The sequence below is a fragment of the Lutra lutra genome, chromosome 3 (genome assembly GCF_902655055.1).
Source record: "Lutra lutra chromosome 3, mLutLut1.2, whole genome shotgun sequence".
Classification (NCBI taxonomy): Eukaryota; Metazoa; Chordata; class Mammalia; order Carnivora; family Mustelidae; genus Lutra; species Lutra lutra.
In genome coordinates, this window is record NC_062280.1 from 99673957 (window position 1) to 99746045 (window position 72089).

Consider the following 72089-nt stretch of genomic DNA (forward strand, 5'->3'; position numbering starts at 1 on the left):
TGACCTGAGCCAAAGGCAGAGGCTTTAACCCACTGGACCACACAGGCACCATTGAACCTAATTTTAAAAGGATAGGAGACATTATATTTTAACTGCTTATCAATCTCATTCTTTGTGGTGTTTTAATATAAACTGAAGGTAAAAATACTTTGTATTTATTAGGGACACAAAGTTGCTTGCCAGAGCACCTCAAATCGGCTATGTTGGGAAAAGATGTCATCCATTCAGCGTCCTCATTATCTCAGGAGGGGAAACATTTCTTTCACCAAAAACTCAAAGCCAGCAAAAAACCAGAAGGATTCCTGACCTTTTGTCAGCCATTTGCTGTCTTCAACATTAGCACTTTCCAAACCATATTCTGTAGCATGGAAGGTTCTCTACATATATGGATAGAGATTTAATTTAAAAAGCAAGAGTTTATGGGAGGGTGGTGGCAATCAGGGATCAGCTAAGTTTGAAAAAAACTTGGAAGTTGAACCTCGTCCCCTCATACAGGATATTAAATAGTTCACGTGGTCCTGCAGCGAAGCGGGAATGTGTACACGTTTCCCTGCTTTATTCAAACACAGAATCAGCCTTTGAAAATTTGGTGGGGGGACATCTCTTAAGTTAAATCTTGTGGGGTGCTAATAACTTCAGCAGGACTTGAAGTGAGAAATAGTTTCATGCAAGTATGCTCAAAGAACCCATCTAAAATAAATACCAAGAAAAAAATGGTCGGAGTTGAAAATTCAGAATCACACAAGTACATTCAAGACGAGTAGCTTCTCAACAAAAGTAGGCTTAACGATTCTGAATTAAGTGCACCTACAAGAAAAGGTGGCAGAGTTCTCACCTTATTTTGGTGGCTAAAGGGCTTCCAAGCACTCTCCCTTGAACTTCAGGGACTGTTTCCGACTGGGTTCAGTGTGGAGGCCAGCCTCTTCTTTTTCCCTCCCTCAGATTTATAGAATTTCATAATTGTTTATTAAAGCACCTGATCCCATTCTCCACACTGTTCACTGAGTACGTTCCATGTCAGGCTCTTTACCTGTGTCTAATTTGTCACTCCCTACATAGGCCTACCTATTTTCATTATTTGGGGGTACACACCAGACATGTTTTCTGGACCAGGAAGTGATTACTGCTCTTGCATTAAAATTATTTTCAAATGCATCTACCAAAGTCACTTTAAGGACTTGTCACTTTGATTACATCTCAGGTCATTCTGGAATAATGCAAGACACTTTTGAGATGGTGCTGTAGTGGGTCATTTGATGAAATCATGTGGTTCCCTGATATTTTCTGTTCGAAGGTACAGTGTTAAGGTACCTGTTAGGACTTTTTCCTTTTCCTATATGAAAGCAGTATCCATTGTGTAATTTGGATTCTCTTAGCTCTTGGGGTGATTTGTGTCTATGTGGCTAGATTTGATTCTAGTTGTTTCTCCTCAATATAAATTTAACACCAAGCATTTGTGGTGTCCAGAAGATTCACATGGGCAGACTGCACTGCCCAAAAGAAGAGATATTTGCCACTTTAGAACATATCGCCAAGGCGGCTAGAAAGGAGACTCCTCATTTTCCCTCCTCCCATCATGCACCAAATATACAGCTACACAAAGATCAATTCCCTCTGAAAGAGATCCATAAACTAATTAATTGAGTGGCCCCCACACACTTGGTGACTGAAAAAATCCCTACACTGAAATGAGTAGGAGGGGCACCTGGGTGGCTCAGTGGGTTAAGCCTCTGCCATCGGCTCAGATCATGATCTCAAGGTCCTGGATCGAGCCCCGCATCATGTTCTCTGCTCAGCAGGGAGCCTGCTTCCCCCTCTCTCTCTCTGCCTGCTGCTCTGCCTACTTCTGATCTCTCTCTGTCAAACAAATAAGATCTTTAAAAAAAAGAAAATGAGCAGGAAAGGCTGATACACACTCTTGCCATAAACCCCTGGTACGCTGCTTATAATCAGACCTGTTAGAAAGGTTATTCTCAAAAAGACTAAACAAAAGCTGGTACGTGCAGAAGAGAATCCTTGTAACACTGTTGGTTGAAATGTAAACTCACACAGACACTACAGAAAACAGTAAGGAGGTTCCTCAAGAAATTAAAAATAGAACTACCATATGACCCAGTAATCCTGCTTCTGGGTGTACATGGTAAGGAAAAGAAATCTGCCTCAAAGAGGTATCTGTACTCCCATGTCCACTGGGGCTTTATTTATAATAGATAAGGTGTGGAAACAACATAAATGTCAACATATGAATCGATAAAGAAGTTGTGATATATGTGTGTATATATATACACACACATACATATTATGGAATATTATTCAGACTTTTTACAAAAGGAAATTCTATCATTTGTGACAACACGGATGAAGCTGCAGGACATTATGCTAAGTGCAATAAACCAGACAGAACACAAATACTGCATGGTATCACTTATATGTGGAATCTTTAAAAAAGAAAAAAAAAAGTCAAACTTACAGAAACAGAGAGTAGAGTGGTAATTTCCAAGGGCTGAGGGACCAGGAAAACGGGGAAGGGTAAAGGATATAAGCTTTCAGTTATAAGAAGAATAAGCTTTAATGATCTAATGTATAGCATAGTGACTGTAGTTAATATTTCATTGCATAATTGAAATTTGGTGAGAGAATAAATCTTAAGCATTCACATGAAAAAAAAGTATGTGAAGTGTTGGATGTGTTAATTCACTTGATGGTGGAAATCCTTTTACCATGTACATATATATCAAGTCATCATATTCTACACTTTACATATATTAACATTTATTTTGTCAATTATACTGGAAAAATAAAAAATAATTTGCCTGTTAACTTTGTTTCCTGAAAATAACAACTGGTGTATGGCCTTCTTTAGGAGGGAAAGCTCAGGCCAATACAGCAAGCTGGAAAATCTGGTTCTTCACTTACATCCATGAAGTACCCTCAAAACCCACTCCAGGAGGAAAACGGATTCAAGGTAGGACTCAACATCCTGAGCCAAGGACCCAAGATTGTTGGCCAATACAAATTCCATTATACAAGCACACAAATCTAATATAAAGAACAACAGATCAGGAGTCAGAAAATGTAAAATTTGTCAGCAGCCTGGTTGTCGGAAACGTAAGGTATATTAGGGTGGTCACATAATTATCCAAACTGTGACACTTGAGTGATAGGAGACACTGTTAATGACTATACCAGGACAGCAGCTGTAAACTGGGACTGTCCTTAGCAAATTGGGACACATGGTCATCCAAATTCTGCCCCTAAATACTCTCTAGAGACCCTTTCAGTTGTAAAACAATGATCCCATGTTAGCAAACTAGTTTTAAATTTTTATCTCAAAGGTTAGGGTTGGCAGATAATTAAGTGACATTTCAAAATTAGGTTGATTTAAAACAGAAGTTTTAAAAACTAAGAACAAGGTTTAGAACACCATCTCCCTAAGATACCATTTTTCAGTCTTTCATGAATCTTCTGATAAATTATTGTTCTTTCCCAACACTTTCATGAATACACTATTTTGAGTGCTTTAGCTTTTCTCCTCAAGCACCAAAAAAAAAAAAAAAAAAAATTGTATTCTATTTTTGTATTTGGTTTTTAAAGATTTTTATTTATTTATTTATTTACTTGACACAGAGAGAGGAATTACAAGTAGGCAGAGAGGCAGGCAGAGAGGGGGAAGCAGGCTCCCCGCCAAGCAGAGCCCCCAACCTGGTGCTTGATCCCAGGACTCTGAGATCATGACCTGAGCCGAAGGCAGAGGCTTAACTGTTGAGCCACCCAGGCACCCCTGCATTTGATTTTTTAAAAACAATCCTATTGGGGGCGCCTGGGTGGCTCAGTGGGTTAAGCCGCTGCCTTCGGCTCAGGTCATGATCCCAGGTCCTGGGTTCGAGCCCCGCATCAGGCTTTCTGCTCGGCAGGGAGCCTGCTTCCTCCTCTCTCTCTGCCTGCCTCTCTGCCTGCTTGTGATTTCTCTCTGTCAAATAAATAAATAAAATCTTTAAAAAAAAAAAAATCCTATTGCTCACCTCTCCCTTTAGCCCAGTCTGAGGGGAGGAGGAAAAAGAAAGGGTGGGAGGTGGAAAGTGGAAGAAGAGGGACGGGAATGAGAAATGCAACTCCAGGGCAGGCATCTTCCCTGTTTCTCTTTGCGGAATGGGCTTGAGATGCACAAAACCAACAGTAGCTCCTGGGTATTCCCTGCACTATGCTGTCTTTACACACACACACTATGATGCTATTGCTTGAAGACAGGCGTTTTACATAAAATCTGGCCTCCAAATGTAAGCTAGGCGCTCAGTGCTTATACCAATCCTCTCCCAACTCTGAGGAGTTGACACCTGAAGGCCCTGTTTTCCAACTTCTTTGGTTGCTGGCTTCCAGTCAGGTCCTGCCAATGGCAGTGAATGGCAGAAAGCAAAGAAAAACCAGAGAATTTTTGTTTTGTTTTTCCTTCTTTGCCTCCAGCTGCTCCCGTTCTTTGCTGTGATTCAGCTTCCTCTGGGTGATCCTGGCCTTGGGCTTTGCCCCACACCTCCTCCCTTTGCCCTATCAGCCTAGGGACAGCACTGGCATGCTGCTCTTGCTGAGTTCTGAGTTGCCTCAGTCTTTCGCTCGTCCTCACAGCTCTTTTAATACCTGAGCTATCAATTCTGTTTTACGTTGTTTAAAATACTCAAGGGTAGTTTTTGTTTTATTGGTGGAACCCTGACTGCTATTACAGTCAATAAAATAGTAAGCTGTTCCAACTATGGAGGAAGAACTCAATCTGGAAGGGCTTTATGGATGGAATGTAGATCTCCTACATGGAACCCTCCCTAGGGTAATGTCATTATTCAAAAATTTCACCTTTGATGTTGGATTTAGACCTGACCATGCATAAGATGCAACTTACTCTACTTAATGTGTAGAGCTGAACCATGTTTTTCCACATAAGATCTACTTTATCAAACACCTGAGATACATGTAGAGATTTAGGTATGAAAGAATGAGTAGAAACGTTCTAATAAAAGGAAGCTTTAGAAATCAAGTATTTGTTTGTATAAAGATAGATCCCAACGCTTTATGTATTTTTATTGAAATAGAAAATGCATACTGTAAGTGGAGTACACTAATGATTTTACACAAAAAATGCCTTGAAAGAAATCACATATATTTTCCATTAGGCTATTTGGAGTTTGTAATCTCTCCCAAATAATACAGTATAAAAATAAAAGCAATGTTGCAAATGGCCTTCAAAGGCAGGATAATTTGGGCCCCAAATTATATCAGAATTAGTAAGTAGTAATTTGAATTGGTTTTATAATTATGCTTAAATTTCAAATACTCCAGGATCTGAAAATATTCATTTTATTAAATAGAGGGATAAAATTATCAAGTTTATAATAACAAATCTCAGGTAAAAATTCTGCATTAAATTATCCACACCAAGAAAAACACATCTAAGAAAGTGTTTCCCTCTTAGTTTATTATAAACATTTCATCTTTCTAAAGTTCTCTTTCATTATATCTGGCCTTCTGGGTCTGGTAAGTGAAGCTGACTTTTATAGAAAATTACTGCTATACCAACTACTATTTTCCCCTGGGAGTGTCCACACACAGCTCCTGATTGCTCAATACAGACCTATCATATAAAACTAAAATGCTGCAACTTGATCAGAATGATGCACTCTTCCCTTACATAAAAATACAAATCACAGTATGCTGACACTCAGTAACTTCAGCTTTAATTTACTAGCCTAAGGGGATTAAGAAGATACTATAAAATTTTAGTACGGGAAATATCGTAGATGTAAAACAAACCTGCTTAAGAACTTACCAGAATGACTATAAAAAAAATGAAAACTAAATAAATATACATACCTAGCCCCACACAAGTATCTGAATATTAATACTAATCTGAATATTAAGACTCACTTTAGTGTCTACCAGTTGAACTTTACTCTGCACTATCTTGATGGACTTTTGCCATTATCACATACTTCAAGTTATACTAAGTAAAGGAATTAGCATATTTTCTTGTTTAAAAGCCTTTTATTTATTTGAAAGAGAGAGCACAAGCTGGGGGCAGGTGGTAGAGGGAGAAGCAGACTCTGCTGAGCAGGGAGCCAGATGGGGGATTCCCAGGACCCTGAGATCATGACCTGAGCTGAAGACAGAGGCTTATCCAGACTGAGCCAAAGAGGCGGCCAGCATCTTCAATGTCCTTACTGCATTCTTCCTGGACTCTTAAGCTCAATTTTCAAGAACAGGAATTTCACATGCAGTTGCAATATTCATTGTGTTGGGAAAGCCTTCCCAACCCTTGCCCCTGGGGCTCATCCTGCAGATAACCAGCAGTCCATAGTTTAAGACCATTCTGGATGGATGCAAATACTGTATTCAAGTTCCACCTGTCTCCAAACCCCAACCAATTACACAAGCTTTTTATTATATGGGTTCTTCTCCTGCTATTATGGTATAGCAGATTAAGATGGTGGAGGAAAGGCAAAAGGCAAAAGGATCCTAGTTGTGATTATTTTCTTTAACAATATAGAAATAAAAGATGAGAAAATCTAATAGTATTTTAGCCAGGTACTATTAAGCATCCCAGTTTTTAAGATTATAGATTCACAATAGTGAATACACTAGTGACTACTTTTAAATAAAATACTGAATAATTATGTGCTATAAAGATCATATGCTCACAATTTCAGCTTGGATTTGTTTTGCAGCTTATTTAATGCTGTCTAAAAATCAAGCAGGTAATGAAAACTACGTATTTTGAACATGCATTATAAGAGGCAATGTAGTGAGACTCTAATAAGACCAGTCACTTAGAAAAGTTAGCGCATTTATCTGATATACTCAGGCTCCATAAAACGGTCACAGATGCAGGCTGTGCTGGCATTTAACTTCTGCAATGCTGCTTTATAAATCGGACTGAAAGCTTTTTGGAGTCCAGATGCTAAGCCCTAACAAAAGCAAAATGGAACTATGGTCTACGTAGAATCACTGTTATTATTCTATTAAGCACCACACATATACATGGTGTTTGGCATTCTCTCTTGAACTAGAAAACTTGTAGAATCACAGGATTTGAGAGCTGGGAGAAAATTAGAAGGCACTGATAGAACTCTTCACTTTCTGCTTGAGAATAGTGATGGGGCACTCATCAAGGAAGTCAGCATTTATAAAGCACCCAGGTACAAGGGAGCTGGGCACTTCTGATTTCACTATTTTATTTCAGATTAAATAATTCCCCTCAATCAGTTTTGTTAAAGGGTAAAAGGGGGAATCCAGAATCAAAGTTAGTCCTCTCTCCTCAGGATAAGTATTCATAAAGTGTGGCCATGGGACCACCTTGTTAGAAATGCAAATTCCCAGGCCTCCCTCTAGACCTACTAACTGGGGGGTCAGGGGGACAGCAAGCCCTGCCAGACCTACTAACTGGGGATTGGGGGTAGGACAGCAAGCCCTGCAGGTGATGCTGACACATGATCTTCAGCTGACACTGCTCTTCAGCAGCAGCTAAAGTTAATTTGGAGAATATATATTAAAGTATAATCTTATACTAAGCTACTACAAATGGATTATTATACTTTATACCAGAATAATTAAGACAAAGATAGCCTTCAACAGAATTTTGTTTTGATGTTACATGGTTTAACTGACACTGAATTTTTTCCCAAGAAAAGCAAATACTGGTAATAAAGATTAAATATTGGTAATGAGATTCTAAAGAACGGTTTTCACCTTGTATCAAAAGATTCTTGAAACAGAAATCTGTCTGCCTTTCAAGGACCCACCAAAATTAATAAATACTCCTGCCTGACTGACTGACTTTATTACTTGCTATAATTAAAACTAGGTATAGAAAAACCAAGTAGAGAAATACTGAAGGTTTAGTATGTAAGGATCTAAGTTATAGTTAATAAAAGAAGCTATGAAGAATGAAATCATATATAAAATTAAAAACTAAAAATTTCATGAAGTGCCTTGTTAAAGTTTCAATTTTAAAAAAGTTTTACTTTAGAACTTCCAAGTTGGAAATTTTTCTTTTCCAACTTTGAAGTATCATGAAGGAAATGTTGTCTTTATCTGAGTAGTTCTCCACTGCAAATTCCCAACTCAAAAACAAATTCCCATCCATTTTACCAAAAACTCAAAATGTTCTTAATTAGGGGTGCCTGGGTGGCTCAGTGGGTTAAAGCCTCTGCCTTCGGCTCAGGTCATGATCTCAGGGTCCTGGGATGGAGCCCCACATCTCTGCTGAGCAGAGAGCCTGCTTCCTCCCTCTCTCTCTGCCTGCCTCTCTGCCTACTTGTGATTTCTGTCTGTCAAATAAATAAATAAAATCTTAACAAAAAAAAAAGTTCTCAATTAGATATTTTTAGCATTTCAACATATACCCCTAACCAGAGAGTACTAATTACTTTCTGTAAGTAATTTTTCCTTAACTCTACATCAATGATTTCGTTGTTTGACACTCTAGTAGTTAACGTATATTGCACATGAGAAATTTTATAGGAAAGCATTGTTTTAAATGCAATGACATGGAGCGCCTGGGTGGCACAACTGGTTAAGAGACTGAGGGTGTGTTGTGATCTCAGATCTTCAGATTAAGCCCCACCTCAGGCTCTGCACTCAAGGGAGTCTGCTTGAGACACTCCTTCTCCCTCTGCCCACAACCCCCCCACCTCCCCCTCGTCAGGCTCTCTCTCAAATGAATAGATCTTTAAAAATACATAAATAAAATACAATGACGTTAATATGATGCTTAGTTTTAAAAATATATAAATCACAATTTTTCTAGATAACCAAAAATCAGGATGAAAATAAGGTGATCTACTTAGAGTTAAAGTTAATAAACATTTCCATCATCATGCAATCTTTATGCCTGGAGGCAAAACAGTAAAGCTTCATGTAAATGTAACAGTAAATTCCCAAGTCATTATTTGCTTCTAATTTGTAATGAATTCCTCGTCTATCCTGGTTATTAAAGGCTCTTAAGATTTAAAGGAAAATTTCCTGTGTACATACAGTACTTGAACAACAAAACAAAAGTTTTGTAGAGACAGATGAGGCTGGTACTATTTAAAAAAGGAAATGGGGGGCAGTCTAAAAATTGCAAGTTTATGACAAGATGTACCTCAATTTGTCTAAATGAAATTTTGGTACACAACGTACATACTAGAACAGAAACCTAACTTCAAATTCTGTATACTGAAAATCTTCTGTTAGCCATGTCACCATTTAAAAAAAAAAATCACACAAACTTAGCTACATAAATTAAATCTGCAGATATCTCAAATACTATTTATGTATTTCTGTGAATTCTTCCTAAAATATTATTTAGTAATAGAGAATATTTCAAAAGGAAAGGAGGGAGACATGAAGAGGATTATAACAACTAGAACTGCTTAAAATAAAAATAATGTTTCATTTATTTGCTAATACTATTCTGGAAAAAATATCTTCTAATTAATTCCTACTTTATCCTTCTTTAAAGATATTTTGTTTCTTCAACCAGCACACTGAGGATTAGTGCTACATACCTTAGCATCCTGACTTACGAAAACCTTTGGCTTTCAGAGAAGTCATACCTTGCAACCCCAAACTGGCTCTGCATGATTGACTGTGACGGGGATATTAGCATTCTTCCTGAAACTTGGCTGAATACCTTTGAGAACATTCACATTTAACCTTGTGAGCTTACTTCTACAAAAACAGTAAACTTTATTTATCAGCTACTAGGGAAAAATCAGTTTAATGTAAGGAATAAATTACACCAGGCAGATAGAAGACCATATGTTAATTTCTTAAAAACTTAAAATTTATTTAAAGGAGTAAGTACAGGTGCACTGCATACACCTAAGGGCTTTTCTGAACTCCAAAAAGCATTCATCTAAGCACCTATAAGGCAGCTTCATTTCTCAGTTTTGTTTCAGTAGAGTCTGATGTTCATCAAACATCAAGTCTGACAAAACAGCAAACTCCCTTCAATTAAGGTCATAATTTGAAGTATTATTCAACAGTGGGATTTAAATTACATATATAGAAAGAAAAGTAGAAGACTGCAAAAAGGTATCAGAAATCACTATTTGGTCTTTAGATTCAGAAAATATGACTGTAGGCCAACACTTGCTTGAACAGAGGAAGGATATGAGCAGCCACCGGAATGTAACCCTCCCTCCCAACATTTCCAAAGGTCAGTAATGTGGTTGCTGTGATCTGAGGGCCCTGACACCTACATTTCTAGGAAATCACAAAATGGAAGTAATCCACAACTTCATTTCTTAAGAAGATGAACCCTTAATTACAAAGGTGCAAAAAGGAAGTCCTCAATTGCTTACTCTTACGGCTGCAGTATTAAAAAAAAAAAAAAATCATTCAGACAAATAAAACCTGGGAGAAAAGATAATAGGTAGGCAAGCAAAGCAGCAATAATTCATACTTGCAGTTAACCAATTTAATGATGCTTTCTTCTACAGAGGTTGTTCTTAAACACACACATACGCACAAACGCAGAAACAAACCAACAAAAAGTCCCAGCAGCCTAGTGGAGGAAGCCCTCTGCATGATCCATCCAGCATGTTAACTAAGCTGAATGAGTCCTGAGTGACAACACCTGATCTGTAGGACACGTGAACACAGAGCACATGACCAACCGAAAGTCTCTAAGTTCAACTTCATCTCCTACCATTTTTACAGAATAATTTAAAAGTTGAATTCTGCCTTTACTGTTTCAGCTATCTTAGCTTGTGAAGGTATTGGTGAGCTGTCTAACAGCACAAACAGGAAGTAAAGGTATCTAGATAATAAAACGCAACTGAAATTAGCCTTTGAGCAACTGAAATGTTACTTAAGTTCTTTATAAGAAAAAAAATTCATTAGAATTGCACTTTTTACATGCCTTTTCTGAGTCAAGTTAACAAAATCAGTATTACTTTCAGCTTAATAAGAATTACTGCTGGCACCAATAGGAGAAGAGCGGTTTGTTTTTTAAACAGAGTATCATAAACAATCTTTTTAACACAAAAGTTCTCAGGACAAGCAAAAAGATGGCTAAATTTCATTTTCACTCATGGTAACACCAAAGCAACTTTAAGATTGTAATAAGATGAACTGAGCTAAATCTGTAGAGGGAATTTTAAAAGTCAGAATTGTTAAGAAACTTTGAAGAGAAATGAATTAATCTCACATGACTTGAAAAGGAAATGGGTCTAGGTGAATCCTGAGACATGTGCATCCACTGATGTTCTACAGTGAACAGGGGCAGTTGCATAAGAAGTACACCATAAAGCCTAAGTTTAAGAGTTGTAATTAAGAGTACTTTATATTTAAGCTTGGTAGAGGAAAAATTCAAATGAAATTTTAAAAGTAGAACCTCTTTTTGCCTTCTTTGGTATTTTAGTCATTAAATATTTATTTAGGAAAAGTAGAGGCATCCAGTTCTGGAGTAACTGGGCACATTTATATATGAAAAAAAATCAGAAACCAATTAATAGATCTGTCATACACAAATACATATATATAAACATTTTATTTTAATAATACTCTTTATCACTTCAATTTAAATCATTCCATTATGAAAATGTCTTAATTGAAGACAGAATATTTCTTCAAAACTCTAAATTAAGCAGAGCTTTAACCATTAAATTTACAGCAATAGAGCCTTTAGAAATACATAACTCTTCATTTACAATAATATTTCCCCTTTAAAAATTTGTCATAGTTTGTCACAGATTTAAAATACAAGGCACCTAATGCTAGGAAAGGATAATACAGTTAATGTAGTGTGATCTTTAAAGTCCCACTAAATTTACATGGACACACTTGCATAAAATTAAGCATTTTTTTCTGTGTTGTTAATTTGCAATATTCTACTAAACTCAAAAATATAATCCGTACCTATTATAGGCAGCTTACTTCATCACTTTATCTGTTAAGAAATACTGATCTATATACTTAAATGATTTCTTGAAAACATTTTCATAATATAGGCCAGCATTTAACAAATAATATGTGAAAATAAAGTGTCCAGAACATTAGAATTCTATTCCTTGATTAGTTCAAATTATTTCATCAGCTGAATTCCTTGAGATGTATAAGGCAGGTTGGTCCTTTAGAGGGACTGTGGATTGGAACTTCCTATAACTGTAGTGATATGTACACAGCTACATAGCAAAGTACTTCATCATGAAATGAAGAAAACAGATATGAGGAAAATATATTTTAGAGTTCCAAACAACTGAAACTGTTATTTTTCAGACTAGGCACTGAAACATTTTCTACAAAACTTGCCAGAGATTGTCTCTTCGCTGCATAATGTTCCATTATCAAGCTAAAAATAAAAACAAACACAAAATCGTCATTAGTTTATAACCGTCATAGCTTTGATTTTTTACAGTTCATATTGCAAAAAGCAAATTATCTTAACATTGAAATACATATCAAACACAGTTTATGTACTTAATAACTGGATACTGGAACCAGAGGTGAGTACTAAGAACTCACAAAAGGAAGTTCCATACTACTGTCAAAGGTTGACAGCCAACACTGCTTAGTAAGACAGCATAGTAACAGTTTGGTTCATGGCATACCCCATCATTACCCCATGGAGACAAAGACTCCTACCACACCTGTCCTTTAAACACTACTGCAGTCCATCTTCACAATCTCCCCTTTATCCAGCTCTTACTTCCAAAAATACTGAATCCTTGCCTGGGTGGGGGTGGGCATGAGTGTGAACATGGGAATAATGAACAGCATACTAGGGAGAGTGTGCATAAATTATAGTACTAAAAAGCTTTAAAGAATAACTGTATGGATTTTTTTTTTAGCTTGAGGATGGCAAGTAACATATTTAGTTCCACTCTGTCCCCAAAAGCTCAGGAGAAGAACAATAAGCGGATTTTATTTTTAAAGGAATAAATCACATGAACAAAGAGAAGAGCAGAGACAAGAAAACAACAGCCAGCCAGATCTCTCTAAAAAGAGGGGTAAAGAAACACCAAAGAACAAGAAAATTAGCATAGTTTTTAGAAAAAGCAGTTACACATTCAGATACCCTGCCTTACTTTTCACAGCTTGTCAAGCGCCTCTTCTCTATCCCAGGAGAAGATGTGAGGTGTATTCTCTATAGGGAGTACATAGAGGGTCTCTGGACTGGGGAAATGCCAGGCACAATCCAACATGACTCAATTACCCAAGTAACACTTATATAATCCTAACATTGTAAACACTGCTTATAGATCTATCCAGAATTATACAATAACTACACTGAGATCAGGAGGTGAGAAGGCAGGTAAACTGGGTGGAGGCAAAGGAGGGGGAAACTTGAAAGTAATCTATCTTCATCTACCAAAGTGGGAAAATAGACTGATGATGCCTAAAATGGAGAAATCAAGAAACAAAAGTATAAGCAGGGTACTTAGAGAGACTGTGTGTGGCATGGGTGAGGAAGCAGGAAGCAGGGATCAACACAAGAGACTACGAGTTTAAAGTGATTCCTCAGAGTAGGACAAGAGCAAAAGCAGAACAGGCAGTGCAGGGTGGGTGGCAGCTGCTTTGTACAAGAAATCTTATAGAATTCTAACTCTATGAACTATGTGCATACATAGCCATCCTAACAATAAAAGCTAGAATAAAAAATTGGTTGACCAAAGAAACCCAGAACCAAGACAATTAGCCCCAGGTTAGAGGTAAATTTACCATGAAGAGAGTAACAATTAAGCTTCAAAGTCCAATTTGAGTGCAGGGAGTTGACAGTAGCTGTTCAGTGTTCTAGGTGAGCCAGGGAAGCTCAGCGCAATCAGGAAACATTTCAATATAAAAGGGACCTGAAGCTCTCAAATTTCAATAATTTACTGTGATCTCTCACTCTAAATGAATATATATCCACTTTTATACATGCCAAAAATATATGTTGGATGTATTTCAGGCATTCATTCAGTGAAAGATAAAATATCATGTACTCATTTGTCATGTCATAAATTTAAGAAAAGATAGTATTTCTTAAAATTTTTTAGGAATGGGGAAATGTTCTTGAAACAGTAAGTGAAAAATCATAGTCAATCAGGATATACACTATGCTAGTTAGGGAAAACACACACACATGTATAGAGAAAAGACTGGATTTACACCAAAATAATACATTTTTTTTTTACTTTTATACTACGGGAAAAATATTTTTCTAAAGTGTACTATTACATAAAATGATGATTCTTAGTATGAATAAAAGTAATAGTTAAACGTGGGATCACTTCATTTGCACACAGTTTCAACTTACCAAGTATTTAATACTTGCAATAATCTAACGAGAGAGGGACTACTGTAACCCCATTTCACAAATAAGAAAACTGAGGCACAGACAGGTTAATAACCTTGCATAAGATCACATAGCTAAGTACATGGAGAAGCTAGAATTGGAACCCAGGAAGTGTGACTCTAGAGCTCGTCTTTTATCTTCTAGACTATGCTGCCCTGAAAAAGCTAATTACAGAAAACCAATTCTGTATTTGAGCATTACAGGAATAAAGAAGCTTATACAAACCTGGACTACAGACAACAGCTAACTAGCTCCATCCTCCTGAGAAACACCGTGCATAGGAATGAGACTCTCGCACTGTTCACTGTCTTCAGGAACCCTTAAAAAAATTATGATAATAGTTAAAGAAAGCTTTAAAACTGAAAAGAGCTCTTAAAAATGATCTATTCCATTGTCTGATGCTGTGAGGTCAGAACTAAAATTAGGGCAAGATTTCTCAACAACTTGCCCCAAGTTCTTATTATAGTACGATGCAAAAATAAAAATCTTTTAAAAAAGAAAAAACTGAAAAAATTTGAGGCAGTGTTATCATGTTTTATTATAAATCTTATTCACACCAGTGAACATTTTTTCTACATTTAAATTCATTACACCAAAACAATAAGCATTTTGGTTTTACCTGTAAATCAAAACATTTTTTAAAAGTAGTTCTGAAGAAACTATCTTACCACCCAAAGGATCTCAACAACTTATTTTACCTGGCATAATACATATATAAACAATAATCTTTCAATAATTCTTCATACTAGGCCAGCATATGATTTCCAGTTTATTTAGCAAGGAATATATTTTTTAAAACTTATATTGGAACCAAACCTACCTCTGAATTCGATGTTTTCTGCATATAAAGGCAAAAATTCTTCTGATTCCCACCATCACAGGATCCCAATTATTATAATGGCATAAGAGAGTCACAATAAAAAATGAGAAAAATACAGGGATAGCGCCTGCAAAAAATAACCAAGAAAACTGCACCTAAAAATAAAAACAAAAAACCCCCACAATTATCATTAAGACAATTTTCTCCTTTAACATAAGTTTTCCATTTATGAAAATTTGCAGGAATAAGTTAAAACACCGAGAATACTAAGCACTGACAGTATGTTATTAAGTATGTTATTATCAAATATGAGGATTCAGAAATCAACCTATGATTCCACTTGCTTAAATTACCAACAAAATTATTGGGCGCCTGGGTGGCTCAGTGGGTTAAGCCGCTGCCTTCGGCTCAGGTCATGATCTCAGGGTCCTGGGATCGAGCCCCGCATCGGGCTCTCTGCTCAGCAGGGAGCCTGCTTCCTCCTCTCTCTCTGCCTGCCTCTCTGCCTGCTTGTGCTCTCTCTCTCTCTGTCAAATAAATAAATAAATCTTTAAAAAAAAAAAAAAAAAAAAAAAAAAAATTACCAACAAAATTATGTCCTGCTTGGGAAAGGGTCTAAAGTAAAGCCAGAAGGCACACTTTTCATTTATTAGGTGTAATACATCCGGGAGCAGAAAATACAAAACATTAAACTTTGTCTTCTACATCATGATGCCCTTTTTCTTTTTTTTTTAACTGATTACTGCTGACTTTCAAGTAGATCCTCCCCTTCAGTGTCTAAAGTCACCTTCAAAAACTCACATTTTTAAAAACTATGTTACAGTATGCTGGGATATGTTGTGCTATGTGACAGTTTCTTAAAGATGGCACCAAAAACAAACACTTAAGTGCAACTTTTGCAAACCTTTTATTAACAATTTGCAAAAAATTCTAATCCTGACTCTTAAAACTAGTTTGTTTCTGTAGTAACAAATGAAAAGTTTCAAAAGGAAATCACGGCTAAGTAAAATAAAGATGACAAATAGGAATACTTTTACTAAAATGTGAGCCAGAAAAGACAAGCAGCAAGCAGAGCCCCAGTGATGAAAAGCCCCTCGGATATCATCAAAGCTGAGCCCCCAGTACATCATCTTATCAGGGTTCTCAAGAAAATTAAAAATAATGAGATGCCATGAAGTGAAGAAACGCCGTCTAGATACAACAAAGATCAAAAACAATTGTCAAAGAAGGCTGCACTGACTGAGACTTACTGCAACCCACCGGTGTGATCTCCTTCAAATAAAGATGAAAATAGTAACTCCTATCTTTAGATCAGAAAAAAATGTGTTTGCCCTCTTTAAGTGTTAAAAAAAAAAAAATAAGTGAGGTTTAGGATCACAGGCAGGACTCCCTCCAGTGGGTACTACTCCATTTCATAGCACCATTAGTCAGAGTAATGGGGTTTTATGAGAATATTTTTTATGAGGGACTCGCAATGCATAACACAAGAATAATCACTGACAACTTTTAACATGCATGTCCTGCTTGTATGATACACACATGGGCTGTCAGTCTAAGACCCAGGAAAGAGCATTCAGTAAGAGAAACTAAAAAGCCTTCACGCTGTTATCAAATTACCGTTATAACAAATTCCAGGAATATTTGCAAGAATATATATAATCAAGAAAAACCGTGATACACTTATATGACCCAAGACCAGAAAAAGTATGAAAACTGAAGACTAATGAGTTAAAAATGTAGACAGAATTGTTAAGAGTGACTTCATGAATATGCAACTTATTTTATAACTGAGTACAAGCAAACTTTATAAGGTAGGTAAAACCCTAGTTTACTTTTAAAGACAAAGTTCCCTTGTAACAACACACGTTATTTATGTCACCACATAATAAAAAACTTCTAATTTGATTTCCAACAAGCTATGAAGACAATTTTTCAAATGAAGACATTTATTATAACAAAATATTGTCTACATTACAAAAAATATCTAAAAACCTGAATATATGTGAATACAAATCTGAATACAATCAGAGATGCTTCCTATTACACAAAATATCAATTATATTAAATAGGTAACGATATACTTTAGGCATGATAAAAGATATTGATAACTGCTAATTTCAGAAACTATATATAAATACAGTTGGCTATTAGAATAAAAAACCCCATGAAAGTAGATTTTCCTGTTTTTTTTTTTTCCTCCTGGTTTACTTAAGAGAGAGACAGAGAGCATGAGCAGGGGGAGGAGCAGAGGGAGAGGTAGCTAAGCAGGGTCCCTGAGACCAGGCTGGATCTCAGGACCTGGATCACGACCTGAACCTAAGGCAGCTAAAATGTAAACTGACTGAGCCATCCAGATGCCCCTCCTGTTTCTACAGCTCTGGGGCACACCCTGCCACTTTTTCTAGAAGGTATCTTCTTACCCTCAATTTCTACCCACCAAAAGGCCTACCCCCTACTCATTTAACTGGCTAATTCTAGATGTGAAGACCATCAAGAAAGGACTGGTTATGTTTTTCTAATTATTCAATTATTTGTTTATTTATTTTCATTTTCCCTTTTCTTCTGTTTTGTCCTATCTTAAAGTATTTGATTAAACAAATTACATAATCATTTAATAAAATTAGGTCCCCTGTGACAGTTTTTTTAATCCTAAAATTAAACCTTCAATTTTTATTTTTCAAATCTGCAAAAGCTGATGTTTTCAAAATATAGTACAGAAAAATTCATTTACACAGTAGTCTACCAAAATCCTCTAATAACAATACTTCCCCAGTTTCACTAGAGCAAGTTCGGTTGATATTCAAGATCCTGAGATGTGGAAGGACCTGGCTATTATTCAAATCTGTAAAGAATCTAATGATGTGTAACTTTAGTGTTATGTATATTTTATAATATTCACATTCTTTGAAAATGCATGGTCCATAAGATAATTCTCGATTAAGGAGAAGCTGTTTTTTAACCATGACAAATAAATAAGAATTCACTGAGCCATGAAACAAAGTAAATATCAGCACAGAATTGTTTAGAATATATATCACTTGGAGTATTTTGTCTTTATCCTATGAACTGCACAAAGATCTAAAGAAAAATCACTTTGAAAATCTGATTCTAACTTCTATATATTATAAGCCTTTGGGCTTTTAAGTATTTCCTCTTCAAATTTTATTAAACCAAAGCACGCCCACACACACACACACACACACACACACACAACATTTTGTTACTTAATACTTGGGAGTTCAGGGGAGCCTGGGTGGGTCAGTCAGTTAAGCATCCAACTCCTGATTTTGGCTCAAATCATGATCTCAGGGGTGTGTCACTGAGCCCTGTGTTGAGATGAAGCCCTGTGTTGGGCTCCAGTTGGGCGTGGAGCCTACTTAAGATTCTCTCTCTCTGCCTCTCCCTGCTCATACTCTTTCTCTCTTAAAAAAAAAAAAAAAAACAAAACAATGGGCGCCTGGGTGGCTCAGTGGGTTAAAGCCTCTGCCTTTGGCTCAGGTCATGATCCCAGGGTCCTGGGATTGAGCCCTGCATCGGGCTCCCTGCTCGGAGGGGAGCCTGCTTCCCCCTCTCTCTCTGCCTGCCTCTCTGCCTATTTGTGATCTCTGTCAAATAAATAAATAAAATCTTTAAAATAAACAAAAACAAAAAAAGGGTGCTTGGGTGGCTCAGTGGGTTAAAGCCTCTGCCTTTGGCTCAGGTCATGATCTCAGCGTCCTGGGATCGAGCCTCACATCGGGCTCTCTGCTCATTGGGGAGCCTGCTTCCCCCTCTCTGCCTGCCTCTCTGCCTACTTGTGATCTCTGTCAAATAAATAAAATCTTTAAAAAACAACAACAACAACAAAACAAAAACAAAAAAAAAGTTTGTAAACTTTGAACTGAGTGATAAATGACTACACTACATCTTTTAGTACTATATATATAGTATGCCTCTTTTCTCCTTGTTACTCCTAGAAGCAGTAAAGAAACTCCTTGCTTCATGCTGCGGGGAGAGATTCTCTTTTCTGTGATGTTATCATTGCCAATGTTTGCCATAAAAATTCCTGCATCCAGACCAGGACATCACAGAAGAGGGACAGAGCACCTGCCCTCCTGAGTCCTGACAGAAATGAGCATTTACTGAGAAACATAATTCCTATGTTGCTCATATTTTTATATTACTGCAGTATTAAGGAATCTTTGGAATTTATCTTAGGAATCAAAACACCACTACTTATATAAAAAAATATATCCCATCCCCTATTCTATACCACTGACTTACCAACGAAATGTGGAATAACCAGCTCCCAAACTGGAGAACTACATTTAAGATACTGTCCTTAACTTAGAAATTAAGAAAAAAAAAGTTAAAAATGTATGAGATTATCCATTTCTTTGGTACTTTTTATATCTCTATATAGTACAGCACCTTAAAGAGGCAGAGCAGGCATCAACTATTAGTCATGGTTGTACGGCTTATAATTTAATCATATGCCCTAACTTTCACTACTCCGTTTTAAAAATCCATCTAAAATAAGTCACCCACCTGGGTGACTCAGTTGGTCAGATTTTTTATTTCAGCTCAGGTCACGATGTCAGTATCATGAGATCGAGTCCCACATGGGGCTCCACTCTCAGCAGGGAGTCTGCTTGAGATTCTCTCTCCTCTGCCTCTCCTCCCCACTCATGCTCTCTTGTGCACGTTCTCTCAAAAAAAATTCATCTAAAATATTTAATGAACAGTTTACCTTACCTTTTGCATACACATGTCAGCTATTATGGACAGAGGTATTGTAAGGCTTAGTGCAAGTGTGCCTATCAAAGATGAGGTAAGAAAGCAGCCCCTAAAAAGGAAAAAAAGAAAATAAACATTTCCATATGAAAAAAGTAAAACCACCAAAGAAAATACAGGCATGAACTATCAGGAGTAAAGACAAAAGCTTAGGGCAGATTGAGAAGCAATAAAGCAACTAGGATGATTTTTTAAAGCTTACCTTTAAATAGTAAAAAAATCCAAATATATAAGAATAAAATTTTCAAGTATGTCATACTATTTTCAAAATTTGCTTACACATATTATTCAACATTGGATGCACAGCTTCTATTTCACTAACATTTTTTATACAACTGTCAAAAGAGCTCTTATAGTTTTGTGATACCTAGCTAACAAAGAAAATAGCTTAATTAAACTTCAGGACAATACTTCACAACACAGACTTTTAAGAAAGTGATAAGCCAACTTACGAGTTTGTCAGCAAAGCAAAAATATCTCACCCTCATGAAAACTAAAATAGTCTTCAGATCTGTGTTGCTCTTTTGGTTTGGGTTAGCAATGAAAAGAGCTGACAATTTTTTAAGGATACTTCCTTCTTGTTTTCCTTCTTTGTGGTAATTGTTCTAACCAAAATATAAGTTCTTCATTTTCTTTTCACCTTGAAACTTTCAATGTTGGTATCAAATTTTGAATTACCACTCTAGAAATAGTTTTATTTAGTTGAAGGGAAAAAATGAAAGGAGGCATTATACCAAATAGGTAAGCCATGTATAAAGACTAATAATGTGGGTGTATAAAAAGAAAATAGGGGTGCCTGGCTGGCTCAGTAGGTAAAGCAAGACACTCCTGCTCTCAGGGTCATGAGTTTGAGCCCCACATTGCAGGCAGAGGTTACTTAAGGAAAGAAAGAAAGATAGATAGGTTAATTAATTATAAGCCAAGATAAAACCATAATGTATATAATTAAGAGACTCACAGAAATTCTAAACTTCTAAATTCTAGCTCAGTATATGACAGAATTAATACTGTCCTGCAAAAAAAGAGCCTATCTCTTGATAAAGTGTCTCTCAACATTTCAACAGAGGCTGTACCATCAGTTCTTATCACTGCAGTAAAGAGAACTCAAACACTAGTAGTTCCTACCACACATGAGCTGCTCTGTGAAAAGACAGTTCAAGAGGTCAAAAAAATTTTTAATGTGGCATGTTTTTAGAGATTTGTAACACAAAGTACAATCACAAAGAATCTGAAACAAAGTATTAACAAGAAAACTGTTTGACTTACACCAGCTTTTCCCAATTAGCTGATGGTTGAATCCTTTTGTCATCTATTATCATCTCAGGGACTCACTTTAGGAAATGCTGAGATAAAGAACTAGGTACTATCATTCAACATCTATACAAATGGTACAGGATATGGGCTTAACAATGCACCTCAGTTTGTTTTTTTTTTTTTTTAAATAAAAAATCAGTGACAAGTCCGTATCTTTAATTTACAAAAAAAAAGCTCACAACCATACTTTGAAATCTGTAGTTTACTACTCAGCACTTGGATTATGTAAGGGGAAGTTTACTGCTCTTTTTATAGTTAAACATACAATAACCCTGATCCCCCCCAAAAAGAAGGGAATCATCCTACATGCAGATTATGAGTTCTGATTTAAATGTGTATTTTCTTATGATTTAAAAAGATGTAAAACATATAGAGATATGCTTCTTAAACTTGTTTTGTTGCCAAGAACACCCACAATTTAAGGGATGTGTTTGTTTCATTACTGATTGGTTTGCTGCTACTGAACCGTTACCATTAGTACTCTTAATCACTCGAGTGTCAAAGTATATCTGAAAAATAAACCTTCTTGAGATCCTGAAAAATCCACTCAAGGTAAGGATAAACATAGCTTTTATCATAATATAAGACTATGAATGTCCAATTTATCTATTCAACAATACATACTCATATACACATTTGGGAAAATAAATAGTGTTCCCTCCATGGGGACTGATACTGCAATTCTCTATCAAAATCTAAAATCCATATGACTGACTCAGTCTTTTCCACTTACAGGATTTAACCTGCAGCTTAATTAAGTATACATGCAAAGATAAATAGGAGGATATTCAATGCTACTTTATTTACAAAGCAAAGCACTTTTAACATTCTACTTTTAAAACACTTCTAAAATTTAGAACTTAAAATGTCTACCAATAAGGAACAGGTAAAACACATTATATTCTACCTGGTATGTAACATAATGGATTGGAACATAATATACTAGAACACTACATAGGCTTTAAAAAATGAATTGAACCTAACTGCTGATATGTAAAGATTTACAAAACAATCAGGGAAAAAAAGTACAAAACAATATCCATAGCAAGTCCCCATTTGTGTGTTAAAAGTAAGACAGATTGGGGGTGGATAAAGAGACTGATACTTCTAGATGGGTAGAAAATTCTGTAGAAGGTTTAGAAGTTAATAATGGTTGCCTCTGGGAAAAAGGAATGGAGATTTAAAGTGAAAGAGAGAAAACATTTCCTTTTCATTGTATATCCTTTTGTAAACTTTTGTATGTATTATTCTTTTCATTCTAAAAAAGTTAAATTAAAAAAATTCTAAAACATGTTATTTATTTATTATTATTATTTTTAAAGATTTTATTTATTTATTTGACAGACAGAGATCACAAGTAGGCAGAGAGGCAGGCAGAAAGAGAGAGGGGGGAAGCAGGCTCCCTGCTTAGCAGAGAGCCCGATGTGGGGCTCCATCCCAGAACCCTGGGATCACGACCTGAGCCGAAGGCAGAGGCTCCAACCCACTAAGCCACCCAGGCGCCCCATAAAACATGTTATTTATTTAAATGTAAAGTTTTCTAAGGGAGCAAAAAAAAGCTCACATAGAGAGATTACATGTCACAACTCCTACTTGATCATCCCCTAAAGCCTATATTAAATTCTCCTAAACATAATAAAACTCTCTACTGTATGTTTAATTAAAACTGGAGCTCTCAATAAAGAATGAGCATTTTAATATTTGTAGTGACATACTCTGTGTTTATTATGAGTCTTAATGTAATAATGTAATAAGTATTATACTAAACCCTTCTCTAGTCTAACATCCAAAGAAAAATTTAATAATTGCTTTCAAATATATTACTTTGCCTTGAAATTATCTAATTTAAACTAAAATTCCTAGAAAACATGAACCTGTATTAAAATACAGTGAGTACATAATTAAACTGTAGTAAAAAATGGTTGAATATCAACAATCCCTCATGATTCAACAGAGTTCAATCAAAAAACTACCAGTAAGTAGTTCTATCTGTTCAGAATCAAGAGTAGAGAGAGGCAAGAGAAACCAGAGAACAAAAGAAATACCAGAATTGATAGAAAAGAAGCAACAGGATGAGAGAGTATACAATATATATTAATACAGAAAATAAAATATGTAAATCTCTTGGCTTAAAAAAACTTAGCACATAAAATACACATAATGAAAGATGGAAGATTGAATGAATAAGTGGATTCTGATATCAAAGTGTTTTAGATCAGTAAAGAAACTTAAGGACATAAATTAACTATAAAATAAAGTCTATCTTTAAGTGCTACATGAAAGGGAGTAAGTGTGGAAGAGTATCAAGAAAACCAAAATTTCCCTAATTGAGGAGAGGGAAAAGTACAGGTAGATCATTAAGGAAGTCTTCATGGAAAAGGCTATTTTGTCTCAGTCTTTTGCAAGGGAAAACTAGTCAGTGGTCTTAATTGGTGTATTGTAAAATCCATTTAGGAGCTTAAATACAATTTGTGGGGTTTTTTCAGTTCCTATTAGATGGTAACATGACTAACTTTAAAGCTCTGTATTTGAAAGATTTCTTAAATTCCATACATGATATTGTCTTCAAACTATTTTAGGGTCATTATCACATATCAATATATTTGATACAACATTTCAAAACATGCTAACATCTCAAATTAATCAGGGTTACATATCTAGCTCACTTATATGAAAAGTGCTAAGAATAAAACAAAAAAAGTCTCTGAACAACTATTCCAAAGTCTCTTAAGTTCCCTAGATTCTCACTCAGAACTCATGTTATTCATATTTAGAATATAAACCTCCATTAGATAATGACACCTTTCATTTATATTAACATTCTACTTTTAAAACACTTCTAAAAATTTAGATCATTTATATGCATCCATTCAAATATGTATTCAACAAATATATATTGAGCTCCTTCTACGTATAAAGTATTACTCTATATAGTCAGTGAACAGAAGTTAAAAAACAAAGTTCCTGCTCTAGTGGAGTTACTTTATTAAAGTGTGAAGTGTGTAGGGGGAGAAGGTGCACAGAAGAAGCCATCAGAAGACAAAAGAAATACAAATGCTTAAACTATCCAAACGTCCATGAGCTGGTATCTAATAAATCATAGGGTAATAAAGAGTACATACCACAACCACAGGAACTCTGAGAGAACTGTTCCAATAAGGCCGTTAATGATAATGCACATTAATACTACTTTATTGGGGAACTCAAAGTCCTCAAATCCAGTATAATGAAGTAAAAAGAAACCTGGCCATAAGAGCAGCAGATTAAACAGACCTACAAAACCTAAATATGTATAAAAGAGACAACAGTTAGTAACTGAGATTCATTTAAGTTTTTCAAACTTATAACTCTGTAATTAGAAGACATTAGATTTTGCACAAAGAGCTCCAATAGGTTTCCTTAACTGGAACTTCTCTTTCTTTCAGGCAGACATATGGGCAGCTCAACATCAGAAAAAACTGTACTAGCAACTGGTGGTCACTGAGTCTTCAAGATTCCACTATTCACGCTGCACAGAGCAACTACTACAGAATAAACCACTAATTCAAAAAGAAAGGTTGTTAACCTTAGCTACTAGTGACTTCAAACTTAATGAAATAACTGGTATATCTATGTGTATGGATATGCCGCCCAAATTAATTATGGGCAATTAGACAGTCTGCTCTCCAATTTAACACATATTTATGTTTAAAGCACCTGTGGTATTGCTGGGAATAATGGAGAAGTTTCCAAACCAGATATATTCTTGGTCCTTGCCTTCCAGGGAGCTCATAAGCTAACTGGTGAGATATATATACAAACAGCTCCTCAACTTATGAACTACGTGCAGACTATCTGTAAAGGAAGGCTGTAACATTTAGTGGTCGAAAGTGTGTGCTCTGCAGTCTGACTGCCCTGAGTTCCAATCCCAGCTCCACCATTCACCAGTACTGTAAACCTTATACAAGATGCAAAACCTCTCTTAAGCTTCAGTTTTCCAACCCATAACCATAAAATCACATTTAATTCGGTTACTGGGAAAATTAGATGAAACACTTATACAATATAACATAGTACCTGGCATATAAAGTTAGTAAAGGTAAACTGCTATTATTATTAAAGAAATGTAAGTTTAATGTTACTACATGTGAATGCAAAGACTATAAAGGAAAAATTTACAATTCTATAGTAATTTTTATTGCACTTCCTCTACAGTTGAACATCATAGATCCATTAGGTAACTATAGAGCTTACTTAAAAGAAAGTTAAATCACAGTAAATATGTATTTTATATTTGTTCCTAAATAATAAACTAGAATTTAGGATACCTAGTTAAATCTAAACAGGACTGGAACGTCCATTCTCTATCTGCTGCTAAGGACTTACAGCCACCCACCATCTCTGAAGAACTGTCTTGGAGAGCAAGACAGTTGCTTGCTTGCCTTTCCCATGAAGTTCCCGCCCTGATCAGCTCACCCCCTCTCTACAGCCCACAACTAACTCACGAAGGATGCACAAGGCCATGCTTGATGGCTGAAATCCTAATGGCTCAAGCCCAGAAGGTCTCTGAGGAGTATCTTCTTCTTCACCCTCCTGAAGTGTTACCTGCTCCTTCATCCTCCCCTCTTCCTCTTGCCCTGGACATGCCACGAACTGGACCAAACCTCAATTATACATGAGCCCACATGGCTCTTTCTCCTTCTCTATCCTGCTTTTCTTACTTCCTTGTCAATTTTCCCTGCAGAGTGCCCCTCAATAAATCACCCACAAGAAATTCCTGTGACTAACATAATAAATAAATAAATGTAAATGGGGGGGGGGAATCCCTGTCTCATATCCTGCTTCTAAGATACCCAATTTAAGACATCTAGTGATAAAAATAAAAACAAATCAAATGACACATACAAAAGGGACCCATGACCTGAAAAGCTTATACAACATTAAAAAGCTGTAATTAAAACACCAAAATTTGGCATTACCAAAAACCAAATCTAGTTTGGGGTCCCTGAACTAAATTAAGTCCATAGAATCCCACATAAATTAACAAACTTTAGACCTAAAGACAAAGGTCCCAATTGCTTCTACCTATTCTCCAGATTCTTCAGAATCTGGCCTGCATATCTTCCTATTCTTCCCTAAAGTGAGCCTCTAGTCCAATCACATAGATAGATCTACACATCGTTCCCTGTTATGCTCTGCTCTATCCCATGTCTAAAGAACCCTCCACAACCCAATCCTAATGTCTTTTCTGTCCTGCCTATTGTAAGGTCCAGGTCAAAATAATACTGTGTTACATCATATATGAAGAAGAGCAATCAAGTTACATGACTGTGTGTACTGTAGTACAAATAAATTGAACAATTTTTCCTGAAAATTGCCAGTCTTAAAAAAAAAAAACTCAAAAAATATTAGCATTTTGTTCCATTCCAAGTGGAATTTTCTATGACTCTAAAATAAGACGTCACTAAAGTTACCTTCATATTTAAGGTATATTAATTGAATTCCATATTTAAACTTGAATGATCACTTGGTCTGGTAGCTTATCAAATGTTTTGTTTCTGTTAATCATCAAGTGAAGATATTCAAACATTTTTTAGCAGAAAAAATTATCTACAAATTAAATTATAATGCAAAAGCCCCCCAAAACAGAACTGTTTCAGCTGAAGCAGCAAAAGACTCTAAGAACCAGAACCACACACGCAACTCCACTTCCTCTCACCCTTCGCAGGATCCTCTGCAAATCAGTTTGAAAGCTACTTATCCAGTCCAATTTCCTCATTTTGCAGATGAGTATGAAATAAATGAACTTAGAACAGCCATATTCTTGGTCTCCTGATTCCCTATTACCTGTACTTTGAAGTTTCATCACTAGGCTTTTTTATCTAGTGATACTCAGGTATCTTTTGGAAGACATCCACAGATATCCAACAGAGAGCACAAGTTTTTTACTGAGCTGATACAAGGCAAGGAAGAGCTTATAAATCATATTAGGTATTTTATTTACCAAAATTAAGAATTGACACCAGAAACTACAATTGGGTAATTTGAAAATCTTTATCATAAAAGAATCTATATCTTAAAGTGCAATGGAAAGCCTTTAAATGGCCCTTGACTTTTAATGAACAGTACATAGACTAGAATGGTATTCTATATATCATTGGGAGCAGTTTCTCCAATCTGAAGCTTCTAACAATTCAAAAATAGCAAAAGGTGTAATACAACAAGTATATTCTCACATGCCTAAAACAGTGTAATTCTATCATAGCAATGAAGAAAATATCTGATTCAAAGGCTAAAGACACGAAAGCAAAAAAGGCATTAGGAGGAATTTCTTTACCTCACACTGAGGAAACGAGCATTCCACCACAGGTGCAAAATCATGCCGGGCAAGGTATGAGAAAAACACTGAGACTGGACTTCATAATCTTTAACATCTGATGGTTTTAAAGAATCATATGGAGAAGGAGAGAAAGGCTTCTTCATTCCCTCCAAAAACAAACCCTAAGTTAATCATTCAAAGAAAGTAGCCTCACAGGTAGACATATTCTTACCAAAGAACATTGGAATATCCAACTTATCTTCTCTGTCTACTTTTCTCTTAATCATAACAATATAGACAGCATAGAGCATAGCTCCAACAAGAGACCAAATGGAACCTGTAAAAATCAACATAATGAATTAATGCATTTGCTCATTAACTCATTCAACACACACTTATTTAAAACCTATGTGTCAGATGTGATTTCAAGAAGTACACAAATAGGAAAAAATAAAAGTAATCCCACCTCCCTCATGCCCTTCAAGAGTAGCGGAAGAAGTTTAAAGAGTGAACAAACACATGCAAAAACATCCAATGATCTAGCCAAACATGCATGTTATCATATTAAAACTCATATAAGTAACACTTTGTTTTTAAATTCTGAAATGCAACTTCATATTTTCCCCTACATAAACAATTTCACCTGACATTGTCTGGCATAACAATGTTTCTTTCCATCTCTAAGCCACTGCTTATACAGTCCTCCCCACTGTGACCTATCATCTTTATTACATATTCTACTACCATCTTCAAGGCCCAGTTAAAATTCCCACTTCTGCCACAAAGCATCCCCTTCTTCTCCACTGAATTTCCATCCTCCTTGTCTTCTATTTTAGACTATTTTAGACCATTTAATGGTCTTACATGGTTAAATACAGTATTATTTATTCTCTAGTGGTTTCATTTTATAAATCTAATGATTAAAATCAAGAACTCCTTGAAAACTGCAAACACATTACTTACACTTTTTATTGTTCTAAAATATCTAACATAATAGAAGGTTTGTAGTATAGGCATAATAAATATTGGTTCTCTTAAGTATTAACTCATTCTCAAAAACATTCTGGTAAGCCCTTAAAAATAGCTAAATTAATGTGCTGTCTGGCAAGTGACCACATTTAATACTTTAATTATCCAAAAGTCCAATGTTTTATTAAATCTATTTTTAAAAATTATTCTAAAGCATTTTTAAAAAGTAAAAAGAAAGCCTATCAATAAAATCTCACACATACACAACAAATACATGTATTGTTTTATATATACAAAGTCGCTCTGGCCGAGAAAGAGGTGATACAGTTCAAGGCATGGCTCACTGGGCAGTGACCAGGGATGGTTTAGAAAGCACCGTTCCATTCAATGAACTTCAAATGTCTAAACAAAGTATCCAGAGGGAAACCATTAAGATGGGTTCTGATTATCTTTGCCTTTGCTTAACCTAAACAATGGATCAAAACTGAGCGTTCACCATAGAAGTAAATGTTTTAGACAAGAAACATGAGTGAATCACAAAATTAGTGACTGTAAGTGTAACAGAAACAGAGTATTTGCATAGTCTCAATTTATCTCCCCACAAGATGCTTATTACTTACAAAGAAAAAAATGTGTAACTTTACACTGGAGCAACCTAGCAGACACTACCTTAAAATTAACTAGTCACTAGTAACGGGACAATACCATGTGCCTTCTGATATGGTATGTGGATCAGGACAATTCTAATATTACTTCCATGGCATTCTTACCAAAAATACACAACATAAATTTAGCCATAAAGAAGTATCACACAAACCAAAAGTGAGGAACATTCCACAAAACAACTAGACAGTATCCTTCAAAAGTGTTAAGGTTATAAAAGACCACCACCACCACCACCAAAAAAGACTGAGGGGCAGTTCCAGATTAAAGGAAACTAAGGAGACATGAAAACTAAATGCAACAAGTGATACTGTACCGGACATTAGTGGGAAAAATGCTGAGATTTAAAAAGGATATACATACAGATCAGATAATTTAATTATAATCAATTTTGGGGTGCCTGGATAGCTCAGTTGGTTAAACAGCAACTCTGGGCTCAGGTCAGGATCCTACACTTGTGAAACTGAGCCCACATCAGACTCAGCATTGGGCATGGAGCCTAACTAAGATTCCCTTCCTTCCTCTCCTTCTGTCCCTCCCCAGGCCCCATCTCTCTCCAATCTTTAAAAAAAAAAAAAAAAAAAAAAAAAAAAAAAAAAATATATATATATATATATATATATATATATACACACACACACACACACACACACATATATATACACACACATACATATATATATGATAATCAATGTTAATTCCTGACTTTTATAACTATACTGCAGTTATGTACATAGTTAGAGAATATGAGTGAAGGCTATATGAAAATTCTGTAAACTATTTTTGAAATTTTTTACATTATTTCCAAAGGAAAAGTTAAAAAAAGACCATGTTAGTGCCTGACCTCTGTGTGTGTGTGTCTGCACACACATGCACATAAAGACATAATGACATGCACAAAACTTTCTTGTATACTCTTAACAGAAAGAATGCAGAGTCACATACTTACCTATTGTATCTCTTCCAGCAGATTTTTCAGACCCTGACAAGTTTACCAGCACAACACCTCCAATGCTATGGGAATAAAAGGATTACTGATGAGCAAAACAGTAAACTCCTTAAAAAAGGGATAATAATAAAGATAAAAATTTTTACAAGTGATCTAGACTACTCTCAAAACTGGGCAAAACTATAACTGCCAAAGAATTTAGTGATTTAATTAATATCAAACAATATGAACAGGACAGAACAAGTGCTATACTTGTATTCATTTAATTCTCACGAAATGTACAAATTACTTTATAATAAAGGTATTATTGCTACTACCATTACCATTTTACACTTCAGAAAACTAATGCACAAATATACAAAGTAACTTGACCAAAATCACATAGCTGGGACTGAAACTCAGCCAGTCTGCTTCTAGGTAAGTATTTTTACATCCTATACTACCTGCTCTTTTCAGTTAACCAACTTGTCTACCCTCTTCCAAACTTTTTTTTGAAGATATACATATAGTATATCCATACACATCTTGCAATAGCACTAACTCTTGCTATGATAAAACCTAAATTAGCAATAAAACTCTCCTTAAATGTTTAAATGATTAATTAATTAATGGATGAAAAAAGGCTGAATTAAAGATGTAGAGAAATCAGAGATCATTCATTCACTCAGTTGTTATTTACTGAAAAAAAATTTTAAGTTATTATTTACTGAGCTAATCACTGTGTTACAGGAACAAACAGAACAGATGTAGTTCCTGTTCTCAGGGAGCTTATAACTACTGTCTTTCTATGTCTATGGCTCTTGTAATTGTACATATTTTTACAGCAGAAAAAATAGTGTTAACTTTTTTAAAAGCCATTCTAATTCTTTTACCTACTGATGCAAAAAAACTAAGTGACACAGGAAAGGAATATTAAAAACATTTTTTTTTTTACCTTATGGAATTATATCATCCTAAGTCAAATCTAGTGCTTACATTAAGTATTCATGTCTCTCAATTAAATATTTTAATTTTCTGTTAAACAATCATTGTTTAAATTCAACTATTATTTATTGAGCACCCACAACATCCTAGAAACTAGAGGTTTCAATTCCATTTAGATAATAATAATCACAATGACTAACTATATTGAGCACCTACTATACATCAGACACTGTTCCTAGCACTTTTAAAGTTTTAACTCATTTAACACTCGTAAGAATCCTCTGAGACAACTCACTAGTATCCCAACTTACAGGTGAGGAAACTGTGACACAGTGAGGCAAGAAACTTGCCCCAAACCACAAAACTAGTAATGATGGAGACAGGATTGAATTCCAGAGAGCTTAGATGGAGAACACCCGCTTTTTTGTCTCTTGACTGATAATGTGAGACTTTTTAGCTTATCAGATTTCCTTCAAAATTGTTGCTATGTCAAATTCTTTTTATAACCTCAGAAACTGAATCTCATTGCACAAGACTACTTCAAAACAAAGTATAATCAATGTTCAATATAGTATTAAGAAGATATAATAAATATATTAAATATTCTAAGTAATAATTTTTCTAGACCACAGGTCAAGCAAACTTCCTCAAAGGAACAAATAGTAAATATTTTAGGCTTGTAGACCATATAGTCTCTGTTGCAACAGAACTGTCATTATGGTGCTCAGGGAGCCATAAATAATATGCCAACAAATGAGAACGGCTATTCCAATAAAACTTAAAAAAAATAGGAATCAAGCTAGCCTTACTCTGCTGACCCCAGTTCTAGATCTACTTTAATGAACTCTGTCAAAATTTACAAGTTCAACATTTTAAAACTATTTCCTTCTTTTTCAAAACTTTATATTAATACAGTAAAAAGAAAAGTTAAAAATTAGCATGAATTTTGAATAAAGTTGAATAAAACCTCATTTACTTCCCAATATAAATCTATTACATTTCCCTAATACACAAATACGTTTGGCTAAAACAATTAGTCAATCATGCAATATAATAAACTTCATAAAATCTAAATAATAAATTAGTTATAATAAATTAGTCAACCAGTCTAACCTTGGAAACTACCATGGTTATATCAATGAAGGAGAAACACATGAAAATAAGAGTACCTCAGTCCCCATTATAATAATTTTTTACATACATTCCCTCTGAACTTTAAAACAAGTCTGGAAAGTAGATAATAAAAGACTTAAATACGTTTTTTTTTTTTTAAATTTTATTTATTTATTTGACAGGCAGAGATCACAAGTAGGCAGAGAGGCAGGGAGAGATAGTGAGGAGGAAGCAGGCTCCCTGCCGAGCAGAGAGCCCGATGCGGGGCTTGATCCCAGGACCCTGGGATCATGACCAGAGCCAAAGGCAGAGGCTTTAACCCACTGAGCCACCCAGGTGCCCCTTAAATACAGTTATTGATGGGATACTGATGATATACAGTAATGCAAAGTTGCCAAATGATTTATATAGAAAATAACTGAAAGATCACTTGAGGCTGAGCCAATCAGGAAAGACTGCATATTTGACTTCCAGAAGTAGAAGTAAAACCCAAAACAAAAACAAAAAGGTAACCTGTTTTAGGAAAAGGAAAAAGGAACTTGGAGGTAATGAGGATCAAGCTGCCACATTAAGTTAAATGTAAGCACCAGTACAATACATAGTATTATACCATCTGTCCTCCCATGAATGGGAGCGCCTTGGGATCCCTCCCTCCAGTTACTCTCCCCAGGAACATCTAGAAAACTAGTCAAGGATGTGACACAGGCTGAGTAGCATGCTGTCCATATAAAACCCTCTTTTATTCTTATCTTTCTCTGCCTATACAGTACACTATAATACGAACTATCCTATGTCACGATCAGAAATTTTTTAAACATTACGTTTTTAAACAGAATTAACTAGCTATTATGATATATTCTTACCTTAAAATTACAGCTAATAGTTTAGAAAGAGTAAATCTATCTCCACTGTTACTTGGAAACATTGCAGCAAGAATTAAGGTAAAAAGTCCTACAAGGAAAAAAGATACATCAGTTTAAATACTGTCAAAAACAGCCTTTAAACTAAACCATGCTTATTTTAACAATACAGATTAAGTATAGCCCCGTTTACTTTAAACTAGTAAGACAGTGAAATTGAGCACTCAGAGTAACATTATGACCTCATCATAGTCAAGCATATGTGCTCAGGTTAGTTTTATAGCTTCAAAAATACTTTTCCTCTCCCAGATTTGGAAGGTAATTCAATTTTTTAAAATAAAACATCTTTCATAAGGTAAATTATGGCTCTGAAATAAGCAATTACATTTAGTCAAAGGGTCTAGAAAAAGATCTTCAGAAAGAATGTAAAAGGAATGACTATAACATAAAGAACTAGCCTATAAAACCTTAATATGTTTTTATATTAAAAAAAAACATAAAATAACCAAAGGAATATAAATAGCACAAAGCTGCAGCATAAAACCACCAATATTATATAGTTACAATACACTAATGTACATCAGAATAAATGTAATAATTTATAAGATAAAAATGTGTATATGCGTGTGTGTATATATATATTAAAAAGAGTGTATATATAATATATATATAGCCGAATATATATATATAGATAGATAGATAGATATAACAGAAATAGATTTCAATTTATAATGTAGATTTTAAAGACAAATTTCTTACCAGAAGTTGAGGACAAAATATTAACTATAGCAACTTGTGTGTCTGAAAGTGCTTCTTGATATGACAAATTTGCCAGAAACCACTAAAGAAAAAGAAAACAAAGTGAAACCTAATGAATGACATGCTTGTATCTGTCATAACTTATAGGTCCCTCTTTTACCCCCCTAAATATTTTATCAAAAGAGCTTCTAGAAGTCACCTTCTATTGAAAAGTCACTGACTTAAAAAGAGGGCATTTATAATTAGATTTAAGATCTTTGCTATTCATCCCTTAAGAAATTAATAACAGTTTGTTAAAATTAGCATTCAGTTTTTTAAAAAATAAGGGTAAAACTGAATCAACTCAACTTTAAAATTTGCTTTATCCAAGCATTTCTAGCATTCTACTAAAGTTTATCTAAACAAAATTTAAATTTGGAGAAATTCTCAAATATTAAAATATGTACAGACACTTCAACGAAGCAACAAAGAAATACGATCTTAGAGCACTACTAAAAGGTAGCAGATAGCTGAGTTTAATAGACTCCATTTAGTCTACACAGTACTCAAGGCAAAAGCCAGAGTAAAACTATAGCAAAGTGATTTTGATGGCACCTGTAGTCCTCCGACTTCCCAGATAACTTCACTGGACTTTCTATATAAGAAAATGAGGTAGCAATTGCTAAGATGAGCAATATCAAACATATATGAAGTGCTAGAAAAAAGGTAGAAGATTCTACTTCTAATTATCTTTTGGAGATCTATCTACAAGAACAGACAATAGGTACAGGGTGATAATTAGCTTTCTTTTTTTTTTTAATTATTTATTTATTTTCAGCATAACAGTATTCATTGTTTTTGTACCACACCCAGTGCTCCATGCAATCCGTGCCCTCTCTAATACCCACCACCTGGTTCCCCCAACCTCCCACCCCCACCACCTCTTCAAACCCTTCAGATAATTAGCTTTCTTGACTCACTTTCCCTACCACTATAACACAGAAATACTGTGCTCATTTTCAAAACAATCCCACTGGTCTCAGCTAATGCACGATAGGTAGCAGTCATTCAAAAATCATAAGAAAACATCATTATTTAGAAACTCTTCCTAGAAAGACCTTCCTATCCTACACTTCTCCCCATTCTCTGGTTCTCAAACCCAAGGCACTCTCATTACAAAATTAGACCCATCCCAATTACCTTCCAATAAAAATTAATCTTACAATGTTTCCCTTCACTATCCCACACTTGAGGACAACCACTTACTAATAAATAAAATATCACAAATAATTTATGTATTTCATTATTTCATGAGTGGTAAGTTATTTTAAAATTATCATAAAAAATATTCTAGGTAAGCATTCTATGACCTAAACTATATTCTACAGAGAAAAATTAAAACATCATAAGCCCTCATGAGACAAAAGATATTCAAGGAGGACTGGCAAATACAGGAAGTATTAACTCCTGCCCTGCACTGCACAATACACTAGCCACTAGCTACATGTAGCTACTAAAGAACTGAAATGTGGCTGGTCTGAATTGAAACGTTTAGCGACTAAAACTGAAATAAGAACTGAAACTGAAATGAAATGGAAACTAAAGTAGAAAATGAAATGCTTAGAATATTTAGTACTAAAAAAATAAAAACTATCTCATCAATAATTTTTATATTGATAACATACTGAAGTATTTTACATACAGCGGGTTAAATAAAAACATAGTATTAAAATTAACTTCACTTGTTTCTCTTGATTTCTCTTTTAAACATTTTTAAAATGTAATTAATGTTTTTCTAATTGTAGAAAATTAAAAAAAAATACCTATGACCCCTGCAGTTGAGGCTTATATTTCTGTTGAAAAGCACTGTTCTAAACCTTATCAAAGCTTATCACTCTTAAGTTAGGTTTCCAAAAAGCTATATACCTGGACCATATTACTCTGACTTTTTACAGAAATGCCTTTACTAAAGACTAACATCATTTTCTACTCTTGTAACTTACTAAAGTTTTTTTTTTTTAAAGACTACTGAAGGTGGAAGCATCCAAGTGCACACCAACAATGAATAAACAAAATGTGGAATATCCATATAGTGATATGGTATTCACCCTTTGAAAGAGAAGAAAATTCTGACACATGCTACAAGGATGAACCTTGAAGACTTTATGCTGAGATAAGTCAGTCATAAAATGAAAAACAGTGGGTTGTGGGGGTGGCCCAGTCAGTTAAGCCGAGAGCCTGCTTCTCCCTCTGCCTGTTCTGACAAATAAATAAATAAAATCTAAAAAACAAAAAGAAAAAAAAAAAAGAAAAAACAATGTATGAATCCATGCACACGAGGTACTTAAGAGTAATCAAATTCATAGAGAAAGAAAGTAGAATGGTGGTTGTCAGAGGCTGGGAGAGGTAAGAAAGGGGAGTTATTTAATGGATATAGAATTTCAGTTTTGCAGGATGAAAAAAATGTTCTGTTGATAGGTGGTTGTGATCTTACCTAATGCTACTGAACTATACACTTAAAAATGGTTAAAATTAAAAAAAGGTTAAAATGGCAAATTTTATATCATGTATATTTTACCACAATTTTTAAAAAGGCTTTTTATATGCACATATGTATCTGTAAATCAGCATGCTATATGGAATAGTACCTATGTATTTATGTAACATTCTCTCAGAGTTGTGAGTTGGAAAAAAGTTTGCTTTATACAATGAAGGGAAGTATTTCCTTTTAAATAGGCAATAAGCTGTTTAATTCAGGAGGTTTTCCTTTTTGCCTTTCCTTTTACCAATTTGCCTAGAGATGAATTGTGTGCTCATTCAAAGTAACTTTCTTCCTCTTAATCCGAGTTCCTGATATAATCCTCCCACTCCACACCCGGGTTCTTTCAAACACACACACACACACACACACACACACACACACACACACACACTACCCATTTAATCTCTTATCTTTCCCCCTTTGTCTTTAACTTTTACTATATAGATGCTTTTACTATTCTTCACCTCAAGTGTCATTCAAAAATTAGGTAACAAATGATAAGTCTTAGTCTTGCCTCACATTCATTTAAAACAAGCAAACAAAAAAAATAATTAACAGCATAATCCAAATCTATGAGCCTTTAAATTAATTTTAGTATATATATCATTCTAACTCACAATGATTTTTTATTTGTACTGGTGAATATATTAATCTAGGTAACACTCAATTAGATGTTACTCAGGAAGAGGATGGAGAAAAATGGGCTCAGCAATGAGACAAAACTATGAAGTAAAAAAATCTTATAATCAGGCTAATGATATTGACATTAGTACTGCATTATCTGGTGTTTAAATAAGCTCAGTACAAATTTAAATCTTAAAGGCTCATACTAAACAACCTTGGATTAGACTGCTCCCAATGACATATACAGAAGAGAGCCCTGAAATCCATTATCAAATTCTAAACTTCAGTTTTCACAAACTCAGACAAGTCTAATCCCAGCTTATTCCAAAATAATATTTCCTGTATGATTACTCTATGTGAAATCTTCAGCACATTTTCAGTTTATCAATATAATAGGAAAGCTATTAACAATATAAGGAATTCTGTAGAAATGTTTACTATGAATACTTGCTAAAATATTTGACCACCTTTATACAAATTTAATCACAATTAAATTAATTTATTAAATTGACCACAAATTACAAATTAGTTAATTACAAATTAAAGTAATTTAAATTACTTTAAAGTAATTTATTAAATTAAAGTAATTAATTAATTATAAATCTTGTGATTTATACAATTACAAAACCACTTATTTGACTAAATCAATGCATACAGTAAACTCTTACCTGGATATTTACTAGCCTTTGTATATATCATAGTGTAAAACAATTATTAGTTATCCTGACCATGAAGCAATGCCAAATTCTGAATATATATAAGTAGTTTTTGTGTTAAGAGTACTGGTTGACTTCTTTGAGGTATGATAAGCAGATACTGACTCTGATACACAAAGTCCACAGTGTTTTTTAAAGTCACAATTAAGCAACCTAACAGTGTTACATTTCAATAGCATACTGCTGGCACATATATTGTCTTAAAATTCAAGTTCTAAACATATAATAAAGAGAAGACCTACCACAAAGCAAAAAAAAAAGCTAATTTTTGCTACTTGAGTTGCAGTAAGTTTTCCCACAGTTTTGAATAAGGATTCTTGTTCTTTCACAGTAGGATGTGACATGCGAGACAACTTAGCTTCCAATGCATGGCTTGATGGAAGCTGCCGAATCTCCATGATATTACTGAACCTTACACGAGACTTTTTGGGAGCTTAAAAGGAAAAGTATAGTACAAAATCATTAACATCTCCCCTCACATCCAATGAAAGTCACAAGTTTTAATTTACTGATAAATGCATATTCTTTAATCCACATATGATCAGACTTGCACAGCAAAGAAAACCAGAGTTATATTATTACCTGAGGCAGTTCTGCTCAAAGAGTTAACGGGAAGAACATTTTCATCTATAAAAAGGTTTTAAAGGTTTTAAAATGAGACCAGTATTCAAACAAGGGTTCTGCAACTGTGTACATACACAACTGCCTAGATCAGAATTATAGTATGGTTATTATTTTAGCATTTATGGTAAAACTTTATTTGGATTTTTCTTCATAGGAAGCCAACTTATGAGAATTATGTTCCTGGTCAAGCATGCAGAACATTCCTCTAGAGGTCTATTCTTTGCAGGAGAGTATTATGGATGAATACTGCACTTATGCTGGAGCTGATAACTCTTTACTCAATTCACAGAACCAACAAAACTCATATAATTTGCTATTAGGAGTCTCAAATGGCATGGTTGAAGAGGATCTTACTCATTTTAATATATATATTTTATATATTTATATGTATATGTATGTATGATGAAACCATAGAGATTTCTAATATTTGGAAATTATTTCTAGTTTAAATAAAAACTTCCAGTCAAACTCTGGAAGATTAGAGGCCAAGCCAATACCACATGGAAAAGAAGAAATGCCAGTTGATCCGAGTCCACCCCACAAAATCACTAAGTCTGGGGATGGCTTAAATGAAGGTAAAATCTCCTCCCATTTCTAAGTTATAAAATTCTAAGTTTTGCTTACTTTCTTCAGTATCAATGTTTGTGTTCTCAGGTTTTTCACTTGGAATATCATGAAATTTTACAGGAACATAAAGAGGTTCACTCTAGAATGTAACAAAAACAGAAATAAATATAAACAGCAAGTAAAATGGCTGATACATTGCCTAAAATTTAAGTTGATGGAATGTAGACATAAATACCACTCAAAACACAGCTGTTCACCACCATATTCTGCTGTTCACCACAGCAGAATATTCTTGAAACGTTTTGGAAGAGCATTGGTACGTTATACTTAACAATTAAATGTCATAAAAACAGATCTCCTTCTCAAGCTAACAGATTAGCTCTAATTCCTTTTCATTTATTCTTTTATCAAATACATGGTGAGCTTCTACTATGTCAGAAACTGTTCTAGATCCTGGGGATATAAGACTGAAAAAAGAGAAAGTCTCTGTCCTCAATGATCATAGAGTTTAAAGGGGAAGGTAGACAATGAAGAGATAAGCAAGATCTAATATGTATGTGTATTTGCCAAATGTTTTCTCTTATTCAACTAAAAATTAAGATTCCTGAAAACCATTAGAGGATTAACAGACAAGAAAAAAACAGCTACCACTTATCAGTTCTTACAATGTACCAGTTACGAAGTCCAGAGCAGTTAAACATGTCTTTCTCATTAGTCCTCATAAAAACCTCATAAAATGGCATTTTTAAAAAACTTTCCTAGAAACAGAGATATAAAATAATCAAGTGGTAGATGACAGAATTGCCAGGTTTATCTAACCATGCTCTAAAGGTCTATGTTTTTAAGTGGTTCTGAATTCCTCTACTGTTTTTACATATGTTCTTTAAATGATCTATATTTAAGGCATGATTGTCCAACTAAGCTGTTTCTTAAATTAACAGATAATGTTTTCTATTTAATTCTCTTTTAGCTCTTGGTATAGAACTCTGCCAATAAAAACTATGCAGTTAAGTGAAGAGGCAATAAGATCTGAAAACTGACAGTCTCTTTGTTACACTGAACTTTTCATTATAGCATTTGGCCAGAAAGATGTGACATACCCATATTACTGATAACAGCAAAAATTAGTATTAGAGTAGGTAGAAGAATAGTCTATCACCTCAACTCTGCCTTCTACCCTGATAGAAACAACTGATATTAATTTTTCTGATTCTTAAGATCCCAGAGAAATGGAATGATATTTTCTCTAAGCTTCATAAATTCTTTACAATACCTGGTAACCTACCTTGCATGCAACTATAGTTCTAAAAGCCAGACAAACAAGCAAAAAATTGCACTGACAATAAGGCCACGAAGCTAATGGTTTAATAAACTGATGTTAAACTTTAGAGTAACTTTAAAATTTTTCTCAGATAGAATGCCACATTAGGAACAATACATCTTAAAAGAGAAGTCTTAAGTATGGTCTAAAAAAAAAAAAAAAGATTTCTAAATACTTTCTCTCAAACTGGATTATAAATGCTTAAAATAAGTAAATATGTTAATTACTTTACTTGCTCACTACTTATTATCTGTCTCTTCTGCCCTCCCTGAACACACACACACTCTCAAATACTAGGGCATAAGCTGCATATTTCTAGAGCCTAGAACAAGTGTGTAACACTTGGGAACACCACGAAGGTGCAGTTGGTTGAATATCCAACTCTTGGTTTAGCCTCAGGTCATGATCTCAGGGTCGTGAGCCAGAGCCCTGCTGGAGATTCTTTCTCCCTCTCCCTCGGCTCCTCCTCCTCATGCTCTCCTTCTTCCTCTAAAATAAATAAATAATTCTTTAAAAAAAAAAAAAAGTGCTCTTAAAATTTTGTGGAAAAAATCTATGGAACAAACGAACAACCGGCTTATATATTCTCAGTGTCAAACAAATGTATTTGCTCCTAAGTGATGATAAAAATGAACACAAAGTGATGACCCTAGTAAGAAACAAAGGACAAAGGACTGTCCCTTAGGATTTTTACTCCTGAATCAATGTCCCCTTCCCCTCTCTCCTACAGGGCTGAATTGCTTACTTCTGGGGCCCGAGAAATAAAGTACCATATTACAATTCTTATGGCGGGCACCCAATATTAGGATATATCTACATCCTAATACAGTGGTGTTATAAAGCTATTTCAGTCCTTCCTATCATGGCTCAACTGCACCAGTTCCACTCCTGATGAGAAAAAAAGCACTTACCAAAGAACTATTCATAGTTGTATCTGTTGTGCAAGCAGCAAAGTAACCCTCAGCATCTGCAAACTACAGATAACAGGACATAAAATTCAGTTAAATCCATGGTATAAAGTAAGGCTATTGTCAGTCACACTCAAAGGAACAGAATAAAAAATCCAGAGTATTATAAGGAAATAATTATATTAATCATAATAGCAGCTAAGGCCAAGTATTCAATTACGCAAAGTAGGTATTATCATCTTCATTTTACTGATGAAGAAATAGGCTGAGAGATCTCATCTAAGTAACAGAGCCAGGATTAAAACCAAAGTCAATCTAAATACAAAATTTATGACCTCTGCACAATACCATTTATTGTAACATTTCAGATAAGAAGGTAAAGGATGGGTGGGTTTGTGAAAAAGAGAAATAACTTCTTAGTGTTATCATGATAATAGTATTAACATCAAGAACTCCCTAAATGGATTAATGGACTGGATTGCACTTGGAGAACCCTATGCTAGTGCTGTACAAGCATGTGTTTATTCACCCACAGCTACCCTATTATTATCCTTGTTTAAAGTCTAAAAAGATTAAATAACTTGCTCAAGGTCATACTATCAGCAAATAAAAGAACAAAACTCAAACACCAGAGCCCATGCTCTTAAAAGAATTCCTGTAAGTCAATAAAGAGTCAATGTAGAAAAATGAACAAGATATAGACAACTCCAAAAAGAATTCTACTGTGTAATAAATATATTAAAAAACACCAAAAGCGTGCAGAGTAAACAAAATATCATTATTCACCTATCAAACTGGTAAACAGGGATTGTGATAAGGATTCGATCTCATGAACTGCTAACAGAGATATGAATTACAGACTATAATTTAGCAATAGGAAGCAAAAGGCCGAAAAATGGCATTACTGTTTATCCAGCAATTACACTTTGGAGATTTATCCTAAGTAAATAACTATAGATGTGTATAAAGATATTCCTATACTTAAAGCAAAAGAAAAAGTGGAAATAATCTAACGATCAAGGAACAGTTAAATAAAATAGAAAACACAGTAGCAGATGTTTATTTATTAGCCTGGAGAGGTATTAATGATACACTGTTAAGTAGAAAGTAAAATCAAGTTAGACAATGATATAGACTTCTACTATAATTGACTTCTACTATAAATTTTAAATATATGCATGTAAACACATAGCTACAGAAGTGTCATATATATATACAGTGGTTGCAGAATGGTGAGATTATGGACAGACTATTCTTATTCTTCATGTTACCATAAATTTCTCTTCAACAATGGACATGTATCACTATTACAATTTAAAAAAACTTAATATTAAAAAACGTTCTAGGAATACTAAATTATACAGAAAGTTGTTCATGATATACCACTAAAAACAGAAAGCCAACTGTAAAACAGGACATAATAGTATAGTTTTACTTTTGTAAAAAATAAAATAAAAATACACACATGAAAAAGAATGACAGGATATAGGTCAAAATACTCTGGAGTTATTCCTTGAGAATGGTAGAATTACTATTTTCTTCTTTTTGTTCCTCTGTATTTTCTAAATGTTCAGTAATGTACATGCATTTCTATAATGTGTATGTATTACTTTTGCAAAGTAAAAAACAAAAGTGTTCATTAGAAAAGACGAGAAATAGGGTGCACCTGGGTGGCTCAGTGGGTTAAAGCCTCTGCCTTCGGCTCGGGTCATGATCCCAGGGTCCTGGGATATAGCCCGGGCGTCGGGCTCTCTGCTCAGCAGGGAGCCTGCTTCCTCCTCTCTCTCTCTGCCTGTCCCGCTGCCTACCTGTGATCTCTATCTGTCAAATAAATAAATAAAATCTTTAAAAAAAAAAAAAAGAAAAGACGAGAAATACTACTAGTTTAATGCACAAAAAAGTACACATAAAAGAAAATAATTAATAGAGAAAAAGTATTTAGGAGGAGTGGGGAATGGTAGTTATTACTTAATGGGTACAGAGTTTCTGTTTGAGATCATGAAAGAGTTCTGGAGATGGACAGTGGTGATGGCTGCATAGCAAAATGAATGTAGTTAATGCCAATAAACATTTAAAATGTTCACTATCTGCCACTATACATTTAAAAATGGTTAAAGTTGTAAATTTTATGTCATATATACTTTACTACAATAAAAAAAGAGGGGCAAGAAAAAAAGGGCTAAAATGGTAATGTATATCCTATCACAATTTTTTAAAAAAAGGGAAAAGAATTGAAAAAGAAAATAATTTAAGAGTCAGTTCTATAGTTTTCACTCTCAAAAATTTAGTTTCTACTTCTAGAAGATATATCACTATATAAACTTGGGTCATGATCCCAGGGTCCTGGGATCTAGCCCCGCGTTTTCTGTCAACATTGACTTCTATTTCTGTCAACACTGTCAATCAGCATGTTATGTTACATCAAGGAAAGAATATAATTTGGTTAGCCAAACATCTGAAAGATGGCCTGAAATAGCCTGTCTTCATTCCAATAAATAAAACCTTGCTTTACTTTACTTCTAACCAGCAACTTTACAACTATTTAGATGCTACTCATCTAGTATGCAAATGACCAAAGACTCCAGACAGTCGTCATCCTCCTCACTTTTATCTTCATCTCCACATTAATGACTTGGGCTAGTTCAATATTTTTAACAATCCAGAGGATATTGGGATAAGGGCAAGAAAATGATTATGTATCTTTGATTTCTCACAAGATATTAATTATGATACCAAGTTGATTAAAAGAATAAATTTAAAACTTGGGACAAAAGTAGGTTTTTCTTATATCATGCTATCCTCAATTAACTGAACCACTCAGAATCTGACTGTCCTTCAAGAAACTAGTAACTTTAAACTTTGAAAAACTAAATCCCCTCTCCAACAAATACTTAAAATTTAAAACTTACAAAAGCAGCATGCTTTCCTCGAAATCCTCTTGTACACTGTTGTCTCCATGGCTTCCAAATAATAAAGCCCAAAAGGTATAAAACAAACATAGATGTTTTTGCAAAGGTGCTGAAGAATGGCTTGTTGTACTGAGTAAAAACATACTGGAGAGGAAAAATGTACATAAACTATGAGATGACCTTAAATCTTTTTACTTATCTCCAACAAAATAAGGCTATTACATGATTTTTGACTCTAGAAGTTCATGTGGAAGGGAAGATCAGAAGAGATTACAAAAATACTTTATACTCATTTCTAAATATTATATTTGCTTGTATACAAAGGATAATATTCCCAAACAAAGCAGCATCAACTTCCAAAAAAAATTTTGTTCCACCTTCATTAAAAACCTACTATGCAAGAGTACTTGTGCTAGGAGCTAAGGAAAAATAAGACAGCCTTTCCTTTCATTATATATGAAAAGTACACAGCATAATATGCTAAGTACCACAACAGGGGTGTACCGGTACCATGGGATTACCAAAGGGAGACAGACCATTTTGAGGATTGTGGAAGATTCCTAAGAGAAGCTATTTTTGAGCTGCATGTGTAGGGTTGAATAATAGCCTAGAGGAAACAGCATAAAGAAAGGCAATGAAGCAGAATGGCATATGAATAAAACTGCGTGAAGGTTAACGTTACTAGGAAGTTATATAAAACCTATAATCTTCATTTAACTTAGAATTCATGTTTTTTTTTGTTTCTTTAAAAAAAAAATTTCCTAGTTATGTACACTGAAAGGCCTAAAAAAATAACCCAGGAGGAATGAGCACCTATAGAATCCAGAAGGTGTTCTGTATCATCTTGCAATAAAAGAAACTATGAGTTCTTAAATGATCAAGTCCAAATATGGGGAAGAAAATTATCAGATGAACCTGGGGCATCTTGCACCAGAAAGCAAGTAAGGATGTTAAAGATTAATAGGGTCATACTGAAAGGACAATTTGAAGAGGCTCCTACTGGTCAAAGATAGTACAGTTTAATTTAAGTACCAAAAGGAGTAACTACAATTGTCTGAAACATATGAAATACACAAAAATCCATGAATGTATGATGATACTCTACAGGATCAGTACCATCAAGGTTTTTTTTTTTAATGACCAAGGTATTTTTTCCTAAAAACTGAACCTGAATCAAATCGGGACTTTACACTTAACTACTATTTTACAGGAAATAAGGGAAAAGGAGGAGCAAGTTAAGTGATACCCCAAAGAAATAATCAGCCAAATTTGAAATGTGTATTATGCAGTGAATATGTGTGTCCTCCCAAAATTAATATGTTAAAATTCTAACTCCCAATGCGATGATATTAGAAGGTGGGGCCTTTGGGACGTCATTAGGTCTCGTGCAGAGCCCTCATGAAAGGAATTAGTGCCTTATAAAGATACCACAGAGAGCTTTCCTGACCTTCTGGCCTTTTGAGGACATAGTTACAAAGACTGCCACCCAAGAACCAGGAAGTGGATCCTCAGCAGACACCTAATCTGTCAGTGCCTTGATCTTGAACTCTCCAGACCCCAGAACTGTAAGAAATAAATGTTTGTTTTCTGAGCCAAACAGGCTAATGGCAGTCTTATTGTGGAACCCCAAATGGACTAAGACAGTGTGATATATCCTATAGGAAAAATGATCCAGTTTTTCCAACAAATCATTAGCACGGTTTAAAAAAAAAAAAAGGTGGGGTTGGGAGAATATACTTAAGGAATGAAAGCGACTTAAATTTGAATATGGACCAAGTACCAGATGATCTTAAAAATTATAATTAATTTTATTAGACATATAATTTTGTTAATGGCATGGTGATTCTATTTTTAAAAATTAGGACCTTTTCAGTTTGAGATGAGTATGAAAGAATTTACAGGTGAACTGACAAGGGCTAGAATAGACTTTAAAATACTTCAGGAAAACATGTTTGGAGAAGGGTTAATAAGAGAAGTTGGGCAAAATTTAATAGTTGTTAGGTATATGAAGATCCATTATACCATTCTTTCTACTTCGTATATGTTAGAAAATTTCTATAATGAAAAGGTTGATCCACTTGTTGAAATATACAATGTATCTCAAAAGTTTAATGTGCACATTTGGCTGAAGAATTAGACATATTACATATACTCTTGGATAACAAAATTATAAAATATCCTCTTACTAACTGATACAGATTGCTAAATTATAATTTGACCAGATCCTCTCTGTCCTAAATTTTATTACCTGACAAATAAAAAACAAACTATTCATTTAAAATTAAAATAAAGTTTTATAGATAAGCTTATTTCCCCTTCAGCATTAGAGATTTTTTTGTGGTTAAACTACAGAATGTTCATCTAAAGAAAAAAAAAAAGGTTACAGAAGATTGAAAAATAATAAATGGCCTGTTGTATTCCAGAGCCTACTTCCAAAACGGTGAAAAAAGTATTTACTCATTGGCTACAATGACATAGTTAAGTCAACTATTTACTTAACTATGATGTGAAATGACCAGCAGTAGCAAACTGCTTCTTTTGACATTTAAATTCATTTTATAAATACTATTTCCTTTTGTATATTAGCCTTAAGACTACAACATGTAAGTTGAAAAGCAGTAACTTCTGAAAATAAAATTTCACATCTTTTTATAGAGATTAGCCAAACAGAATAAAATATCTACATGTATAATTAGAAAGAAAAACTACTTTGTGCACTCAAAGTAACACATTACTATCAAGAGGACACTGATAAAAGTAAAATTTAACTGAATGCAATCACCATATACCATGTATTTCACAATGTTTGAATCAGCAGATGTATAAATGTGTATGCACCCATGCAAATGCATTATAGTGACCTGTACATGAAACCTCTGATCACTTTCACCCATCTGTTCAAAAGCATTCTTACTTTCCACTAAATGGTGACAAAAGGCTTTGCATCCTAGATACTTGTTCCACTAGAAAATATTACTTATAAACAAAGAAATTGAATTTAGAAAGAAAATAAGATACATAATCGAATTTTTAAAATAATCCTCATTTTTAAAATAACCCTCCCTAAAAGACTTAAGAAACCGGAAACAAAAACAGCATCTTTTGTTTCAACTAGAAGTGACATCAATTCACTAATCAAAAAAAAAAAATAATTCAACAACATTCAAATTATTGCTTTAAGTCAGCATGAGAGATAGAAATGATTATCAAGATACCACAGATTAGCAGCAGTAGGACTACAATGCAATATCATTCCTAGACAAAAATTACCTACCGAAGTAAGTTCTGAGGATGCGACCCATATCACATCAACAAGTAGGAGAATAACAATCCCAAGAGCCATTCGCCGGCGCTGAGTGAAACCACTGCTCTGGGAATTCACCCGGTTCATGATAAATACATACACCATTTGCAGTCTGTTTTTTAGAAAATACAAATCACATTAGAGAAGATTTTTGAAAAATAACCGTAGAAAATGAGAAAATTAGTATAAGAGAAACATTTGACATTTGTTAGCCAATGTTGTTGAAAAGTCACACAGTAGATTAAAAGTGGGGCTTACCTCACTTTAAAGGCCTTTCTAAGATCTTCAAGGGCAATGCCCGAAAACTTGGCAGATCTGAGCCTATAAGGAGGTGAAGAACTCAGCGCACCTAAAAACAGCCATAAAATGAGGCTTATGAAAACATCAACCACTCAAAAAAAGGTTTATCACATCTTTTTCCTCTTAAAATTCGAAATGAACAAATGAAAGAAAAATACCAAATGCATTAAATATAATTGGCACTCTTCTCTAGCTTCCTTATTCTCTGTATATTTCAAATTATACTCCGAAAAGTACGTGCTACAAGAAAAAAAAAGCAATATTTAATAAACGGCAATATTTAAGAGTAGTCAGCTACTGGTTTAAAAAAAAAAAAAAAAAGCTCCTTCGAGTTTCGAGTTTCGTAAATTCAAGAAACTCCATTCGCCTCTCCCTACACAGGAATCCACCCCAAGACACACTGTCTAGACTCGCGCCTGTTTCTGTTTTTCCGGTCTTCGATCTCTTGGAGGGGAGTTTAATTGTTTGAAAGGAAGCGATTTGTTGTGAGTCTTGGGGGCGCGTTTCCAATCGCCTCACGTGGTAGAGTGAGGGAATATTTCATGCTTCCCCACCCACCCTCGCCTGTCACTGCATCTAGTCTCTTTAGATCGAAAGAGTCACTCCCCGGAGACCAGTGAGAAAACAGCTGGTAAGAGGAATCCTTCTCTTCTTTTGATGGGGGGAAAAAAAAAAAGTTAAACCGGTGACGCTCCCCCAGGGAGTGAGAAAAAGAGCGGAGGCGGCGCTCGAGCAGCTCCCACTTGCGTCCAGAGTCCAGACCAGGCTCACACGCCCCTGTCAGCCTTCCCCTCACGCCGCCCTTCGGAGACCAATATCACTTCGGCCAGGGAGCTTCCACCGACTCCAAAGCTGGGGGTGGGGCCAGTCATGGGCACTCGGTCCCAGTGGGGGTTCCGGGGAATTTCGGGGCCCTCCCCTGCCTGCCTACCTGGCCTTCCTGTCCCGCGATGGTGTCGTGGCGGCACCATGAGCGGCCTCGGCCCGGACCCGCCGCCGCCCAGCGCCACGGCCGCGGCCTCGGACTCACAGAGCTGTGGCGGTGCCTGACATTGCGCTGGAGGGAGGTCCAGCCCCTGAAGCCGCGGTGTCCCTCGCGTTGAGGCTGCGGACGCCACCCGGCCCCGCTCGACCCGGGAGGGCGGGGAGCCGGCGAGTGGAAGGGACAGCGCAGGCAGCGATGGCCGCGGAGGCCCGGAGCTGGACCCCGGCCCCGCCCCCAGCCGGCCAGCCAGCCCCGCGGCCCCGCCCCCTAGCCTGACGCCGGCCGCGCTGGGGTTACGTCACGGCGGCGCGACGGCGGACTGCGCGTGTGCGCGTCTCCAGGGTGACTCGGCGGCGTGGAGCGGAGTGCTGTCAGGCAGTGGGCGCGGAGCTCCAAGGCAAGGCAGTGACACTGGGAGGAGCGGAGATTGAAGTAAAGCAGGGCGTGGTGGAAGAAGAGGGAAGCGGGAGTGGGTGGCTGGGGCGGAATGAAGGACGAGGGAGGTGGCCGGGCCTGTAAAAGGCCCCGCCCTAGGAGGAAAGCTGACAACTCCATTTCCTACAAAGTTCGGGCACGAAACTCTCCATATCCCTTTCTCGAGGAGAGGACCGAAAACCAAAGTGGCATGGGAGATTTTTACTTTCTGGAACCTTTTGTTTGTAAACTAGATCCCAGCTCTCGGAGTTAGCTGTGTCCCTTGGGGAAAGCTGCTGCACCTCCCCAGCCCTCGGGTTCCTCATAGACGGAACTGATGGTACCTGCCTCATCTGTCTATTATATACACTCATATGTATATACACCTATGTAAATATATGCCAGGATTACATTAGTTTACAAATGTGAAGGGCTTAGATCAATTCGTGGCACATAGAACGCAAATGAAAATAGTAAGCTGTATAGATATTTTCCTATCTTTTGAATATCCCGTAAGAAGAAATGCTTGGCCAAAGTCGTCACTGGTATTCAGAAGACAAAAACAAGACTAAAGGGTTCTGTAATTTAACTGGAGTTATCCACCACCATCGCATTTTTAACATCTTCAGATGGCACAAAGAAATTTTACTACTTTCATAGTGGTAATATAGTGCATTTCTTAATTCTCTTAAATCTTCTCTTGTTTGACTAAAATTAAATACCTATTCAAGTAATGAGACAATACCAGTGCACATTTTTTGTATCGATTCAGTCAGTTTCTAATAAATGATCAGCATCAAGTACCTCTAATGGATCATTCAGAAGCCTATCATTCAGAATTAGAAAAGTCTTAACCATGTACTTGAAATTACTACTCTGGGGAAATTTGGTTGCATACATTTACCAGCACCCTTTTTATTCTTTTTTTTTTTTTTTTTAACATTCTTTAGAGTGTTAAGCTCATAGTATGCTACATTTATGATCTATAGACTGAAAAAATAATAGCAGTATAAATACCTCTCAAGATCAAAGGGTCAGGAAAACTATGTTCAATTCTTAATCTGACCACTATTTGTTAAGTAATCTTGAGAATTATTCTACTCTCAATTTTGCCTCAATTCTCCATCTCTAATTATAGAGATACTGTTAGCTTTTTCTTAATTAATGTAAATGATAGTACTTTATAAATGTATGTAAATGCAAGTTACCATTATTACCACCTACTGCCAGAGCATCTGCTAAAGGACAAATGCTGTGATATTCTTGTGACAATGAAGATAAGGTAATTTTATTTTTTTTTAAATTTTTTTTATTTTTATTTTTATTTTTATTTTTATTTTTATTTTTTTTTTAGATAAGGTAATTTTAGACCAGCTTTCTTCAAGTAGTCTCCAACCCTAGGTTAATCTTCCATTTACATTTTTCCCCACTACCCTCAGAAGGAAATTCTACTGTACTGCTGTGTGACAACAGACTCTGGTGTGGTTTCTGTGCTGTGACACCATCCTCATCTCAGGCATTCCTTTCTTTGGACCCCAAGTACATATCTTGCTTAAGGATAAGTCCTCTGTAACTTTAAAGTCTTGCACCAGATGCCAGCTGTCTGCATTTTCAAGTATAAGTTCCACAAAAGCAAGGATTTTTGTCAATATCATTCTCCACTATATCATCACCATCTACAATAGTACCTAGCATGAAGCTGGCAGTCAATATTTGTTGAATGAGCTTGAACTTCCGGCTGTCTCTTGACCTTTTATACCTAATTCCTTTCCCAAGTCTCCATTTCTGTTAGTTGGTACCACCTTTATTCTGGTATCACAGGCTTAAAAGTTTGATCTTTTATTTGTACTAATTCCCTTTTCAATCTTCAAAGTTGATTACTCCTCACTGAGATCTCTAAATAGTAGACCCTTAAGATTCATCAGGTATTGAGTCTGACACAAAAACAAAACAAAAAAACAACAAACACCTGAAATATAGGGAATACGATTTCTCCTGTAAAGAACACATGCCACATTTGAATATGAAAGCAAAATTGTCTGTGTACAAAGCAGTCACTACCTAACTCTCCTGTATACCAACCTCAAAATTCAATCTCTAGTAAAATTATAAATAATTATGTCATGAATGTCTGGGGCCTCTAGTTAAGAATTGAAACCACCTATAAATTCCAAAAAGGGAAATAATGAAGAATACCCAAATGAGAACAAGCAAAGTTTATTTATTCAGAACTTGCCATAGCAAGTGGTTAGCCACCACCACTTGAATTGGGCCAAGACCCAGAAGCAGTCATGGAGGGTAAAGCTTTACAGTAGGAAAATGCTTCAGGTACATGCTGATAGGTTTTTGGCACAAGAAAGGCTAATGAGGGTGCCTGGGTGGCTCAGTGGGTTAAGCCTCTGGCTTTGGCTCAGGTCATGATTTCAGGGTCCTGGGATCAAGTCCCACATAGGGCTCTCTGCCTGCCTCTCTGCCTCCTTGTGATCTCTGTCTGTCAAATAAATAAATAAAATCTTAAAAAAAAAAAAAAGCTAATGAGAAGCAAGACGTTCTTTGTGATTGTTTAGGAGTGAGTGAATGCCTTTCTCTAGTTGGCCCTAGATTGGAAAGGGCAAAAATATTGTAAGGAGCTCGAAGTTACTGATCTAAGTCCTGGCCATTTGGGCCAATTGCCACAGAGACTGTGGTTGCCTTTCTGGACAGACTGCTGCAGAGGTTGTGGGCCAGAGTTCTATTTTTATATATGCTCTGGTCATTGTCCTTTTGTGTTTTCAGTCTCTCACAAAAGTCTATTACGTATCCTATTCTCTGCAGTACCTACTGGAATGCTGGGCACATAGTTTAATAAATATTTGATTTTATTTGCTTCCAAGGTATAGTTTAATGGATTGAGGTTTGCAACTTAAAAAAAAATTGTATACAAAAGACTGCTTTTGAATGTGGCCCTTCCTGCATTTTATGGGGTAAATCATGTGCTACAGGGAGTCATAAACTTGAGAGGTTCTGAGATAGCTCAGGTCTGAAGGTTTATTGAACACAACAAAGTCTTAAATTTTAAAGCATTTCAAGACAGGTTAGAGGAGCAAGATATCAACAGAAATTTGAGTAAAAGTTTTAAAGATCCATAGAATAGGCATGCCAAGACAGTGCTTGATTGGTAATCATTTATTGCCATGTCCTTGATAGCATGGACTAGAGCTCTGGAGGCATGATGGCCTCAAGCAGATCTAGATAGAGAAGGCTTTAGGAACAGGTAGAATCTGAACTTGCACCTGTTCTGAACTTCCATCTTTTGATGAGGGAGTAGGAAGAGGAATGATTTCTAAGAGAGTAAAAGAATGTGAGTATAGGGGAGGAAAAATTATTTTTCCTTTTACCCTCCTAGATTCTCCTGCTGGGACCCTGTAAAATTAGACTGACAAAAGACAGATTGACAAAAGCAGTTTATTAACATGGATAGCACACATCACTCAGGAGAAACCTCAGTGAAGAGGAACTCAAAGGAGTGCCTAGAACTTGGGCTAATATAGCATCTTAACAAAACAACCATTTTAAGGAGAAATAACAAAACAACAGAAAAAAGTTTTAAGCTTTCAAAAGCACTAGAAAATTGGAAAGTAAACATGTGAGGGGAACTAATGGAATAAATGTTTGTGCAGTTCCACTTTCACAGTGACCTGAAGATATTCTTCATGGCGTGAAACTGCCCTGGGCAGGGGGATTTCTGGCAGTCCTCATTTTTCATAAGTTTCAGCTTTTAGTCAGATAAAGGAGACCTCAGGAAGGCTTCTTTCTGCATCTTTTAACTCTCATTTGCTCAAAATAGTCCATATGCCAAAGTAGCATATTTTGGGGTGGCATATTCTGGTCCCCTACATGAGCAACTGGAAAAGGTATGTCCAGAGGCAAGTTATAAAACTGATTGAGCATATATGTAAAGAAGCAATGGGAAAGGAGACAGATCAGGTGAGTTCTGGAGTTGTACCATGCTCTGGAAACCAGGCCAGAGCCTTTGGACTTTTATTTTGTTTGAGATGGAACCTAAGAATTATAAATAAGAAACACTTTTAGTAAATCAGAAATTACTGTCCATTAGACATTTACTAGTATGGTCATACTATGGAGACACTGCATAGGGCGAGGAGCCTGCCTTCAAGGAATTCATATTATAGACAAAACTGATTATGTAATTAGAGCAGGTATTTGCTAGGCTAGAAGATACTGAATCTAAATGTACTTCTCTATTATCCCATTAGGAATGTGTACTGTGGTGGCCACCAAGCTGATGCTCATTTTGAAAAGGGCCTTACTTGAATATTACTTCCTTTAATATCTTCCCATAATTGACAAGGTATTAGACAAGAAACTCAAGACCATCTAACTAATCCTGAGGAACTTAAAATGGCACTGTCCATGCCCACCCTGTACCTTCAACCAGCTGAGTGACCCATGCCAACAGGCTTGAGCATGGTAATGAGGCGCTCATGAGAGCTCACTTCCCAACATGATCTTGACCTCCTCAGCTTCTAACTTGTTCTTTTATCTCCCATCTTTGGCTTGTACTCTGTTCCTGATACTTAATATCTGATACCACTCATCCAGGACAGCCTTGGCTTCTTCTCTTATCATTTGCACCAACACCTGGGCTCCCATCTGCTGCTAGACATTAAGTAAACCACCCAACCTGAGCCTCATAGTCCTTGGAACCCTTCCTCTGCCCATGTGGCCCATGTACAGCCTGGGTTGCCTCAACTCCCCATGGAGAATATTTGAAAGAAAAAACAGACTGAGGCTAAGACACATGTAACAGTTGTGACTATTCTTGTTTTCTCTTGCTTTGAGCAGAGGCACCCAAACACAGAATAAACAATAGGTAGCAAAAGAGAGTCAAGTTTGAAGGTGAGGTCTCAGACTGTCGGTCTATGGGAGACTGATAAAGAGGGTGTCCTATTCCAGTTTACCATCAGCACACCACTTGTAGCCAGGCTGTATATGTAGACTAAGAATCCATGAGAGGATTCAAAAGATGGGAAAATAATTGCTTGAAGAGAGTTGTCACGTGATCTCAACATCCCCATCAGCATCTCCACGGGAAATTGGGAGGTATGCTTCTCTCCTCTTCTAGCAAACCAAGGGAAGAGGGGAGGGCAGGCACTTCAATGGATCATTCAAAGGTCCTCACACATGTTCACTGAAGTTTAAGGAACACAAAACACACGGACTGCTGTCAGAGTGACAGGAGGCACTAGAGCCTGCAGAAGTCTTGCTGCTCTGCCTGCAAGATAATGGGAACATGGGAACAGCCTGTATTTTGAGGTGGGGCAAAAGAAGGTGAGTTTCTCCTGGGCCAGAAGGGAACCCCATAGGAAGGAGTAATTTGGGACTTTTAAGGATGATTATTTACTAGGGCTGCTTATAGGGATAAGCTACCCCTAACAGAGAACTGCTCAGGGGAAGATCACGAGTGGTCGGGTAGATGAGACAGGACCATGCCAAAGTAACTATAGGAAACACATTTCCCACCAGAGGCATTCCATGAGGATGAAGACCTGCATTTGGAATATACCACAGCAGTGATGTTCTGGCAAAGGTTTAACAAATAGATCTTCAGAAAAAGGGTCAAGATTTGTAGCATTTCTGACTTCCATGGTATGATTCCATGGCTCCAGACTTCCAGCACACCGAACAGGCTACCCATGTGACACTATGTGATGTTAGGAAAGGATGCACTGTAGAACATCATTATAAAGTACTTCTACCAAACAGATGCAGTAGGCATAAGTAAACTCAAGACAAGAACATAGATGATAGTAAAATGTAGTTAATTAACTAAGAGATGATGAGTATTTATCTTATTTTAAAACATTTATTTAATTATAGGTTAATATATAATTTAATTTTTAAGGACAGCTAGGCTTAACATTGAACCATTAGCTCTTGCAAGTTGGCACAGGCAGACTCTACTACTGTACCATTCCCAGAGGTCACAAATGTCATGATGTCATATTACAGCCAAACCAATCAAGTAAGACCTTTTCTATTCCTTACTGAGCTTCCTTCCTCTATCCCACCCCCTATCCACAGAGGCATCCTAGGGCCAGCCTAGGAAGTGGGGGAGAGGAAGTAGAACAAGATGGGAAATAAAGAAACCAGCCACACTTCCTCCCAATGACAGGCTTTCAGGCTTGAAATATATCCCTGAGTTGGTAGCAGAGTGAAACTTAAATTGAATGTTAGCTCAAATTATACGATTATTAGACAAAAATGGTCTTTTTAATATCTAAAAGTATCCAGAAAAGCTAAGCAGCATGCCTATTATTTCATCATGGGCAGCAAAGAACAAAGCAGGAAAGCATGTTTATTAGGGGAAAAGGCAAGAAAGAATAATGTTATTTTCTGTTCGTATCCTGCAAAGTCCAGCTCTTTCAATAAACATAGTAATTATATATTATTGTGTAACAAAACTTAATAGATTTAAAATTTACTTCACAATTTCTCTGGGTCAGCAATTTGGGAGTGGCTTGGCTCAGTGGTTCTGGCTCAAGGTTTCTTTGTAAGGTTGCAGCCCAGAAGATGGTGGCTGGGCTGCCATCACCTGAAGGCTGTAATGGGGCTGGTGGCTATGTTTCTAAGAAAGCTAACTCACATGGCTTAGGGCAGGAGGCCCCAGTTCCTTGCTAATTAGTAGTAGGCCTCACTTCCTCCCTTGGTGAACCTCTCCACAGGCTACTTAAGTGTCCTCCTGACATGGTGCCTTGCTGGCTTCCCCCAGAGCAAGCAGTACGAGGGAGAGCAAGGAAGAAATCACAACATCTCTGTGACCTAGTCTTGGAAGCCACATCATCATTTTACCATTGTCTACTCATTAGAAAAAAATCACCAAGTCCAGCTCATATACCAGAGGGGTGGGGAAGTGGAGAGGATAGAATGTATGGGAATTAGGCTCCACCTTTTATAAAACTGTCAAATTTGTGACCATGACCAGTCGACATATCTGAATAAACAGCCACATGTGTTTGCTATAGTCAAGTTATCTCAGAACATTATGTACCTATTAATGAAGACTTAACTGTGAATCTTTTTATCTCTGTGTAACAGGAGCTCAAGCTTGAGTCTAAGAGGCATTCGTGATTATCTGGGAATCAGTGACAGGTACATGAAGACTGAGGCTTTCCTGGAAAATGGTCCATCCTAAGAAACAAATAATCAGGGAACACGACTGTGGCCCTGTAAGAAAGACTTGGTCTGCAGAAAAGAGGAGCAATGTTAAGTAAAACCTTGTATTGGTCTCATTTCTAGCATCTCAGCCTCACTAAAGACTACTGGAGAGAAGTAACGAAGAAAGGGCTTCTACCTTTCAAAATTCTGTAAAAAACTGAGAAACAAGCAGCATTCGAAAAGGAGAGCGAGCATACCTCAAAAAAGAAAATGAGAGCCACACAAACTTGATGCCATCAAGGTCATCGAAGTGGGTACAGAGCAGCACAACAATGATGTCGACAGGTGGAAGCCCTCTGCAGTGTGCCACATGTAGTGGTTTCCCTGAGGAAGAGAAAGCTTGGGTATGGGTACACACATGTTCATGGTAGCACTACTCACAGTGGCCCAAAGGGAAAGCAACCTTAATCCCTTCAGGCTGCTATAGCAAAATACTACAAACTGAGTAGCTTTTAAATAACAGAAATTCATTTCTCATAGTTCTGGAGGCTGCCAAGTTCAAGATGAAGGCACTGACGTTGTTGTAATTTGGTGAGGGCCCTTTTCCTAGTTCACAGCCAACACCTTCTCTCTGTGCCCTCACGTGGTAGGGAAGGGCAGGGAATCTCTCCGGAGCCTCTTTTGTAAGGCGTGATTCCTGTTCATGATGGTTTGTTTCATCTTCATGAATTAAGCATCATCCAAAGACCCCAAATACTAATACCACACATTGGGTATTAGTGTTTCAACATATGAATGGGGGCAGGGACGCAAACATTCATTCATAGCACAACCCAAATGTCCACAAATGAATGAATGGATAAACAAATTGAGGTCCATATGCATAATGGAATGTTGTTCAACCATACAAAGAAATAATGCATGGATGTACCTTCACAACATTGCACTAAGGTAAAAGTAGCCGAACACAAGAAGTCACATATTGTATGATTCCATTTATATAAAAATATCTAAAATAGGTAAATCCATAGAGAGACAGAGCATATAACGATGGTTGTCAGAGGCTTGGAGGAGGAAGAATAGGGAGCAACTGCTTAATGGGTATAGGGTTTCCTTTGGGGATGATGAAAATATTTTGGAAATAGATGTGAATGGTGGTTGCAAAACATGGTGGATGTAGTGAATGTTCAATTTAAAACAGTACATTTTATAAGGAATGAATCTCACTTCTAACTAATTTTTAAAAAAAGAGAAAAACCTCATGCATGTGCATGTGTTTAGAGAATCTCGAACTACAGATATCACTAGAGGGGTACAGTAAAACTTTCAGGGCATGAGACACAGCATTATGTGTGTATGCAGATCAGCCAGTGAAACCAGGGGTCTAGCTGCTACTATGTACTTGTACCCATTTGAAAGCCTGGGTGAATTCAGGTTATAAGCCGAAGGCCCCAAGAATGGTGTCCTTCTGCAAGCTGTCCATGCTCGGTAGTTCGTGTTACAGAGGCTCAGTCTGCCCGGGCTCCATTTGGCTTTGGAGAGCCATCTGTCAGGTGGAGGCAGGCTTATGTTTTGGAAACATAAAAGAGTCCCTTTTTACTTTGGCTTAATTAATTCATAAAAATATTCAACCTACGAATATTAGAAAGTCCAAAAAAGGGAGACTTCTATGCTTAGTGGCCTAAAATGACTGAGTCCACTCCTTAACAGTAGCTCTTCTCCATCAGCCGTGTTGCCCACCACTTTCATTTCTCTGGCTAATTCGCAAGAGTGTTTGGGGGGCACAGAATACAACCATCTCACTTCTCTAAGTTACCCCTTAGAGTAGATTTTCTAAGTAGTAGAGAGTGTTTTCTAGGTAGCAATTCTGTTGAAGGAGAATTGCTTTTGTGGCCAAAGTTACATTCCTGAGAAACCTTAAGATGTCTCTGGGATTTTCGCTTTGGCCAAGCATTCACAGACCTGGTTTTGCTCCTGGAGTTCACAAAAGGACACATTCATAAGTGAAGTTTATCCATGATGTTATAATTTTAAATATTTAAATGTGCCTTTTCATGCATAGAACATTCTCTTTTTAAAAAGATTTTATTTATTTGAAAAAGAGAGCATGAGCAGGGTGGGGCAGGGCTTAGGGCAGGGTGTTGGGGGTAAGTACAGAGGAAGAGAGAGAAGCAGACTCTCAGCTGAGCACATAATCTACTTGAGGCTCCATCCCAGGACCCAGAGATCATGACCTGAGCGGAAGGCAGATGCTTAACCAACTGAGCCACGCAGGTGCCCCATGTATAGGACATTCTTTTTTTTTTAACTTTTTATTTATTTGACAGAGAGAGAGATCACAAGTAGGCAGATAGGCAGGGAGAGAGAGGGGGAACCAGGCTCCCTGCTAAGCAAAGAGCCCAACTGGGGGCTCGATCCCAGAACCCTGAGATCATGACCTGAGCCAAAGGCAGAGGCCCAACCCACTGAGGCACCCAGGCACCCCATGTATAGGACATTCTTTAGAAAGTATTGCAATACAGGTTTGTACAACTGTGTGTAAGTATCTATTTTTACTTATGCTAAATATTGTATATCATAGGTTTATGACATTGTAATTCCTAGTAACTCTGAAGAACAAGATATAGAACTCTAACTCAAAACAGTATAATTTGGGGCACCTGGATGGCTCAGTCCCTTAAGCATCTGCCTTAGGTTCCCTGCTCATCAGGGAATCTGCTTTCCCTCTCTCTCTGCCCCTCCCCCTGCTTGTGCTCTCTCTTTCTCAAATAAATAAATAAAATCTTTTAAAAAATTGTATAATTTTGCAAAGATGTTTTTCCTATCACAGACCCTCATAGGAAAATTGAGCAAAAGTATTTATTGATGCTCTCTTGTATGACCATTGCTAGACAATATGGGGGATATATCCATCAACTCCACAAATATTTATTGAGTGTCTACTCAATATTGTCTACTATTGAGTGTTCCGTGCTCTCTTCAAGATACTGGACCACCTAGGAATGACTTAAACCCCGGGGCGCCTGGGTGGCTCAGTGGGTTAAAGCCTCTGCTTTCGGCTCAGGTCATGATCTCAGGGTCCTGGGATTGAGCCCCACGTTGGGCTCTCTGCCTGTCAGGGAGCCTGCTTCCTCCTCTCTCTCTCTCTCTCTCCCTGCCTCTCTGCCTACTTGTGATCTCTGTCAAATAAATGGATAAAATCTTTAAAAAAACAAACAAACAAACAAAAGAATGACCTAAACCCCAAGGCACCTAGAGATATAGCAATAAACAAAACAAATAAGGCCCTTATATTCTGAAACGTATTTTCTAAAGGGGAGAAGTAGACAATAAATAAGCAAACAAATATCTAAAAAAGTTCATATGGATTGTAATAAATATTCTGAAGGAAGTAAACATGGAGATGTGTTAGTAAGTAGGATAGGCTGGTTTCCAACAGAGGTACCAGGGAAGGGCATCCTTAAAGCAGGTGGCTTTGGTTCCAAAGACAGACCAACCCAGTGATGGAGAACTGTGGGCCGTGGGGCAAGTAACCCCATGGAGGAAAAACAGGTGGGTTTAAGAAAGAAGACCAGGTGTTCCTAAGCCTTGGTGGACAAGAAAAGGTATGAGATGGGAATGGAGAGGCAGGTGGCAGCCAATGTGCAGGGTCCTGAGGCTCATGGTAAAGTTAAGATTCCCTTTTTAGGGCAGCGGTAAGCCACTGATCAGTTTTAAGCAAGGAAGTGACAATATTTTGGGAGATGGTAAAGAAGAAATTGCTTTGGTTGCCATAGGAATGGTGACTAGGGGTGGATCAAGAGCAAACGGAGAGATCAGAAGGTCACTGTGGGAGTCCTGAGAGAAATGATGGTGTCTATGGCTTGATGAAAAGGCATGAAAATGTAGCTCAATGAACAGCCTCGAGATAGATTTTGAAAATAGAACTTGCCGATGAATTGGATGTGGGCTTGACATGAAGAGTATTAAGTGTTTTCCCATCAGCACTGATGATCCACTTATCTTTAGTGGCTCAAAGAGTACCTGGAACATGCACCTATTTCTTGAGTGAATAAAACTGGTTGAGCATGCAGAAAAATAGGAACTGAACAAGAAGCACAGAACAGTTGTATCAAATCTGGTTCTGTGATATCTATGATAGCCACCAGAAAATATCAAAGATAAAACTATTCCAGGCATGAAATGAGATAAATAGGGGCGCCTTTGTGGCTCAGTCAGTTAAGTGTCTGCCTTCAGCTCAGGTCATGATCCTAGGGTCCTGGGATTGAGTCCCAGCCAGCTCCCTGCTCAGTGCGAACTCTGCCTCTCCCTCGCTCATCCCTCCCCCTGCTCATGCATGCATGCTCTTTCTCTCAAAAATAAATAAAATCAGAAGGAAGGAAGGAAGGAAGGAAGGGAGGGAGGGAGAGAAGGAGGGAGGGAGGGATAGGTGGCAAAGCAGACAGAGAGGTGCTCCAAGTTGGGAACCAGAGGAGTCAAGAACCAACTAATGATAGAGGGTAGTAACCAGAAAACTGTGTCACAGGAGGTGGGGGAGTATAAATTCTGTTGTAAATACCCTGAATTTGGCTCCTAAAAGATGCATTTAAATCTTAGGTCTCATGTTGTTTTGTTTTTGTTTTTAAGTAGCAAACGATTGTGTATATGGTTCTTGTTAGGTTAGATTTTAAAAGCTGAACTTTGCAAAATCTAAAATACCTAGAGTACTGCTTCGCCTTCCAAAATCCTCTGTGTTGTGCTTTCAAGGGTTTTGAACTGCAGTGCAATTAAGATATAAAATAGGTGCTTTGAAATTCAGGAAGGTGTGGGAGATGAGCAAACCAGGCAGCCAAAGCTGTGGGAAAAACCTCATCTTAGAATGACCTTCACTTCAGCTTCTCCCCCTGCCAGGAATAAGCATCGTTAAGCAGCTGTTATCACTGAAATGGTATGATTTTTTTTTTAAAAGATTTTATTTATTTATTTGACAGAGAGAGATCACAAGTAGACAGAGAGGCAGGCAGAGAGAGAGAGAGGGAAGCAGGCTCCCTGCTGAGCAGAGAGCCCGATGCGGGCCTCGATCCCAGGACCCCGAGATCATGACCTGAGCCGAAGGCAGCAGCTTAACCCACTGAGCCACCCAGGCGCCCTGAAATGGTATGATTTTTGAGGTCACTAAGTATGAGATAGGACACAGGAAATAGGAAAACAGGAAAAATGTCGTTAGAACCCACTAGATTTAGCATTAGTGTCTTAGCAAAGGTCAGGATCTTTTTTTCCCAATGGACTTTATTTTTTTTTTAAAGCAGTTTTAGGTTCACAGCAAAACTGAGTGGGAGGTAGAGGGTTCTCATATAAGCCCTTCCCCTACCCTCTACCAGCATCCTGAATCAGATTAAGGTAGTATTTTAAATGTGGTGATTTTACATATACAAGCATTTCTCCTTGACACTCCGGGCTGACAAAAATAAACAAAAGGTTCTTTTCACAACGTGCATCCGCTTCAGCTAAAAGGGAGTTTCTGATGGTTTAGATAACTGACCTTTCAGTTTTCTTCATAGACCAAGTTGATCACCTCCTCCTGCCAAGGGCATGAAAAGCTACCCCTCCGTATATTCCACACAGGAATTTTCAGTGGGAGATATCAGCTGCCTTCATCCCACCACCTTCCCTGCCAGACTTAAAAACTGTCAATGGTCTTATCTTTTAAATAAATGAGATGAATAAATCTGAAACTACAGATGGTCCCCCACTTAACATGGTTGGGTTTTTTTGTACATCATTTTTAAACTTTTCTTATGTTGAGGCAAAATTAATAGGCATTCAGTTGAAACTGTACTTCGAATTTTGAATTTGGATCTTTTCCCAGGCTAGTGATAGGCGGTAGGCTTCTCTCGTGTGATGCCAGGCATTAGGCTTCAGCCCCTAGCCAGCCATGCAACCACAAGGGCAAATAACCAGTATCCTTAAAACCAGTCCGTACCCATACAGCCATTCTGGTTTTCACTTTCAGTCAGTCAATTCCGTAAAATAGTCAGCACTTCATTATGAAACAAGCTTTGTGTTAGATAATATTGTTCACCTGTGGGCTAAGGCAAGCGTTCTGAGCACATTTAAGGTAGGCAAGCGTAAGCAACGATGTTTGGTAGGCTCACTGTTTCACATGCATTTTCGACTTACTATAGTCTCAATGTATGGTGGACTTACCAGGCTATTACTCCATCATAAGTTCAGGAAGATCTGAAATTACATACTGAGCTCTATTTGCCTGTCTGTATTCTACAATGGGTCAACCAGGGCTTTGAATTTTAATTCAAATGTCCTTTCATCATAACAATTACATGGAGCCAACCCAACCCTTCCTTGTCCAATCCCTGAGCAAATCTGCAGTGGGGACAATTGAATACAAACACAATAGGGACACTGAGCAAATGAACACAAATCTAGTGCTTTAATTCCTTAACTTGCTCTTTATCACATACTTATTCTGTGCCAGATACAGTGCATGCCACACAATAATAAGTGAATCAGAAATGGCCCCTATCCCTGAGGAGTTCAGTCTAATGTGGTAGTTCTCAATTTTTTTTTTTTAATCCCTACAAAGGATATTTGGCAAATCTCTGGAGATTTTTTTCAGTTGTCCAATGGGGAGGTGCTACTGGTATCTAGTGGGTTGAGGCAAATAACGTTGCTAAACCCCTTTAATACTTGGGATACTCCCTTAAAAAAGAATGTCAGTAGTACCACCAAGAGTCCTATCCCAATATGTCAATAGTGCTGAGGTTGAGCTATCTTGGTGTAATGAATGGAATTGTGTTACTCACAATAGGTCCAGCCAACATCAGAATAATGCACAGGACAAGCAGTTTGCTTTGCTCACTGTGATGTTTTCAGATTCTATTGCAATGACACTCAACCTAAGGACGAAGGCAGAATTACATAAGGAGTCTGTAAAGACTTTGGTGATGGGTTACACTCCAACTTCACATCCAGGAGAAAAATGCCCACCCCAACTCATAGAAGTGGAGGCTAACCTTGATCCTACACTCCCTCTCTTTTTCCTTCTTCCGTCCCTTCTTTTTTCCTTCTTCTCTTCTCTAAATCCCTTCAGCTCTTGCATATACCTTATTTCACACTTGACTATGCATAGCTTTGAAGCTATGGTCTTGTCATTTCATAAATAGAAATATTGTCTTCTCAAGAAATGACATAATAGGAAATTTCTTCTCTACTTTTTTTTGTCCTCCCCTGGCCTAATATAATGGTAACCATTTAACAGATGCCTAGTTACTTAAATAAGGGAAGGAAAGAAAGATATCTTAACATAAAGGCTCTGACTGTAGAGATAGGAAAAGAGGGAGAACATCAGATATGTTATAAGATGATACCTGAATACAGTACAATGAATCAGAAGAAAAAAATGCTAGAACGGCTATTCCTGGGACACCCAGTACAATTTGGCTATATGGTGGACCATACATTAGATAGTAACAGATATTAAAGTTAAATTTGCTGAATTTGGTCATTGTTCTGTGGTTATAGAAGAGTATCAGGAAATACATCAGGAAAAGGTAAAGTGTTATGATACCTGGAATTTACTCCTAAATGGTTCCACAGCACAAAAAGTAAGAATAATAAATGCATGTGTGTGCATTTATATGAACGTATATGTATAAAGAAATGGTGATTAAGAAGAAATTGGCAGAATGCCAACAATTAGAGAATGGAGGGGAAGAATGTATGAGAGTTCATTGTACAATTCTTGGCCGTGTTCTGTAAGTTGAAAGTCTTCAAAATAAAGAATTTGAAAATTATATATGTATAATATTGGGAGGAAATTAAGCATACGCTTGGCCGTTGCTTGAAAGCATCCAGCAAAGAAGAGTGGAAGACAATTTCCTCAAATGGAAATTACACCTTTGCCATCTGCTATAAGCATGATTTACTTACAAGGCTACGGCAAGGTTTGTGTGTGAGATGGGAGTTCAGCCAATCCAGGAAGTGTTGTGCTTTTCTTATTAGGCAACATATGCCAAAACTACATTTGGATGAAAGCCTGTAAAACCTGGGTGGAGAGATTCTTTAGCTCCCTGTTCCAGCTGAAGGGGCAGCATCCAATTGCTTATTCCTATACAGTCAAGAAAAAATTTATATTCTCATTCCCCCTTGAACTTCTCAAGTGGTAGATCAATGGTCAAGGTAAAAGTCAGAGGCCTTAGAGGGAAATGTCTCATTCTTTTTCTTCCATCCCTTACCTCAAGCCCTGAAAATGTTCTGAGCTTCAGTTCGGCGCTAGTTCTTATAGACTATTGGCTGACTGGTTGACGCTCCTAAATACTCTGTGTGTTTTCAAAAGTTTCTATATCCCAATGCCTGAAATTCTATGATGATCTAGAATGATTCCCAGCTATTACATACACTTGTCATCTCATCATAATGAAGAAGGAAAATACTTATCATCCCCATCACCCTGATTTGGAACATCATTGATTGTTTGATTCATTGGATCATTCAACAAATATTTAATAAGTGTCAAACCTCCTCCTCTCCCAGTCTTTCACCATCTCAGTAAATGGGCATACCATTCACCCTGGGGTTGGGAAGTGTTAGCCTTTATTCACCTCTTTTCTCACACCCAAGTACATCAACAAGTTCTGCCAGCTCCACTTTCAAAATACATCTAGGCACTTATCACAGCCTCCACCCCCACACCCTAGTCCAAACCACCATCACCTCTCACTCACCTTGACTACGAAAAGTACTTCCTATAGATAGGCCTTTGCACTTACCCTAACAGCCTTTTCTCCAAGCTGCATTTGGAATGATCTTCTAAAAATGTAAATCAAATCATATCATTCCCATTCTCAAAGTCATCTGCAGTTCTCTTTGCATTGAATAATCTAATATTCTCATGGAACCTACAAGGCCCTAAATACAGGGGCCCCTACCCACCTCTACTGCCATTTATCCTCTAGCTCAGAAGGTTTCAGCCACACCACCTTTTTGCTGTCAGTCGCTCCATCATCCTTAGCCCTTCCTGCCTTAAGGCCTTTGCATCCACCATTTCCCTTCCTTGGAACTCTATTTCTGAAATGTTCTAAGTCAACTCCTCAGAAACATTTTTCCCTAATCCACTGTCCTACCATCCCTGCACACCTACACACCTCCATCACTTTCCATTATCCTACCTCACCATATCCTTTTCTTTGTAGCACTTAGCACTAACTGAAAATGCCATATGATTTATTATTTTCTTTGTTTTCCATCAGATGATCAACCCCATGAGTCAAGGAAATTCCTCTGTCTTGTTCACCACAGCATCCCCAGCCTCTGGATCACTGTCTAAAACATGAAAAGAGCTAAATTATTATTAACTAATGGAATTAATGCATGGCAAATGCTCTTTGACAAATTTTCCTAAAGAAGCTCCCCGCTCCCACAGCAGGAGCCTACAGTTAAGGTTGTTGGAGTCACTGGCATTGTCTTCAGCTTTTCAGAACCCTTGCTGTTACTGCTCCCTGTTCCTCCTAGGAGCTCTTAAAAACCAGGATTCTGAGAGGATAAAGGAAGAGATTAACAGTTTGGAGGAGATCAACTCACTTTTCAAGTGTGGCATAACACATGGGTGTAGTATAGGTGTGAACATGTGGGATCATCTGAGATGACAGGAAAGGCAAGTATGACAAAAAACACCTCCTCTACTGGACGAGGACATAGCCTGAAATTCTACTACTAAGAATTATATTATTAAGTCATCTACATTAAGATGTTGATTCTTCTTCAATTATTCAGACAATTAATAGGTTTTCAATGAATGATACTCTTCTCCATCCTCAATGTCTCTACATGACTCGCAGCATTAACTATGTATGTATTCAATAAATATTTGATAAATAAATGGACCGACTCTGCTCTTTGAATTTACTACCTCATTTTCCTTACCATTCACTTAAGTCTCTATTCTGCATACTCTATTGCCACTTCAAACTCTGATAGATCTTTTCTTACTTTAATCATACATCTGGATTTTTTCTAGAAATAAATATGCTAGCTACTAGTTAACAGCGAACATCTTGGCAGTTGAGATGAAGGGTACAAATGCTTTCCTGACATCTGAGATTTTCTGCCTGGCATTCAAACTTGTCAGGAGACTGATCCTGGCCACTGTCTTCCAAATGTGTTTGCCCAACTTCCCAGCCTGAGCCTTCTGCTGCAAGGTCACCAGCCCCCCACTGTCTTCCAGGCCATTTTTACTCTCATCTTTATAAACTGTGCCCATGTTCCTCCACCCCCGCTCTACTTCAACCCATGGAAATGACACTCATCTTTCAGGGTTTGGATCAAGGAACAACTCCTCCATAAATCCATCTCAGGGTTTGTATTAAGGAATGAGCCCTCCATAAATCCATCTCAGACCATGCTAAGCTGATTAATTTCTCTGTCCTCTGAAATCCTACAGCAATAAGTATTAGTGTCACTTGTTTGAACATGTAATTGCATATTATCCTGGATTGTAATCTAATTCTTCCTGCATTTATCTTGTCTCTCCAGCTTGACTGTATAAGCAGGGAATATATTTTGTATTTTTCATGTATTTCTTCTGCATTGTACACAGAGCCCAGCTGGTTGCTTTTACACAATGCTAGAGCTCAGTTAGTACTTGTTGAATTGCACTGACTAATGAATTAAATATATTTGACTACAGGAAGATGTACCTGTGCCATCTCAAATAGCAAGATGTCACCTTCTGTGCCCTGGTTTCAGTTCTGAAGAGAGGATAAAGCTGACATAAGATACAGTGGTGATCTTCCTCCCTCATTCTCTCTGAAGTCAACCCTCACCAAGTATGGCTTGGCTTTTTGGCTTTCCTTCTGAAATACAGTGAAAACAATCTCACCACCATATGTAAAAATTTGAATTTTTAAAGCATATTTTATACCCAATTTTTCCTGGTCACAAAATTACTTAATCTTTCAACTAAAAATAAACTGCCTTCAAATATATTAAAAATGAAGTTGGCCCTCCTTCACTGGATCTATCTATTATAAAATTAAGCGTTGAATGCCTGGCTTCAAGTCTGAGGCAACCTGTCATACCAGAAGCAATGAAGCCACCAAAGATTACTTGGTCATATCAAAAAGTTTCAAGTGCAACGTCACAAAGCTCCCACCAGCAAAAAAAAAAAAAAAAAAAAAAGGATAATTTGAGCAAAATCAGAATAGTAATTTCAATAGATTTTTAAATACCAAATATGGGACTCCTGGGTGGCTCAGTTGGTTAAGGGACTGCCTTCGGCTCAGGTCATGATCCTGGAGTTTCAGGATTGAGTCCCACATCAGACTCCTTGCTCAGCAGGGAGTCTGCTTCTCCCTCTGACCCTCCCCCCTCTCATGCTCTCTCTATTCCTCATTCTCGCTCTCTCAAATAAATAAATAAAATCTTTAAAGTAATAATAAATAAGTAAATGCCAAATATGTTTGAAATCTATACATTAATCTTTTAAAAATCCTATAAAATCCATTTGTTAGCTTTGGAACATGCTAAATGTCAACATTTTGAAAAACTACCAAGTTTCTTTTTATAGAGATACTCTAATTATTAACAGAAAAATAATAGACTATCACTTCGATAGATTGGGTTTTGACCCAATTCTTCACTCCTTCCAGTAGCCACATCCTTTTTTATGTAACTTTGCAATGCCCCCTATTGAGCCACAGGTGTTACCACAGTCTATTAGGACAACAGCCAAACTGAAAGCAACAGTTCATTCAGCCTTACTCACTTACTGCAACAATGCAGATAAAAGGCAAAAGAGAAAAGCACCAGCTACCCGCCCCCCCCACCTTGTCCCCATGTTCCCCATGGAAAAACACAGGTCTAGGGTCAGGTGGGTGCTCTGCAGATGGGGAGAATCAGCTCCTGTCGAAGGAGCCCTGAACAAAAGTCTCCTGTCTTTTGTGGACTCAGGGATTCCACATGTGGTCAGCACACATTCAAGGAGGAGGGACAGATGAAAGGGCCCAGAGTACAAAAGTACTGGGTCCAAGTGGGGAAAAATGCCTTGGCCAAGGTCCTGATGAGGGTGTTGGAGGCTATACCTGGAACGGCCTCACTTGAGGTTCCCAGTAAAGTGAGATCTGAATGGAGGTACGTGGGCTAGGAATGCAGCCCTGTATGAGAACACAGCAGGTTGGGGGAAGGGAACTGAGTCCCTCTCTGCACCTTCCAGTGACTCTAACGTGCTTTGTACCCTGTCTGGCGTGGCAGGGCAGATTCTCCCCCTGAGGCTTGTGGGGCAAAGCCTTGCAATTGCCTATGGTCTGACTTGAAAGGTCACACATGGGGTTGTGACCTGTGGCCTACCTCTTCACCTCCCATTGCAGCCAGAACCATCTTGCCACCTGCTGACTTTGGATCTGGCTGTAGGTCGGTTTGTTTGCTTCTGCAAACAAGGGGAGGTGAAATTGATGGGAAATAAGCTAAATACATACTTCCTTATTATATGCCCTGAGATTCTTTGATCTTTTCTCATGTCGTAATAACCGATACAATCTCCATTTCACAACCCCGAATTCATGAATGGATCTGGGCAACGGTTGTCAGAGGCTGCTAGCATCAGAAAACAAGAGATCGCCTGATACAGTGTGCCTCCTGACGGAAGGGTACACCATCACCTCTGAACCAGCCTGGCCACAAATCAACCTGAAATTGATCAAGCCTCTATGTGTACAGCACCAGTGATAGGAGAATGTATGAAATAGTACGAAACCCCACATTGTGGGAAACTGAGGACAAATAATCCAGTTTCCTAAACAAATAATTTGAAAGGGGAAAAAAAAGGAAGAGGAAACCAACAGATTGAAAGAGATTGAGAGATATAAAAATCAGTTGCCGGGGCGCCTGGGTGGCTCAGTGGATTAAAGCCTCTGCTTTCGGCTCAGGTCATGATCCCAGGGTCCTGGGATCGAGCCCCGCATCGGGCTCTCTGCTCGGCCGGGAGCCTGCTTCCCTTCCTCTCTCTCTCTGCCTGCTTCTCTGCCTACTTGTGATCTCTGTCAAATAAATAAATAAAATCTTAAAAAAAAAAAAATCAGTTGCCATGCATGGACTTTATTTAGATCTTGGTTAAAACAAAATGTTTTTTAAAAATGAGATAATAGGGATGCCTGGGTGGCTCAGTTGGTTGGACGACTGCCTTCGGCTCAGGTCATGATCCTGGAGTCCTGGGATCGAGTCCCGCATCGGGCTCCCGGCTCCGCGGGAGTCTGCTTCTCTCTCTGACCTTCTCCTCGCTCATGCTCTCTCTCACTGTCTCTCTCAAATAAATAAATAAAATCTTTAAAAAAAAATGAGATAATAAAGACAATTTGTAATTCGAAAACTGGATATTTAGCATCTTAAGAAATTATTGTTAATTATGTTGCCCTTGATAATGGTTGTGTGATTGTTCCCCTGGATCTATGCAATAAATAACGCCAAACTTAGTGGCTTAAAACAACAAACATTTTATTAAATCTTACCATTCTGAGGGCTAGAAATTTGAGCAAGTTTCAGCCCTGGGAATCTTCTGTTCCATGTAGTACCGTCTGAAGTCACTCAGTGGCATTTGGCATAGCAGATGGGAAAGTTCAGAGGCTCTAAGATGATTTGACTGATTAATTGATTGATTTAGAGATGATTTTATTCATGGGAGGCTAGACTCAACTGAGACTTCAGACCAGCAGTTTTAAGGTTGTCAGATTTGACATGGCTGTTCAGAGTTCTCAGGGAATGTGTCCCAAATGGATCCAGATGGAAACTTCAAGGCTTATTAAGACCTAACCTTGGAAATACTGGAAAGATACTCCTGCCCCATTTTGCTGGTCAAGCAAGTTACTATGGTCAGCGCACGTTCAAGGGGAAGGGAATTAGGTTCCATCTCTCAGTGGAAGGTGTGGTCAAAAATATGAAACCATCTAGTAATCTACCACAGAGGAAGAGTATAGATGAAACAGGATAAGCCATGAATTCATCATCAGTCAAACAGGATGATAAGTGTGTGTGGGTTTGCTGTAGTATTCCATTATTTCTATTTTCTATTATTCTGTTTGAACTTATCTATAAAAAGAAGGTTATAAAATGGAGTTTAGTTTTCTTTTACCTGGAAGCTGTGTGATATGAAAGAAAAGACCCCAATAAATACCTCTGGCAGTATGTGTTTGGTATACTTTCACTGATTTTAAACACTGAGAGAGCCTAATTAAATTTCTAATATGGATAGGAATTTAAAAGACAAACTTCCGTTTCTTCAGATTACCGGTGTGCAATAGTATATATGGTATGAATTTACAGATGGCTTATGTTTGAAATATTATCAATAATTTTTGTGGTCTGTAACGTGCTTTTAATACCTAGTACTGCAAAAACTTCAATTGGGTACGTCTATGTAGCTTTCAAAATTTATGTTTAAATAGTGACAGTGGTAAAATCCAGGGAAACAATCAACTATTTTTCAGTTAAAATTAACATGCTTTGGTGTGCTTGGGTGGCTCAGTGGGCTAAGCCTCTGCCTTCAGCTCAGGTCATGATCTCAGGGTCCTGGGATTGAGCCCTGCATTGGGCTCTCTGCTCAGCAGGAAGCCTGCCTCCCACTCTCTCTCTGCCTGCCTCTCTGCCTACTTGTGATCTCTCTGTCAAATAAATAAAATCTTTAAAAAAAAATTAACATGCTTTAATCACCACATTTTTCCTTTAGACCTAATATGATCACTGATTTTTCCTCCTTCTGTCACGAAGTCTCTTATGCAAGCACGATTTAAGTGAACTAAATGAAAACAAGAATTATAAGACATCTGAATGTATAAAATGTACAAAGTCTTTTCAGTTTCCCTAAACTCCATGTAACCATTTATTGTCATACTCATTAGGTCTATTATTAAGCAGTCTGTGACTCTTAACGACCTTATTCTTGTTGATCTCTCCTTATGTAGAAAAACATGGAGGATAGGCCGCTAACTTTGCATTACTAACTGTATAGCCAAATGTCCATAATCACCAGGTTGATTTTTGTGCTTTATGGAAGATCTGGAATCCACACAGTACCTGTACCATAGGATTTGATACCAAGGCTTCTTGCTACACTGAAAGCAGAGTAAGGGGGTTCTGAAATAGCAGGGAGGGGGATTCCAGCTTTATTTGACAAATATGCAGTGATTCAGAGGAAGAACAATGTGAAGGGAAGGCAGGTGATTTTGACATTGGTGCCATGTTCGTGTGCACCAACTTCCCTCCCCATCCCAACACCACTACAGCCCTTCATGGAAAAGTCCCCTTCCCACAATGTTCCCACACGAAGCTAAAGCAGAAAAACTCGAGAATAAATTAGAACTCATAGTCATGTGACCCTGGGGAAGACATTTATTATTTCTGTGACTCAGTTTCATATTTATATGATAAAGGTCTCACCACACAGGACTGTTAGGACCATCAACTTATATAATGTTCTTTGAAACAACTTTGAAAGCTTATAGTTCTCAATAAGCATATTACTGCAAGTAGTATTCTACATACATAAAAATATTTTAATTAGAGGAAATCTAGAACAGTTTTATTCAAAGGACTCATTTTCAATCTTTTTAGCATTCTCCACAATTTTTCTTTAGAAAATCAGATGCCATGATTTCTAAAAATATGAAAAATATTTTTAATTACATGAACATAGAAGTGACCACTGGTCACCTACTCAATAGGCACTCTCTCTTCTTCCGTTCCATTAGAGTCGAGATGTTGTTCACTGTACCCAGCTAAAAGACAGTATTTCCTGTCCCATGTTACAGCTAGTTATAATCTTATAACTATGTCCAAGATTGTGACAGCTTACTTAGAGATTGGAAGTTAAACACCAAAACAATCAGATAAAATAGTAGAATCACCGCATTTTCCTCTCATCTCTCTCTTCACCCTGTCTCTCTGCAAGGCTTATTTTTCTGCATAGATAATAAAAATTTCTAAGGTGTGCTCAGCAAAGTCATCA

General features: G+C 36.9%; 1 protein-coding gene across 1 annotated transcript; it reads right to left on the reverse strand.

Moving 5' to 3' along the window:
• Positions 1-11503: 11503 nt before the first annotated feature.
• Positions 11504-48733, reverse strand: SLC35F5 (solute carrier family 35 member F5). Its single transcript, XM_047722534.1, has 16 exons — positions 48473-48733; positions 47500-47590; positions 47212-47353; positions 43938-44081; positions 41032-41094; positions 38857-38938; positions 37851-38041; positions 33748-33829; positions 32992-33079; positions 30092-30156; positions 27743-27847; positions 24335-24494; positions 19860-19950; positions 15126-15280; positions 14531-14624; positions 11504-12319 (listed from the first exon to the last, which is right to left on the reverse strand). The coding sequence occupies exons 1-15, from the start codon at positions 48510-48512 to the stop codon at positions 14549-14551; spliced, it is 1575 nt and encodes a 524-aa protein (XP_047578490.1). The 5' UTR covers positions 48513-48733; the 3' UTR covers positions 11504-12319; positions 14531-14548.
• Positions 48734-72089: the final 23356 nt, after the last annotated feature.

Coding starts and splice junctions, on each gene's coding strand:
- SLC35F5 (XM_047722534.1), bottom strand. CDS start 48,512: ATGGTGCCGCCACGACACCATCGCGGGACAGGAAGGCCAG. Junction 44,082..47,211: donor CATCCTCAGAACTTACTTCG/GTAGGTAATTTT, acceptor TTTCCTCTCCAG/TATGTTTTTACTCAGTACAA. Junction 33,080..33,747: donor TATTTTGTCCTCAACTTCTG/GTAAGAAATTTG, acceptor TTTTCCTTGTAG/GACTTTTTACCTTAATTCTT.